This window comes from Triticum aestivum, chromosome 3D (assembly GCF_018294505.1).
Source record: "Triticum aestivum cultivar Chinese Spring chromosome 3D, IWGSC CS RefSeq v2.1, whole genome shotgun sequence".
Lineage (NCBI taxonomy): Eukaryota > Viridiplantae > Streptophyta > Magnoliopsida > Poales > Poaceae > Triticum > Triticum aestivum.
The window spans coordinates 367,202,538-367,274,626 of NC_057802.1; the positions used below are offsets into that span (position 1 = coordinate 367,202,538).

The 72,089-nt window shown below is 43.7% G+C and overlaps 4 protein-coding genes across 4 annotated transcripts; 1 reads left to right on the forward strand and 3 right to left on the reverse strand.

Annotated features, from left to right (window-relative positions):
- Positions 1-12,292: 12,292 nt before the first annotated feature.
- On the reverse strand, positions 12,293-14,302 carry LOC123078946 (guanine nucleotide-binding protein subunit beta-like protein A). The gene is made up of 2 exons (XM_044501603.1): positions 13,280-14,302; positions 12,293-12,602 (listed from the first exon to the last, which is right to left on the reverse strand). Exons 1-2 carry the CDS (start codon positions 14,162-14,164, stop codon positions 12,489-12,491), a joined length of 999 nt encoding a protein of 332 aa, XP_044357538.1. The 5' UTR covers positions 14,165-14,302; the 3' UTR covers positions 12,293-12,488.
- A 2,240-nt stretch (positions 14,303-16,542) lies between these two features.
- On the forward strand, positions 16,543-18,631 carry LOC123078949 (uncharacterized). The gene is made up of 7 exons (XM_044501606.1): positions 16,543-16,872; positions 17,274-17,345; positions 17,485-17,552; positions 17,640-17,781; positions 17,863-17,943; positions 18,043-18,135; positions 18,213-18,631. The coding sequence occupies exons 1-7, from the start codon at positions 16,588-16,590 to the stop codon at positions 18,312-18,314; spliced, it is 843 nt and encodes a 280-aa protein (XP_044357541.1). The 5' UTR covers positions 16,543-16,587; the 3' UTR covers positions 18,315-18,631.
- A 30-nt stretch (positions 18,632-18,661) lies between these two features.
- On the reverse strand, positions 18,662-29,966 carry LOC123078948 (EEF1A lysine methyltransferase 2). The gene is made up of 7 exons (XM_044501605.1): positions 29,558-29,966; positions 28,300-28,425; positions 27,557-27,748; positions 27,094-27,190; positions 19,783-19,886; positions 19,179-19,230; positions 18,662-19,096 (listed from the first exon to the last, which is right to left on the reverse strand). The coding sequence occupies exons 1-7, from the start codon at positions 29,845-29,847 to the stop codon at positions 18,884-18,886; spliced, it is 1,074 nt and encodes a 357-aa protein (XP_044357540.1). The 5' UTR covers positions 29,848-29,966; the 3' UTR covers positions 18,662-18,883.
- A 4,831-nt stretch (positions 29,967-34,797) lies between these two features.
- LOC123078950 (gallate 1-beta-glucosyltransferase 84A24) lies at positions 34,798-36,434 on the reverse strand. Its single transcript, XM_044501607.1, has one exon. The coding sequence runs from the start codon at positions 36,417-36,419 to the stop codon at positions 35,031-35,033; it is 1,389 nt and encodes a 462-aa protein (XP_044357542.1). The 5' UTR covers positions 36,420-36,434; the 3' UTR covers positions 34,798-35,030.
- Between the last annotated feature and the right edge of the window lie 35,655 nt (positions 36,435-72,089).

Sequence of the window (72,089 nt, forward strand, 5' to 3'; positions counted from 1 at the left end):
CTCTCTTTGATTCTCAATACAAAGTTCTCCTCGATGTTCTTGGAGATCTATTCGACGTAATACTCTTTTGCGGTGTGTGTGCCGAGATCCGATGAATTATGGATTTATGAACAAGATTATCTATGAATATTATTTGGTTCTTCTCTAAATTCTTATATGCATGATTTGATATCTTTGCAAGTCTCTTCGAATTATCGGTTTAGTTTGGCCTACTAGATTGATCTTTCTTGCAATGCGAGAAGTGCTTAGCTTTGGGTTCAATCTTGCGGTGTCCTTTCCCAGTGACAGTAGGGGCAGCAAGTATTGTATTGTATTGTATTGTATTGTTGCCATCGAGGATAGAAAGATGGGGTTTATATCATATTGTTTGAGTTTATCCCTCTACATCATGTCATCTTACTTAATGTGTTACTCTGTTCTTATGAACTTAATACTCTAGATGCATGCTGGACAGCGGTCGATGTGTGGAGTAATAGTAGTAGATGCAGAATCGTTTCGGTCTACTTGACACGGACGTGATGCCTATATTCATGATCATTGCCTTAGATATTCTCATAACTATGCGCTTTTCTATCAATTGCTCGGTAGTAATTTGTTCACCCACCATAATACATGCTATCTTGAGAGAAGCCACTAGTGAAACCTATGGCCCCGGGGTCTCTTTCTTATTATATTGCATCTCTTTTATTTACATCGCATCTCGTTTACTATTTTGCAATCTTTACTTTTCAATCTATACAACAAAAATACCAAAAATATTTACTTTACTATCTTTATTAGATCTCACTTTTGCGAGTGACCATAAAGGGATTGACAACCCTTTATCGCGTTGGTTGCAAGGTTCTTGATTGTTTGTGCAGGTACTAGGTGACTTGAGCATTGTCTCCTACTGGATTGATACCTTGGTTCTCAAAACTGAGGGAAATACTTACGCTACTTTGCTGCATCACCCTTTCCTATTCAAGAGAAAACCAACGCATGCTCAAGAGGTAGCAGTGGGTTGAATGTTGGATTCTGAGGTGGCCTGGAATATCTTGGCGTGTGTGTCCTCAATCTTGGCGTCGATGGCACGGATGGGAGCTCGAGCGCTCTCGGCGTTTGCAGCCGCCGTCGCAACAGCAGCTGCAGCCATCTCGGGTGCTGCAGCTGCCCTGTCGGCTGTCGCTGACGCCCTCTCGGCGGATGCGGCCGCGCTCAATGCGGATGCGGCGGCACTCTCGGCGTAGGCGGATGCGCTCTCGGCGCAGGCGGCGGCGCTCGGGGTGGACGCGGCCATCGTACGGACCTTCACGAAGCGTGTTTCCACGGTGTCATCTTTGCAAGAAGGGGTTGCAGGAATGGGGATCGGGATTCATGGATTTGGGGGTTGCCGGCACTGGAGCAGACGAGCCGGCGAAGCTTAAGGAAGAGTTAAATAGACCCAGGAATTTTCATCACAAACGGTTCCTACAAAAAACGGTGTGTGATGTTGTTGATATGTTTTATTAGCTGTGAAAGACGAATTTGGAGTAAAGTGGCGACGGATGGCGTTTTAAATGTACGAGAAAATTTGTAGTACTAATACAACTGTCATGTCAAATTTAAAAAAAAATCAGGGGTCATTTGACCTTTAAAAACATTTAAGTGATTTTCTAGCCATTTAATGTCCGTAATTCAAATTTGAACTACATGTACATGCAACAGCAAACCATAATGGTTTGAAAAGTCATATTTTGTGTACTTGTGTGCGATTTAATTTCATGTGCAGTAAATTGGAAGGAATTTTCAAACATATTGGTCTAACGGCTATGACACAATTAAGCATGGAGTGCCATGGCATTTAAATTCCAAAAAAATTAAAAAAAGATCAGAAACACATGAAACCTTGCTTGATGTAATGTCATGCCACCAAGATGATGTGGTAAAAAAATTGGCATGTTTGACGAAAGTTTGGACACACACCCCTCAAAAACCAAAGCAACTCACTAGAAGGCTCGTGGTTTCGAGAGGGAACAATGCATGTTTGGTGACGAACGGGAGATAGCTTCCCCTTACGACCTTCAATTTTTTCTACATTTAACGTTCACTAATACAACTGTCATGTGAAAATTTGGAAAATTTCAGGGGTCATTTGACCTTTTAAAGACATTTAAGTGATTTTCTAGTCATTTAATGACCGTAATTCAAATTTGAACGACATCTACATGCAACAGCTAACCGTAACGGTTTGGAAAATCATATTTTGTGTACTTGGGTGCGAGTTATTCCATGTGCAGTAAATTGGAATTTTCAAACATAATGGTCTCACGGCATGGACACATGCATGGAGTGCCATGGCATTTTAATTCCAAAAAATTAAAAAAATGATCAGAAAAACATGAAACCTTGCTTGATGTAATGTCATGCCACCAAGATGATGTGGTAAAAAATTGGCCTGTTTCACGAAAGTTTGGACACACACCCCTCACAAACCGGAGTAACTCACTAGAAGGCTCGTGGTTCCGAGAGGGAACAATGCATGTTTGATGATGAACGGGAGATAGCTTCCTCTTATGGCCTTCAAATTGTTTATAAGTTTAACGTGCACTAATACAACTGTCATGTGAAAATTTGGAAAATTTTAAGGGTCATTTGACCTTTTAAAGACATTTAAGTGATTTTCTAGCCATTTAATGACCGTAATTCAAATTTGAACTACATCTACATGTAACAGCTAACCATAATGGTTTGAAAAATCATATTTGTGTACTTCTGTGCGAGTTAATTCCATGTGCAGTAAATTAGAAGGAATTTTCAAACATATTGGTCTCACGGCATGGACACATGCATGGAGCGACATGTCATTTGAATTCCAAAAAATTAAAAAATGATCAGAAAAACTTGAAACCTTGCTTGATGTAATGTCATGCCACCAAGATGATGTGGTAAAAAAATTGGCCTATTTGACGAAAGTTTGGACACAGACCCCTCACAAACCGGAACAACTCACCAGAATGCTCGTGGTTCCGAGAGGAAACAATGCATGTTTGATGACGAATGGGAGATAGCTTCCTCTTACGGCCTTCAAATTTTTTCTACATTTAACGTGCACTAATACAACTGTCATGTGAAAATTTGGAAAATTTCACAGGTCATTTGACCTTTTAAAGACATTTAAGTGATTTTCTAGCCATTTAATGACCATAATTCAAATTTGAACTACATCTACATGCAACGGCTAACCATAACGGTTTGGAAACTCATATGTGTGTACTTGTGAGCGAGTTAATTCCATGTGCAGTAAATTAGAAGGAATTTTCAAATATATTGGTCTCACGGCATGGACACATGCATGGAGTGTCATGGCATTTTAATTTCAAAAAATTAAAAAATGATCAGAAAAACATGAAACCTTGCTTGATGTAATGTCATGCCACCAAGATGATGTGGTAAATTTTTTGGCATGTTTGACGAAAGTTTGGACACGCACCCCTCACAAACCAGAGCAACTCACTAGAAGGCATGTGGTTCCGAGAGGGAACAATGCATGTTTGATGAGGAACGGGAGATAGCTTCCTCTTACGGCCTTCAAATTTTTTCGCCATTTAACGTGCACTAATACAACTGTCATGTGAAAATTTGGAAAATTATAGGGGTCATTTGACCTTTTAAAGACATTTAAGTGATTTTCTAGCCATTTAATCATCGTAATTCAAATTTGAACTACATCTACATGCAACGGCTAACCATAACAGTTTGAAAAATCATATTTGTGTACTTGTGTGCGAATTAATTCCATGTGCAGTAAATTAGAAGGAATTTTCAAACATATTGGTTTCACGACATGGACACATGCATGGAGTGCCATGGCATTTTAATTCCAAAAAATTAAAAAATGATCAGAAAAACACAAAACCTTGCTTGATGTAATGTCATGCCACCAAGATAATGTGGAAAAAAATTTGGTCTGTTTGACAAAAGTTTGGACACACACCCCTCACAAACCGGAGCAACTCACTAGAAGGCTCGTGGTTCCGAGAGGGAACAATATATGTTTGATGACGAACATGAGATAGCTTCCTCTTATGGCCTTCAAATTTTTTTCTACATTTAACGTGCACTAATACAACTGTCATGTGAAAATTTGGAAAATTCTAGGGGTCATTTGACCTTTTTAAAGACATTTAAGTGATTTTCTAGCCATTTAATGATCGTAATTCAAATTTAAACTACATCTACATGCAACGGCTAACCATAACGGTTTGAAAATTCATATTTTTGTATACTTGTGTGTGAGTTAAAAAATCATCAGACGATGTAAATATCTGGTGTTGAAAAAAGAAAATGTAAAGATCTGGCAAGACAACCGGCCCCCACACGATTGACACTTTATTTCACGCCTCAAGGTTTGGAAGGTGTGTGTGGGGGGGGGGTTATTAATCAGACACGGTTCTGTATTGGAAACCGTCTGCTATTAAGTTCACACACAGATTTTGCTGGGGGAATCGTGTGTAATTCAAACTACAGTACTCGTAAATTCCGGCGATCAACGTGTGTACTGTTCCCGTCGATCTAGATTCCGGCCGCCAATAAATACTACATTGCTCACGCCGTCCCGCCTGCATTCTCATGTACATCCTCCCCTCGCTCGCACTCCTCTCTCTCTCTCTCAAATCTCTGCCATGGCATCACCGATCTGCCCACGCGCCGACGAGGAGTCGCCGCCCCCGGAGGATGCTCAGTCGAAGAGCAGCGACGAGGAGGACCCCTACGCGCCGTCGGACGAGGTTGCGCCGGACCCCCCAACTTTGGATTGGTTTTGGGGCCAGTACAATCTTTATCTATGGAAGTCGCTGCCGCCGGCTGAGAAAGCCAGGCAAGTGGCGTTCAAGAAGGAGATGGCGGAGGAGGAAGCCAGGTACCAGGCGTCCTGTGAAGCCCGTGATGCCGCCTGGAAAAAGGAGGTGGTGGAGCTTTGGGGGCGAGCGCGTCGTCGTGCGGAGGAGGTGTACGAAGACGGGTACTTCGCGAGGAAGGTCAAAGGCGCTAGGTGCCTCATCGCTGCATGGAGGTGGGTCGATAAGCTCCAGCGTGCCACCGACGAGGAGCTCCGGTGGGCGCCCAACGAAATGGCAAGATCGTTCGCTCTCGTCCGCCAGCAAGAGTCAGATTGGTACATCAAGCGCTGCGAGGCAGAGGAGGCGGAGTACGGCCTCCGCACTGGGAAGACACTGCGCACCAGGGAGCTGCTGGCGAGGGGCTGCCGGAATACTGCCCCCAGGAGGGATTATTAGTTTTAGTATTATTCGTTTTCAATTTTATGCATTGTACCTAGTATTTAAGTATCATCACGTATATGTGATGATATTATATATATTCTGTGATGAACTAATGAACAATTAACATATATATATATTATGAATTCCATTTTCTATTTGTTTTTGTATACTAATTTGTATCTAGCTGTTATCATCCACATATATAGAATGGAAAACATATATACACACATTGAAATAGTACATATAAGAACGGAAAACAGAGTACACACATTGAAACAGAGCAATAAACATATCAATATTATGATTGCTCTGAATACATAGCGATCCACGTCAAAACGACTCAATAAAATAAAATGCGTCCATGAGACCATGACCAGCAGCCCTTGCCTACGGTAGCTCTTGGCTCTGCCTGAACTCGTGCAGGCGTTCGTCCAAGCAGTCGACACGCTCGCGGTACATCTGGAGCGCGATCTCGAGCTCCAAGTTGGCTATTTCATTGGAGATTACTAGCTCGAGGATGCGACGACCATGTTCCTCTACTGCGCCCAGGTGGACATCTGGGCCAAGGAGGCGGTCGAGCCTACCGACCAGCGTGTTGGCATCGAGCGGGTCGTGGATAAGGCGAACGGCGCGACCCATGCGAACGGCGCGGCGGGCGTCCGGTGCAAGTACGGCGCGGCCGGCCTCTGGTGCAAGTATGTCGCAAAGGGCCTCTGCCCACTCCTGGCAAGGAATGGGGGTACTGACGGGACGTGTACCCAGTTGCGACGCCATGTCGATAGCAAGCAAGCGTCTATGGATCCGCTCTTGCTGTGGGACGCGCCGCGCCTCTAGCTCTACGGCGCTCCAACGGTCTCGCCGTGCGGCGAGCTGCAGCCTATCGTTGTGGACACGCCTAGATTGCTTTGCGACGTGCCATCAATCATGTTGTGCGGCGAGCTGCAGCCTCTCGGTGCTGACATGCCTATCTTGATCCGCGACGCTGAAGCGTAATGCGCCAAGGGTCTGCTCAAACCTGGCGATGACGCGCATCACAGCGTCGTCCATCGCATTGCTGGGGAGCGCCTCGGCCTCGACGAGCCATTGCGCCTTCTAGTTTTCCTCGTCGACGAGGTTAATGGCAGAGGCGGCGCTTTGGTGGGTTGGCATGCTTGGAAAAAGCGGATGTTCTACAGGTTGCGCTTGTTGCCTCCATGCGTCGCGCGCCGCCTAGGTTTACAATATCGCTGGGTGGCGGCAAACAGGTGAGGAAATGGCGGGAAACGGTGGCGTGTTCATAAAACACCATCAATTAATGGAAACTTAGCATAGAAGGAACATCGAGCTAGCACAAGAAGTAGATGATAATCAGATGGTCGTTTATCCTAGTTAATTATGCATGTAATTAATAGTTTACTTTGGTGTGTGGAAATGTCATGTGTGTACTAGCCACCTATGTAATTGGATGTTTGCCACGTATTACACACATCTTATTTATGTGAAATATTTTTGTTCTTTTGGCTCAACACAAACAGTTTATCAATGAACCATATGCCGTATATCGCACATACCTTGATTTGGCTGACCGTTTCTTTTGTGTTGCCTAATCACAAACAGTTCATCTGAGTGAACTGTATGCCGTATATCACACACACCTTCATCTGGCTGCCCGTTTCTGATGTTCCGCCTCATCAAAAACAGTTCATCCGAGTGAACTGTATGCCGTATATCGCACACGCCTTCTTCTGGCTGCCCGTTTCTGTTCTTCTTCCTCATCGCAAACAGTTAATTGAACTGAACCGTATGCCCTGCATCACACACGCAACTAAAATCGGGAACCGTGTTTGATGGCTCTGCCATCGCAAATGTTTTGCATCTTTTTGACAGGTTTTTTACATCACCGTTTGCAATTAATGCATAGCACACATTTTCGTCAAAGGGTCTCTGATCATAGTGTCACGTTAGTAGCATCCTGCAGTAGTGATGGAGCAAAGACATGCCGGAGGGGGCACATCCTGCCCACATGGGCAGGTGGCGCGGCCACTCCCCTGGCCGCGCCATGTGTCCATGTAGGGTCGTGGCAGCTCGCCTCCCTATGCCCTTTGGTCATAAAATCCTTTTTGACCTAGAGAAAAGTCATAGGAAAAAATTCTAGACTTTCCAATGCCGTCTGCGAGGCGGAATATAGGCGGAGCACTTCTGCTCTCGAGTAGAAAGATTCTACCAGGGAAACCTTCATCCGGGAGGAGGAAATCGAAGCCTTCATCATCACCAACACTCCTCTCATCATGGAAATTATCATCTTCATCAGCACTATCTCATCTCAAAATCCAAGTTCATCCTTTGTGTTCAGTTTTTGTATTAAATCTCAGATTGGTACCTGGGGTGCTAGTAGTGTTGATTACATCTTGTATTGTTGTGACAGAAGGGATAGCCAGGCACGTATCTGTACTGTTGCTACTAAGATAAAATGATGGGGTTTGATTATATTAGTTGATCTTATTTTGTCTATATTATGTCATCATATTTAATGCATTACTCTTTTTGTTATGAAATTAATACCTAGAGAGGCATGCATAGAAGCGCTCTCGAAGTGGAGTAATAGTAGTAGATGCAGATGGATGTCGGTCTACTTGTCACGGATGTAATGCCTATGTACTGATCATGCCATGAATAACACATAACTATGCACTATTTTATCAATTGCCCAACAATAATTCGTCTACCCACAGTATCATTTATGTTCTTGAGAGAGATGCTTCTAGTGAAAGCTATGGCCCACATGTCCATTTGAATCATATTGCTAAAACCCTAAATACCTTGCTACAAAATATTTATTTTTATTTAGTTTTCAATTTATATACCTCCTACTATCAGAATTAATCCTTGCAATTAACGAGTACAAGGGGATTGACAACCCTCTTGTGTGTGTTGGGTGCAAGTATTTTCTTTTGTATGTGTAGGTACTGCTAAAGGTCGTTTGCGTGAATGTCCTATTGGTTCGATAAACATTGGTTCTTTACCGAGGGAAATACTTTCTGCTTCCGTACTACTTCACCCTTCCTCTTCACGCAATTTCCAACGCATTTCACAAGTAGCAAGAAGAATCTCTAGCGCCGTTGTCGGGGAGACTTCATCAAACAACCGAAGGTACCTTCACACTCACACCTTATTTGCTTGCAATAATCATGTTAACTCAATAAAATAAAAATAAAGACATACAGATCCTCATCCACTTGCTAATCTTTTCAAATTTGCTGCTTATTGTAAACCAATAGATAATAATGAAGAAGTGATAAAATAAAATGCTATTGAGATACATTTATTGAATGAAAAGCATGATTACAATGTTATTAGTATAAATTTTATGAATATCAATTATGCTAATGATCATGATTGGGGTGATTATCATGATAGTTCTTATGACCTTGAGAATTCTGAGCCTCAAAATGAAGCTATTATTGATGATAAATTCGCAATTCTATTAAAAGTGGGTTTGCAGAGGTCATGACTTTACTTGTTGTTAATACCACTATCTTGGAAGATTGTAAAACTTGCATGCATCTGGATTATGGAGAGTATTTTATATGATAACTATATTGTTGAATTTGATTATGATCCTACATGTAATTATTTTGAGAGGGGGAATATAGCTATGAAAATTTCCATGTTACTAAATTACCTCGCGTTATATTGAGATTGCCAATGTTTTCCTTGCATATGCTAAATATTTTCTTGTCTTGATAATTTGTTTACTTATAAAATGCCTATGCATAGGAAGTATGTTAGACTTAAATGTATTTTTCACATGTTTTATGATTCTCTCTTTGTGCTTCAATTCTTGTCTTTGAGTGAGCATCATTGAAATCTCAAAGCCTGTCTTAATTGCTATAAAGGAAGAGCTTGTTCGGAGACAACCCAATGTTATCATTTATGTTTTTGTGTGCAAACATGATTATTTCTACTATATCGATTGTGTTTTTATCTTTTGATTAGTGTTTGTGCCAAGAAAAGCCTTTGGGATCATTTGGATGATAGTTGAATGGATTCTATGCAAAAATAGAAACTTTTGTGCGCAGTATTTGAATTTACAGTTTTTTACTAGAACATGATCTTGGTCTGAAATTCTTACACAATATTGAGATACAAATTGACTATGTTCTATTAATTGTTCAGAATTTGTAGAGTTACGGAAGTATGATTCTAGTTTAGATCATTATAGACTGTTTTGTTTTAGACAGATTCTATTTTTATTGCATAGTGTCCTTATTTTTATTATGCTATTGATTATACCAGGGGGTACAAGTCATGGAGAAGTTAGAATAGAGTAGGAATTATGCAAGAACAATTATGAATTGGTTTATAACAGTACCTAAGTTTATGGTTTACCATTATACTAACGGATCTCACGAAGGTTCTGCTGAGTTTTGTGTGCTGAAGTTTTCAAGTTTTGGGTGAGTTTACAATGGATCACTACTGCAGGATGGTCTAAACGCGACACATCAAACTGAGACCAATCGACGAAACTGTGTGCGATGCATGAATCGCAAACGGTATCGTAATAAAACCGTCACCAATAAGACGAACCATGTACGATGGCGGAGACATCAAGCGCGATTCAGATTATAGTTGTGTGTGATACGTGGAATACAGTTGATCCATACGAACTATTTGTGATGAGCCAGTACAACAGAAACGGTCAGCCAAATGAAGGTTTGTACGATATACAACATACAGTTCAGTGAGATGAATTGTTTGCATTAGCCAACACAGCAGAAATGGTCAGCCATTTCAAGGTGTGTGCGATAGATGGCACACGGTTCACTCGGATGAACTGTTTGCGATGAGGCAAAACAATAGAAATGGTTCAACTTAACAAGATGTGTGTGATATACGGCAAATAGGTTAGTAATCAGAAATGTGTGGGAAGATCGATGAAAGCACAAGTGCTCCCTTGGTGTTTTTGGTGATTAATGTCAACATATCTTTTGTTGGACTAATAGTTCTATCTATTATATTTCAGACAAGTTCAACAGTGGCATGGCAAAGAAGAGGATGTGGACCCCCTTCAAAATGCTAAGGACATGGATTGGCAAAAGCTCAAGACTCTATGTTTTTGGTTAAGTGATCCAAGATCACATTGAGTCCATAGGAAAGTCAATACTATTAAAAGGGAATGAGGTTTTGATAATCAAGTGCTTAGTGATATTGCTCCAAAATCCTCGGCCACTTTTTGTATCCAAATCTGTCCAAAACCCTACATTCCAACTCGGTCCCACCAAAACATACCTATCCGGACCTACCGAGTTCATCTGGACACAACCACAGCCAAACCCTAACAAATCAAATCCACCGATATGGATCTCAGTCTCACCAAGATGGCCTTGCCAACTCTCGGTTACCTGTTGCAATTATTTCGATCTTACCGAGTTTTGCAACCGGTGCCACCGAGATGGCTTGCCAACCTTCTATTGCCTATTGCACTTACTTCGCTCTTACCGAGATGATGCAATCAGTGCCACCGAAGTGAGGTTTTTCCCTACCATTGCACATCGGTTGCTCCAAGATGTTTCCAGTCGGTCCCACCGAGACCTCCAACATTCATATTTGTTACACAGGTCGGTGCCACTGCTCGGACAGGTTAAATACTCAAGAGTGTAAGAAACACTGCTTGGGTTTATCAAAGACCTCGGAAGAAGATATAACGCACCGCCTCGACGGGCCTAAAATAAGAGAAACCCTCAAAATGTTGCTTAAGGAAGTCCTTCTCCCCCTTTAGATTGCCTCCACGGTAGCTATATAGCCGCCTGGTTTGTGAATCCTTTTTTTATGGACCGCATGGCATCGTTGGATTCGTTGTACCGCCACATTGGGTGGGTACGTTGTTGGAGTGGTTGAAGTCCGCAGTCTATAGCGATGGCCATCACATCAATAATGGTAAGTTTGTAATGGCCGAGGACTGTGACTTGGGCAGCCAATCGCTCAACTTCGGCGTCCTCCTAGGTATGACTCCTCTGCCGCCAGTTGTATCTCTTTTTCGGCGGTGCAGGGGAGTAGGTGGGAAGCCCTTCTCTTATGGGATCTTCAAGAAGGACATCGGCTACATAAAACTACTCCGACTCCCATGTCTCGACGTCCTCCTCCGGGGTGCCAGGCAGGTAACCATTCACTCTCCCCTATTGTTGGACGACCATCAAAGATTGCCCCAAGTTTAAACAGCAATATGCCACCCAAAAGAAGAATGGAGGGCCAGCGGGCGTAGTTGAGCATGAAGGAGAGAAGCGACCGAGGGAAGACCAACTCCAAGGTGGACGAGGAGCGTGATGCGGCATCATTCGCCTTGCAACAAACTTGCAAGGCATGATGACCCAAAAGAAAGCATGAGACGAGAGGAAGCGCAAAAAAAAGGAGAAGCAAATGAAGGTCTACATCAATTTCCAAATGAAGAAGCTTGAGATGGAGGAGACCGTCAAAAGGAGGAAGCTCGAGACTGAGGAAGCCGTCCAAACGAAGAAGCTCGAGATTGAAGCGACCAATGTTTTCATTGCGCAGGTGGAGACCATGGCGGTGGAGTTGAGCAAGGTGAGAGAAAGGTTTGGTTCGAGAAGAAACAAAAAAGGCAATGCTCGAGCTAAATGATTGAGCTACGGCCAAGAGCAACAACATTTTGTAAGCCGGCATGAGCTAGGACTGCGAGACATGAACTATGTGCGTTTTTTGTGCGCCGGCATGAATTCTTAGACGCCATGGCCGCGGCCTATTTCAGTTTTTATTTATTTGCTCTGGTGCCTGCGGCACCAGTCGTGCGGAGTTGGCCTCAGTGGAGCAGAGCGGCGTTCTACGCAGTTGCGGATCGGATGCGCTCCTTTTGACGCACAGCTAAGCAAAAACTTTTGAGTGGTACTAGAACCTAGCACTAGAAGCGGATGCACAACAACGACCACATAATTAACATCAGGCGGCAATTCAGAGTTCATACAGCATCAGCGACTCACGTTAGATCACAGGAACTTGCAGGTCATTTGACATCATTCTTAGAAAATCCCTCGACATAACAAGCAGCAACACTGATTCCATGATTCACGAGACAATATATTGAACAGCCAAAACCAACAAACGATGCATTATCCATGAGATCATGACTGCGGCTAAGACACAGATAGTAAATTAAGCAGAAGTACCAAGGCAGATATTACGCCTCAAGACAGTCAAAAAAAGAAGATACCACAGCCGTTTTACCAGAACAGAGGCCACTAAAACAAGATACATAATCTAGCTAGAGTAGCTGAACCCTGAGATCTTGTAGATGCGGATAGTTCCATCGGTGTAACCAGCGTAGAGAGTGCTGCCATCCGCGCTCCAGCTCAAGCAAGTGCAGTAGAGCATCTGGGCAAACAGTATAAACCATATTAAGAAGCCACTCAACAGACGACAGATTTTAACTTAATGTAGCAACTCTCAAAATTTAAAATGAGTTTGTAAAAACAGAATCAGTCTATTTAGCTATGCATTAGAACAAATGCCTGTGCTTCCTTCCTATATACCTCGCTTGACAATACAATTGCAGCCTTAGCATAGATGGGCAGGAGGCACCAGGGAAGATGAACAAAAACATTTCATATCAATGTATGAAAAATAACCAACAGAACAAGCACATACATGTATATTCCATGAATAAAAAAAGTACTGGTTGTGAACTTGCTATTTATTTTTCTGCTTGCATTAAAGCTCTTCATCAATTTGGCAACTTAAGTCAACCAGTTCTAGCTTAAAGAACAAAATAGCATAACTATGCAAGCTTTCAGCTGCATTACATAATGCGTTGAACCAAAACCAATAACTGGTAATGTTCAAAACCTATGCTAAAATTATCATTCCAACATAAAACTAACACGTTGTAAATCATAAATTAGAGTACGACAATAAATACAGATCACAAAATGTAACAGATCTACATAGCCACAAGGGTAAGCTGGTCATACAAACAACACATTCACATATTAACCAATAGTAAACAATCAAAGAAACACAGAAATAAGTGATGGTGGTAATAGGTAATAAACCTGCTTGGTGGAGACAGGGACCTCGGGCCTAAGGTCCTGCACGATGTGCTTTGACTCAAGATCCCAGATCTTGATGGAATCCTGTGTCGCCGCGCAGAGCCAGTAGCGGTTGGGCGAGAAGCAAAGTGAGTTGATAATGGATCCCGCATCCAGCGAGTAGAGTCTCTTGCCCTCGGTCAAATCCCACAGCAAGGTGACGCCATCCTTGCCACCAGACGCGCAGAGCGAACCGTCTGGGCTGACTGCAACGGCACTAACATAGCCGCCATGACCATCAAGAGTGCAGCGGAGCTTGCAGTTGGTAAGGTTCCAGACCTTGACAGAGCGGTCCCATGAGCCCGAGACGATGGTCGGGGCGAAGTTGTTGGGTGAGAAACGGACGCAGGACACCCAGCCGGTGTGGCCCTCGCCACCTCCAAGGTCACCGCCGATGGTGTACTTGCACTCACCGAGGGTGTTCCACAGCTTGATGGTGCGGTCGCGGGAAGCGGAGACGATCTGTCGGTTGTCAATGGAGAAGGCGACGGAGAGGACGTCCTTCTCGTGGCCGACGAAGCGGCGGGTGGTGACCCCGGTGGAGAGGTCCCAGAGGCGGAGCTCGCCGTCCCAGGATCCGGAGAGCGCGAACTGGCCGTCGGAGCTGAGGACGACGTCCTGGACAAAGTGGCCGTGTCCGGTGAGGCGGCGGAAGGGGACGCCGTACTCGGAGCTGGAGTCCTGGGTGGCCTGGATGGGGTTGGTGAGGTCCCAGACGAGCAGCGACTTGTCGCGGGAGGAGGAGACGATGAAGGGCGAGTTGTCGATGGGCGTCGCGATGGCCGTGACCACGTCGTTGTGGCCGCGCATCACACCGGCGTACACGAGGGACTCCTGCGCGCCGGCCATGGTGGTGGGGCGGGGCGAAGCGAGCGCTAGGGTTTTGGGGGGTGCGGTGGAGGCGGCGGCGCAGGCTAGAGATGAGAAGGAAAGCGGGCGGAGAGGGAGGAGGAGTTTATAGTGGGGGCGGGCGTGAGACGCTAGGGTTTTGGTGGATTAGTGGACTTTGTGCTCAGTTGAGCGGAAATCGTGACCGTCCGATGCACCGAGAGGGATCTCTGGGCTGCACCCCAAGAGGCCCATTGCAAACGCTGCAGATCGTCTCACTTGCGCATGGCCTGCCTATAGCTTCTTTTGCTGCCCCATGGGCCTAATCACCGGTACAGGGGGGAAAAGCAAGAAATGCTTTGGTCCTCCACATGGGGCAGGAAATGCTTTGCTTGCATGCTTTTGCTTGGGTGAAACATTTAGGTGACCACCACAAGAAAATTCGAGCATAAGATGATTCAAGAAAAGGATCATGTCATGACATATTAGTATTAGCAGCTAAGTATCAACTAAGGGCATTTTTTATTAAAAGGATATTCATACAATTTTTGAAGAATTAGAATCCTTAAGGAGTTTTCCTATGTTGGTTATTTGATTGGTACAATTGAATTATATACATACCAATTTTTCCTAAGAAATTCATTGCACTACAATTCATATAAAATCTTTAATTCACCGGACCTCTTGGAAAAAATCTTTAGTTTTTCAGAAATGTTAAAAAACCGATGTAAGATTTTTTTAAGATTTCCCAGCGAGCCTGGAACTGCCATGTGTAAACAAATAAAATTGCCATGATGTTCTAAGGGATTTGTTATGCTCCAACCCGAAAATTGCAATGTAGTACAAAAAAGTGGCAGAAAATTTGGCACGCTGCGTATAGTAACTGTCATGCGTTTGATCGGGATCTGACGGTCCTAAGGGCGTTCGCTGGGATTATTGCCTAAAAAATTGGCGTTCACTGGTTAGTGGCGTCCTTATTTTTTCTATGGTGCAAGCAAAATAATGTAGAGTCCAATCGGACATCCCCATTGTTTTTGCAATCCTTGCGACTCAAAAAGGCAGTGTGGAAAAAGATCCGTCTTTCTCAAGAAAGAGCCCCATGAATCCAAATTAACCGGCGTTCTGCTCTGTGATGTCCATGTCGCGGTGCCAAGGTGTTCGGAGAGGGAGGATCACAATTCAGGAGAACCGGATAGGCGTCTGATGAGAGAGAAATGGAGTCCTAATCCACCCCCAACCACGTCCAGTTGTCAGATCAACGAAGTAATCACTCGTTGCCGTGGTCGAATGGCAGGGAAAGGGACGCTTCACAGCGGCTCGGCCGTTCGTTCCCTGAATGATTGCAGCAGGTCAGGTAAGTGCACAAGTTACCAGGGAGGGCCGTGAATCTTGCAAACATGCTCGCCGATGGATGAGTTTTGTACCCCATGAAATTTGGTGGCTTTGGCAGCAAAAAGGCAGGATCGGTTTCCCAACAATCATGCCAACTCCCAGGTACACTTTTCCAGAGCATCTCTGAGTTGGGTTAGCTACCTCCTTTCTCTATCTATGGAAACAAATTCGTCTCCAGTCTGTCTATCCTACTACTATAATCAGGTAACTAATCAACAGCACACCATATATACAGCGGTGGACGAGATAAAAAAGAGCATTTCATTTCACAGATAAGGCAAAAGAGGGCCTATCTATCCATCCCGGACTGACGGGAGCAGACAAGTAGCCCTATCTTGTAGGACTGCCCAACGATAGCAGTTACCGGCCGGACGGGACACCCTGCGAAGATCCGCGGCGCGAATCGCGAGGCGGCCATCAGGCGATTCTCGCAGCCAAATAAACGCAACGGAGGCCAGTAGCAGCGGGCCACCTAACCCATCGATCTCTTGCTTCTCTACTGGGATGTTTGGGATCTCCAAGTCCCGCCCTGCAAGCGTCCCCCTGCTCCTCCCAAGCCCTTCTTCCCTTCTTGCCGTTGTTGGCCTGCCTCTCCTACTCTCCTCTTCCTTCTTCCCACCCTGCCGCTCCCCTGGTGTGGCTTGCATATCATATCCTCCCTCCATTCTTCCTTTCTTCACTCAAGCCAGGCTCGACGTGTGTTGCTATGTCTCATCTCATTCTCACGGCGTGAAAAAGGATCGTGCCTTGCCTTTTTTCCGGCTTGCTTGGCGCGCCTTCGTCTCCCTTGCCCCCCAGGTAACATGCAGTTCATAGCCCTTTTCGTGTCTCCGTGCCTGCCTCCGTGCATGGGCGCATGGCTCTTTTAGTTAGCTCCTTTCTGTAAGCAAAGGGGATGTCTGGTGGAATGGAAAGACGCTTGAAAAAGAGCTGCCTTTCCTGCCATCTCGTGTGTGATGTCGTGGCTAATTCTTGTCATGTGGTGCGAATTAACATGGATTGCGTGGTTTTCCGGACAGCCCTTTTCGATATAGCGTCCTTGAAAATCATGGATGCATGCTTATGTTATCCACAGCTGTGTTTCAATCAGCAAGGCCATTGATCCGAGGATGGCGGACCACTTCGTGCTCATCACGGGGCGGATGATCACGGAGGCGACGCTTCAGGGTGCCATCTTCGACGCCCCTTCCGCGAAGGATGCTTGTGATCATCATGATCCTTCTATTTTTGAGGACGGGAGGACCAAGACTGGTGTCGTGGTGGAATGCAGAATCTGCCAGGAAGAAGGTGATCAGGCCTACATGGAGACCCCTTGCTCCTGCAAGGGTAGCCTCAAGGCAAGGTTTTCTGCTCCTCTCCCAGCTTGATGATTCCATATGCTATGAAAATTTGCTTAATTGTTCGAACTCTGAACACCAAAAATAACCTCAAGTTGAGAACCCACTTATTATTCATCAACCATCTTCAAACAATGGAACAGGGCTCGCTTTCGTATTAGATACGTCCATATCAAAATGCCACCGGAAACACAAATTTCTATTCTATTTTCCATATCACTATCAGTGAATTATTTCTTCTGTATTATCAGAACCGAATCGGATTTTTCGAGGTGTTATCCTTGTGTCGGTTGAATCGTGTTTTTTATGTAGACTCGACTGCCCTTTTATTTTTCCCAGCAGATGCCCATTTATTCCTGCCAATGGAGGTTTTATTTGAACTAGTTCGTTGCTGCCTGCAGTACGCTCACCACATATGCATCCAGAGGTGGTGTAACGAGAAGGGAGACACCATATGTGAGATATGCTTACAGGTGAGTAATGCTCAACGGAAACCAGAAAGAAGCAGCTGAGTTCAGTTTGCCCTTTACTTCCTGGTAAAGCCATCATCAGTCTTCAGTGCCAAAAGATAGTTTGTTGACTAATTTGTTGTCTCTGCTACCTATGGCACAGCAATTTACACCAAACTACAGTGCCCCTTTGAAGTTGTTTCGGATCGGAAGAAACCAAATTAGCTTCAGGTGTCACTTGGTGCTTAAGATCCTTGGTAATTTTTTTCGTCTGAGAAGGGCCTATCTAACATCCTAGGCCCTCTCTTCTCACTGCAGGAGAGCCGGAGAAACACCAGCGAATCTCAACGCTGGAGAAAATGTTTCCCAAATCGGTGATCATGCTGCTGGCACATCAAGCTTTGACTCTCAATTTTGCAATCCAAAAGGCGTCACCTACTGCCGTGTGATTGCCATCGCCGTAAGTGCTATAGAATGTAAACCTTCCATGCTCATGCTGCAGCCAACTAACGCATATGTGTTCCAAAACATGCAACTTCAGTTGATGGCTCTGCTGGTGCTCCGTGACGCAATCTCGCTTGTCCTCGGCGGCCCCGAGGTGTACTCGATGGCACTGATCACTGTAAGAGACTGAATCATGTAACCTGATTAGATCTTTCTATTTTCTTGCCCTGAATGTGATTCATGGGCAATTCTGATACGGATTACGTTGATGAGACAGCTGCTGATGTTCAGAACAGCCGGAGTTGTCATACCCATCTACATTATCTTGATATCAGTTGTCACATTGCTCCATCAGTACAGTCAACACCAGGTCTGTCTTACCCATGTCCAGTCACGCATATAAAACCCAAGTTTCAATCAGAATGTAAGGTTTTTATGCTAATGCAGGATGTGCATGGCGCGACGCCAGTTACAGAACCTGTAGGAACTGAGGACTCACAGAGCCTGCCGCCGACGCCACCTCAACAGCATGTCATCAGCATCCAGTAACAAGCTGCACAAGGAGAATGGTGGTTAGGTTCTGTCAAATATTAGTCTCATTGGATGAAATTAGCGAGATCGACGCTGGCTGTCATAGGATACAGAAGATGCAAAATCATTGCAAGTGTAAAGATGTTCCGTAGAAACTTTGTACACAAATCATATAGTAGGAACAACACACTTGACTTGACAAGTCATGGAGATGAGAAGTGAAATTGAAGTGGGCATGTGTATATAAAGTTCAAGAAACCCCCTAGGCAAGTGTGAGTGAGTGTACAGGCTTTCCAACATTCATGGCAGTGAAAATTTTGTGCCCAGCTACAGAAGTCACCAGGCACTAAAACGTCTGCATTCTCTTTGGAAAAAGCAGGGAAACTCTGTATGAAAATGGGCAAAAGTTCACGGTTACATAAATAATACAGTACATGTTCGTTTACACTACACAAAAATTGCTTCATAAGTGTTCTCTTACTCTCTGTCCTTGCAAACTGGAAAGGACTGCCAGTATAGGCTACAACAACAACCTGACGATAAAATTGAGCTACAACATAGTGAGAAAAGCACTCTTAAGCTGGCCTTCACACCCGTTGGAAAGCCACGGTGCACACTTGAGACCCCTCAACTCCGCCAAACATGATGGTAGGATACGTTTGGACATGATCCAAGTATCGGAAGATCTGGTGCGAATCACCTGCACCTCTGTCTGCGTCCTCCTTACCAAATTTCCGCATACCGAACTCTTCTACTTCTTGCAGAAGCTCATCCTTTGTGTGATTACATGATGTTATGACCTGAAGACACCAGCATAAGTTTCAATTCTACGGAAAGGTGTAAGATAAGAGTTTCAGAGAGTTTGCACAAGAAAGTACTGACCACAAGGCCACCTGGTTCAACCAAGTTTGATATAGATTCCCAATACATCACTCTGAAAAAAAAACACCATAAAGAGAACAATGTTAATCCAACGTGGTACTGATTATTGAATCATACTTAAGATATCTTTAACATAGACTTCTTGTGTATTGGAACCGCATGCCCCATTAACCTATCCTATATGTGCATATACCACATTGCAATGAAATATAACTCACTGGTTGAGTAGTTAAAATCAACATGGTGTGCTGGTAAGCAGTGAAACTCGGCTATCTACTGCACTATGCAGATCTGAAACTAAACCAAATTGAAAGTCAGGCTCATACAACCTAAAGCCCTAAAGGCTAAAGCTATGCTATTCACTATTACAGAATGCCAACAAATAAAAACTATCCAGATAGGAGGCCTAATGCTTCCAAATTTCTAGCTATTCCAACTCTAGTATGCAAAATTTGAAGGTTCTTGTTAGATAATCAAATCTCACAGAACATATCAACAATATTTAATTCCGCAGCTATGGGTAATCACAGAAGTGGACAAAAGGCGAAAAGGAAATTTTAAGGGGGTGGCTAACCAAAGAATGACCGAGTTGTAGTTCTTGTACCTTTTTGCACGGCCATCTGGATGCAATCCAATGGCATCCAATGTCCCTTTATCTGTAATAACTTTGAATTTTCTGTCTAACTTTGTCTCAAGTACATCATCGACCTGGTGGAGACAGAAATATGAGTTACTAGAGTCGTCAAAACACCATAATTGTAAGTACTTAATAACCATTTGGGCATCTCCTACGCCCTCCCCAAACCTGCCCCATTCGTCCGCCCGGACAGTCAGGACTAACAAAAACAGCCCAACGGGCCTCCCCAAACCTCTCCATTTGTCTGGACTGTCCAGACCGCCCCATACCCAGCCCACATATGGGGAAGATATGGGGCTGTACGGACATGTCCGACACGTCAGTCCAAACCCTGGGCTTATCCCAAAATCAACAAAAAAAATTGTCCGCCCTCAAATCTAACTCACTTTCTTCAGCTCTCCGCCCCGCCTCCATCCACCATCGCCATGTTGTCACACCTGCATCACCAGTGGTGGATGCGGTGGACGTGTGAGGTGGGACCCGGCTGCCAGTTGGCACGGGTCCACTTGTAAGCGCATCTTGAGTGTGTGTGCGTCTGGTTATAAGGCCAGCGACAGCTAGCGGTGGAGGCAGGCATGATTTGTATCTGAACCTGATCCCTCACCTACTCTCTGTACTCTCACCTTCCTTGGCAAGAAAACTATCTTCCCAAGTCCGATCTCATCCCCCTTTCCCTTCCGATCCGATCTGAGATGATGAGTTCGTGACAATTTGGTACTCAGAGCCACTTTTCCCCACCAGATTTTGCTCCGCCGCGCCACCCCCGTTCCTTTCACTGGCCGTAACATCCACCGCGTGGGGTGTGGTCTTGCTCCGGCGAGATCCACACGAAATCCCCCGTGGGGTTGGCCGGAGTTAGAGCGAGGCGACGGCTCCTTCGTCCAAGCCTTCGGCTCAAACACGCCACGTCCTCAACGCCATGGCAGAATCCTCCGCCGAGCTCAAATCCATGATCCAGGCCCTTCTGACGAAGTTTGACGACAGCAAGAGCGCAGGCGAGAAGCAACTCGAGGCGCAGCTTGCGTTCAACACGCAAGTCTCGTCAGATCTGGCGCATCTTCGCAAGCAGTTGGATCTCACGCAGGCGGACGTCGACGACGTGCGGCAACACCGCGATCCGCCACCATCTCCGACCGCGGGGACACGCCCTCGACAGCCAGCTCACGGCGCACAAGACGGCAAGCCGCAGGGGTCGTCGGTCACGTCGCTGGAGCAACCGCACGGGCCCCTTCCGTACGGTCCTCCGCCTCGTCTCAGCAACGGGGGGCCGCCACTGCTGCCCACGCGGGGCGTTCCGCTGTTCGCGGGCACGGGCCAGACAGCGGCGCACGTGCCAGCGCGGCGTCCACAACGACCACGGGCAGGAGTACGCCGTCAAGCCGCCCAAGCATGACTTCCCGCGCTTCGACGGCGAAGCGCCCAGCCTCTGGATCGACCGCTGCCTCGCCTACTTCGACCTATACGGCATCCCGCCGCACACATGGGTCACCACGGCGACGCTCTACATCGAGGGCCACGCCGCGCACTGGTTGCAGGCGTTTCGGCACGCCCATCGGTCCTCTACTTGGGAGGAGTTCACGACGGCGCTGATCAGCGAATTCGGTCCAGACGAATTCGAGGTGGAAATGCACAAACTCCTGCAGCTTCGACAGACCGGCAGCGTGGCTGAATACCGGACGGCATTCGAAGCTCACATGTACCACTTGCTCGCCCTCGACGCGACACTCAACCCCAAGCTATTCGTCACTCAGTTCCTATTGGGGTTGCGCGATGATTTGCGAGCTGCAGTTCGCCTTCAGGAACCATCGAGCATCACCCGCGCTGCCGTCCTTGCAAGGATTGTGGAAGAGGAGGCCGGTCATCAACGCCCGCGCCCGCGCATCATCCCTGCGGGTCGCCCACCGCCTCCGCCCCTACCACCACCACGAGTCGGGGGCGCACCACGGCCAGGCGGCGTCGTGCAACCCAACGACGAGCTGGCCCGCGAGCGCCAGTTGCGCGACCACCGGCATGCAAATGACCTTTGCTTCAAGTGCGGAGACCGATACTCGCGCGAGCACAGATGCAAGCCAGCTACGCAATTGCTCACCATCCATGTTGGGGATTTTGGTGAGGTGCTCAGTGACGATGCCGTCCACGCCCTGGATTTGCTGGACGCGCCCGAGCCACAGGAACCGGGGCCGGAATGCTGCATGCTCTCCACGCACGCCGTTGCCGGGACGGAGTCACCACGCACCATTCGTCTCAGAGCACTCGTCGGCAACCAGGTCATGTTGCTGCTCGTGGACTCGGGGAGTACACATAGCTTCGTCTCCACCGCGTTCGTGGAGCGCGTCAAGGCCACCACGGTCGCCGTGCCGGCGGTGGATGTGCGCGTCGCCAACGGGGAGAGGATGGTCTGCAACAGTATGGTAAAAGGGCTGCAATGGTGGATCCAAGGCCACACGTTTCACACAGACATGCGGCAGCTAGACCTCGGAGCTTACGATGGCGTGCTCGGCATGGACTGGCTGGAGCAATTCAGCCCGATGAGCTGCCACTGGCTGGAGAAATCCCTGACATTCGTGCACCAGGGCGCAACGATCACCCTGCAAGGTGTTCGACCAAAGGACCAGCAGGCGTTGGAGGAAATCGAGCCTGATCAACTGCGCAAATGGCAAGCCGGCAATGACATCTGGTATATGGCCGTGCTGGACCTGCCCCGCACCAGGGAGTCACGGCCAACCAAGGTGCCACCGAGCGTGCAAGGCGTTCTGGACAGCTTTGTCGACGTGTTCGCAGAGCCCAAGGGCCTGCCGCCTCACCGCCGCTATGACCATGCCATCACTCTGGTGGAGGACGCGCAACCAGCAAATTCTCGACCATATCGTTACTCGCCATTGCAGAAAGACGAGATCGAACGCCAAGTGCAAGAGATTCTACAATCGGGTGTCATCGAGCACAGCATGAGCCCCTACGCAGCGCCGGTACTCCTCGTCAAGAAGAAGGACGGCACCTGGCGTTTCTGTGTCGACTACAGACGGCTCAACGACGCCACTGTCAAGAACAAGTTTCCGCTCACGATCGTGGACGAGCTGCTCGACGAGCTGGCCGGCGCGGCATTCTTCTCCAAGCTGGACTTGCGCACCGGCTATCACCAGATCCGCATGCGCGCGGGCGACGAGGAAAAGACTGCATTCAAGACGCATCACGGCCACTTCCATTTCAAAGTGATGCCGTTTGGATTGACGAATGCACCGGCCACCTTCCAGTGCTTGATGAACGCCATCTTCGCCAAGTACGTGCGTAAATTCGTAATCATTTTCCTTGATGACATCTTAATCTTTAGTGAGACCTTGGCGGAGCACCTGGAGCATCTCCGCATCGTCCTCGACCTGCTGCGGGCACATCAGTTGTACGCCAAGGAATCCAAATGCTCCTTCGCGCAAGGCAGCATCTCTTACCTCGGCCACATCATTTCCAAGGACGGTGTGGCAACGGATCCGGAGAAGACACAAGCCATGTTGGCATGGCCTACCCCAACCACGGCCACCGAGCTCCGCGGCTTCCTCGGCCTTACGGGCTACTACCGCAAGTTCATTGCGCATTATGGCATCATCGCCAAACCGCTGACGAGCCTCCTGACCAAGAAAGGCTTCGAATGGACAGAGCGGGCGCAGGTGGCCTTCGACTTGCTCAAGCGCGCCATGGTGACCGCGCCCGTGCTGGCTCTTCCGGATTTTGCTCGCCCGTTCTCCGTCGAGACGGATGCGTGCGACACCGGCGTGGGCGCGGTGCTGGCGCAGGAGGGCCACCCCGTGGCGTTCCTTAGCAAGGCGCTGGGAGTGCGCAATCAGAAGTTATCGGCCTATGAGAAGGAGTTCATCGCCGTCATGATGGCCGTCGATAAATGGCGTGCATACCTGCAGCGGGGACCGTTCACCATTGTCACAGACCACAAGAGCTTATGCAACCTTCAGGATCAGCAGCTCGCCACCGACCTGCAGCGCAAAGCAATGGCCAAACTGGTGGGCCTTCAGTTCAAGTTCTGCTATCGCCGCGGCTGCGACAACGGCGCGGCCGATGCCCTGTCTCGCGTGGGAGCAGCTCTGAACCTGGACGCGCTCTCCATTTGCCAGCCGGCCTGGGTGCAGGAGGTGGCCAACTCCTACGCCACGGATGCAGATGCGCAGGAGCGTTTGGCGCGCCTGGCTGTCCGCAGCCCGGACGACGAGGGGTTCGAGCTCTACAAGGGGTTGATCCGCAAACAAGATAGACTCTGGCTCGGCAAGAACACAGCTCTCCGCACCAAGGTCATCAGCGCCTTGCACGACAGCGCGGTGGGTGGCCACTCTGGCGCTACGGCCACCTACCAGCGCGTCAAGAAGCTGTTCGTCTGGGACGGGTTGAAGGCAGATGTCGCAGACTACGTGCGGCAATTCCTGGTCTGCCAGCACGCCAAGCACGAGCAGCTCAAGCCCGCAGGCAAGCTGGCGCCATTGCCCGTGCCTACTGCGCCATGGCGCGACCTAACGATGGACTTTGTGGAGGGCTTGCCGGCATCCGAAGGGTTCGACTTGATCATGGTGGTGGTGGACCGACTCACCAAGTTTGCGCACTTCATCCCACTTCGGCACCCCTTCAAGGCACCGCAAGTGGCCAAGGTGTTTTGGGATCACGTCGTCAAGCTCCACGGCATTCCAAATTCCATCGTCTCCGACCGCGACCGTGTCTTCACCAGCGCACTCTGGCGGGAGCTCTTCGCCAGCGCAGGCACAAAATTGCTCTATTCTACGGCGTACCACCCCCAGACGGACGGCCAAAGTGAGCGGGTCAACCAGTCCATGGAGATGTACCTGCGTTGCGCGGTCCACGACGCGCCTCGTCAATGGCGCCGCTGGCTACCAACCGCCGAGTTCTGGTACAATTCTTCCTTCCATTCGTCCATCAAGTGTTCTCCCTTCAAGGCACTTTACGGTGTGGAGCCAAACCTGGGCGCGATGGCGCTCTGGGACGACAAGACGGCGCCGATCATCGACGGCGAACCTTGGGACTGGGGCGTGCACACGGCACGTCTGCGCGAGCACATCCTTCGCGCGCAGCACCGCTTCAAAAAGCAGGCCGACCAACACCGCACCGAGCGCTCCTTTGAAGTGGGCGATTCCGTCCTCCTGAAGCTTCAGCCCTATGCCCAATCATCGGTGGCCAACAGACCTTGCGCGAAGCTGGCATACAAGTACTTTGGCCCGTTCACGGTGCTCGCCAAGATCGGCAACCTGGCGTACAAGCTCGAGCTCCCGACGAATAGCAAGATCCACCCCGTCTTCCATGTGTCCCAGCTCAAGCCGTTCACCCCCAAGTACACTCCGGTCTTCTTCGAGCTGCCACGACCCCCGGACCTCGCCGGCAATTCTGATGAGCCGATGGAGATCGTGGAACGCCGCATGGTCAAGCACGGCAACAGCGCTCTCGTGCGGGTCAGAGTTCGCTGGAAGAACGACGCCACGGCCACGACTTGGGAGGACTACGACACTCTCCGCCATCGCTTTCCGCAAGCTCCAGCATGGGATGCACCACCGGCCGGCGACACCGAACAGCAGGCATCTCCTGAAGACGGCGCTAGTTCTCAAGGGGTGGGGAATGTCACACCTGCATCACCAGTGGTGGATGCGGTGGACGTGTGAGGTGGGACCCGGCTGCCAGTTGGCACGGGTCCACTTGTAAGCGCATCTTGAGTGTGTGTGCGTCTGGTTATAAGGCCAGCGACAGCTAGCGGTGGAGGCAGGCATGATTTGTATCTGAACCTGATCCCTCACCTACTCTCTGTACTCTCACCTTCCTTGGCAAGAAAACTATCTTCCCAAGTCCGATCTCATCCCCCTTTCCCTTCCGATCCGATCTGAGATGATGAGTTCGTGACACATGTCCGGATCGGTGGACGATGGCATCGATTGGGATGGAGGCGGACGACGACGAGGACCTCGCCTTCCACCAGTTGAGGGTGGAAACCCAAAGTTGTCTGTCGTCCGCTCCACCCCGGCGCGGGTCAAGTGGCAGCGGGCCATCATCGCCGCCCACCGTCCCCACCGCAGCACAGTTCGAGCTCCGTCCCCGGCTGCCCGGCACGGGTGGAGCAACGGTGGTCGAGCTCGTCCGAGGCGGCGCCATGGCCCTCCCACTGCGCGGATCCAACTCGCGCAGTATGTTCAGCTCGCACAACGTGTTCTTCTCCTCCGCTCCAGCACGCATGCCATCCTCGTCCGAGGACGAGCAGGTGGTCCACGGCATCCTTCGATGCTCCTTGACCACGAAGGAGTCCGCTGCCTGCTGCCGTCGGAAGTACGCAAAGGCGCTCCGGGAGGGGATCGAGGCTTCGCAACATGAAGCTGAAAAGGCCGCCCGAGCCAAAGCCCGCGCCGCCAGAGCCCTCGCCAGACAAGGACTCTGATAACCCCTACGACGCATTCATTCACTTCCACTTCAGAATACGCCGGTGAAGTGTTGCTTGTCCTACTTCTATATCCTATGGCATTGGAATATGTGTTGTCTCACGGCTATGTCCTATGTCTTTGAACTATGTTGTATGAACTTGTACTGTGTCCTATGTCAATTGGTTGTGCTAAGAGCAAGTCCAGTTATGGAGGAATAGCAGTAAACAAAAGATTAACAAAGAGTTCACCAATTTCAAGGAAAAAAATGCATGCATGGCAAGTACAAAGTTGAATATCTTTACACTTCACAAAGTGAGCCTTTGAATATACATGCAAACTACCACTAGATATTTGATTTCTTCAGTATGTTTGGTCAATTCATGGCAATTGATTTTATTTTATGTGGTGGAGCTTTAGGGCTGAATACATTTTCTTCCCGGGAAACTGCACTTTTTGTTGACATTATCTGCCACCAACTGGATATTGTATCTGCTATGACGGAAAAATAGTAATACATTCCCCTCGCTTATGGACTTTCATGCTTTTACTTTTAGGGATGTTAGAAATATAAGTAAGAAAGAGGCAACTTGGGTAAACAAACTATGTAAATTCTTAGTAAGTGTTTGTGCTTTTCTACAAGATGCAAAGATGCTTCTCGTTTACCTAAGACTCATCGAGACTAGTGAAAGTAGCTATTGTTGTCATAGGCTCCTTCTTTTTTAGGCTACAGAATATGCAAGAACATTTTAACTACAGTTAAGCAATTTAGAATATAATAACAAAGTGTAGACTTCGTAGACAAATATAGTTTGACAATATTTGTAGCATACAAATATAAGAGGACTTCCATCTGAATACAGTTACTGACCAAAAAACTTATAGTAGTGAACCCATCACGAGCAGCAAGGTTTCTTGCAAGTTCAATGGCTCCTTCACTGTAATCAGTTCCTGTTAAATCTGAAAACCTGAAAAACGAAACTATTCATTCTTTTGCAAACATATCATCTTCAAAATCATAATAAGGGTGACTTTGGCATTAACAGTGGCTTTCAAAAGCACTGCCTCGCTTTAATAAAAACGGAAATATTTAACAAGAACTGAGAGCGGGTATTTCGTAAGTAGTCTATTCAGTTCTTAGAAAGTTAGGAATACGTACGGTTGCTCTACGCACATAACTGGAGCTAAATAATTGTATTAACAAACTATGCAACATGATGACATCATTTCTTAAGTACCATATTATTGAATTAGCGTAATTAATTCAATAAACCATTACTATGTGTAATGGGTATAAACAGGAAAACATATTTAAGATTAGTAATTGTCTGTACCCCTGCTTGGCAAGTGCTTGCAGAAGGAGGCCATTGCCAGTTCCAAGATCGAGCACGGGGTAGTCAAACAAGTATTTATCATCAACTTCAAATTTGATGTTGTCATTAGCCGATGAAAGTCCACCTTGGATAAAGCTTACACACAATTTTTTTGTCCAAATGGCGACAGTATCCATTACATCTGCACCAAACCTACCAAAAGAGAAATGTTGTGCTCAGTAGCTACGAATAATGAATAACTCAAGCATTTGATATACTCCGCGAAATAGCACTGGGAACCTTAAAGTATCAACGAAGAATTCAATATTTTCTAGAAAATCTCCAGTATTATGTCAATTGTCAATTACGTAAATAAGTGGGTTTTGGTGTGAATGCGTGCGTGTACTCCAGATTCTGAGTTTGAGGAACCAGAAATGAAAAGGTGAGTATGCATGCTCAATGGCTCACTTACATTTTTCTAATGCATGCACTATGTCTATAATACAGATGAACAACGGCTTCATAAAAAAATTAGTTGACCATAAAAGAAGAATAAAAATAATAAAGTTTATATTCAATAAAAAATAGAGCTGATATTTTATAATCTGCACTATACAAATTCTAAATAATAAAAACAGTTACATCGTAAAACCAATTAGTGACAACTTTTTGGTTTTATTGTAGTACCGATATGACGGCGTGTGATTTTTCTATACAAGATTAGACACTTTCAATCAATATAAAAGATTTTCAAATTTAATTACCATATTTCTCCAGCATGCCCATGTTCCTGAAAATTTGCGAGATCTTCAGAATAAGAAGCATCCCAATAACTTTGTAGCCCCAACATTGAGCTTTCCTCATTAGAATCTTGATCATCTTTGTCAGAACTGCCGCGACACAAGAGTATTTTAGAACATTTATATGAATTATTGAGAAAATTATACAAATAACAAGCTAGCGAATAATGTTTTTTTTCGTGTTAAATACATTAATTTGAAGTTGTCGTACAGTTCTACTATTTGGACAACATGTTTATCTACCTTAATATAAGATGAGAAAATTGTTATATTTTAGGTCTGTATATGCTTATGCTAATCTCGTAGTAGTGGCGAAGTGATAATGTGACACGCATTTTATGTATTTCCCACCTCTGTTCATAGCTATACTTAATTAGAAAGTGGATAATGCAGAATGCTAAGCATAACAACCACATGAGACCAAGAAAATTTTGTGCGCAAATTCTACGTTCCACATTATATGCGGATGTACACACTCACAAGAAGACCAAACCGCAAACCCTCGCATCAGGGAATAACTCTAATTTTTATTGCTCATAGTAGAAACTTCAAATGATATATAAACTTTTCTTGGTGGCTATTTATCTTCTATGGCCTTCTCATAGCCAATACAAACTCATATTTGTGATAGCTTACTCATGCTTCTATTTTATTTATTGTACTTTAGTTACATGAAAGTAAGGACCCCCTTATATTTATACTTAATACTCCCTCTGTTCACAAATATAAGATGTTCTAACTTTTTTCTGAATCGAATGTATACAGACACATTTTGGTGTGTTCGTTCACTCATTTCAGTCCATCTGTAGTCCATATTGAAATATCCAAAACATCTTATATTTGTGAATGGAAGGAGTATATGATTGAGCCATGTGGCAAGTCCTGCACCAAAACTCTAAAAAGCTCCCTACAACTATCTTTTATCTAGATTTTTCTACCATTTGCAACGAGTCATGGTAATAGTTTAGTGTAGACCATTCATGGAAAATATCTAAACCCCTTTAAATTTCTCTAGAGCTTTGATCTAAGCATCTTGATCTTTTTGAGGGCTTACAAATATTCTAGAATGTTATGTATGCATCGCATACTCTTAACAGTCACCCCATACTGAAGCTAGAGGAAAAAAATACTGAAGCTAGAGGAACATTATTATTTCCTGCACAAATCAGTAGATCTGCGTTTCAAACTCAGCTAATTTGCATAAAGAAAGAGCGGCGAGTACCAGTAATCAGAGGCAGCGGAGGGGAAGTTCCCTGCGGCCGCCGCCGCGGCGAGCACATCGGCAGCGTCGGCGTAGCGCTGGTCGTCGTCGAGCGTGCTCCCGTACTCGCTCCGCACGGACCACGAGTCCGCTGCCACTGACCGCTCGTCGTCCGAAGCCATCTCCAGGCCACCGCTGCCGCCGCCGCCCGCTGTGACGCCGGAGCCGGCGACGGGGAGCGGCAGCTGGGGGCGGGGCGGGGTGCCCTGCGGCAGCTCAGGCTCCTCGGGCGTCAGCCTGATTCCAGCCATGCGGATCGGGCGGGAGATCGCGGCGAGGGGCTCGGTGGTACCGGGGTTAGAACTTGGACAGGGAGACGGCGTGAATTTTAGCAATGCTTGGAGTGGCGATCTGTAACTCGGTCACTTTTGTAGACGGCGGAATGGAATGGTCGCTTGTACAACGTCAGAGCATCTCTAGCTCCGGAGGTACTAGGTTCCGGTAAAATGCGTTCTGCAAATTTACTAGGTTCTGGCAAAGCAGATCCGGTAAAATGTGTTCTGCAAATTAAAAAGCATGATCCCGCTATAAATAGTTCGTCACACAACCATAGTTCGTACATAGCATGTACATATTATCGATATTAACCCACGTACAAAGATGAACTTCGAAAACAAATGAATAGCTCCCAACTCAAGCACTTGAGCATCCACGAAAAGTTTAAGATGATGTCAACAACAAAATTCAATGTAGGTCCTCACATATCAGAGACACTTTACTTCAAGGCATGAGCCAAAGCAACTCGATAATATGTGAATACATTGAAATGCTTAAATAAAAAATGATAACCTCATTTTGAGTTTAACGATGAGTATGACCTATGATCAAGTGCACTCACTTGACTCCTAAATTAATATACTCTAATATAGGTGACATAATCGCGGACATTATCGTAGATGAAGTTCTTTTGTTTCTTTCGTCTTGTTTTGATTTTCTTCTTGCATTCAAGTTTCCTTTCTTAAAAAATATCATCTAGTTGTCTTATTTCCTTTCTTGTCTTTGTATTTTTCTTTCTTCTGTCAACTAATTGCAAATCTTATCCAATTCATTGCAAATCATTTCGAGATCTTATTGCAATGTGAGTTAAGTTTGACAAATCCTTCTTTTTATCGTGAAGTCGGTCCCTCCGATCCGAATAACATCGGTGCCGCCGAGTCTACAAGATACATTGATTACCATGTTCATCGGTCCAACCGAGTTGAACTGGCTCGGAACCACCGATGTGATCAACCAGTGACTCCAAGTTACTTCAGACTCATCGAATGATCCTACTCGAAGTTACCGAAGAACCAGAAAAAGAACTATATGCCAAAAAATTATCTGTTGTTCCTTTTCCAGCTCCACTCAATGATTCTTCCCCCTCTACTACATTTATACAATCATCTAAGCTAGTTGTGCTAATCAAGGATCCTACCTATTGACCAATGACCAAGATGCCAACCTTTTTCGGGAATTGATGTCAAAGGGGGAGAGATACACATCAAAGCTTCTACATAGGAAAATAAATGCACAATTATAAGAGGAGAGAGCCCTATATATGTTACCTTGTGGGGAGGAACATATGATTGATTTATGCTTTTTATTATTCGCTTGATCATTCTATATGATCTTCTGCTTTGATTTTGTCTCACTCTACCTGCTTTCAATATCTACAATCTTAGATTCGTGGGGAAAGGATGTTTAAAGTTTAGGGAAGAAAAATCCTTGAAATTCTATTGCAACCTTCGGGAAAGTATTCACCTAGTGATGCTATCTTCTTTACATGTCAACCCAACCTTGGTATTTGAAGAGAAACTCTTGTGTTTATCTAACCTTGTTTTCTCAAGTTTGTTTCTTCAGGTATAATGCTCAAGCACCTGAAGGTAACTGTATGGATCATACTCATGCGCATGATGAATTCTTGCTCATTGCACATACTTGTTTGCAAGAAATCATCATGGACGCATGAACACTTTCATTCATATCTTTTCCTCTGATGCATATAGCCAAGATGCAGGCGACACATATATAGTCTTCCTATTCAAGTGTGCATTTGCATTCCAAAAGCAAAATTTCAAATATGTACACTTTGGGGGGGGGAGCTTATACATGTTACATGTATTTCAAACATGTACTTCTATGGTGTATTCTTATTTAAAGTTTTGATGTATGTTGTCATCAATTACCAATAAAGGGAAGATTGAAAGCACAATTGCTCTCCCGGTGGTTTTATAATTCATGTCAACATGCATATTGTTGGACTAATGTTTTCCTCTAGTATATTTCAGGAATATTTCAACTTTGGCAAGTATGTGGATGAAGATGTGGACCCCTCAAGCTACTAAAGAACAATGTTGGCAAAGCTTCAAGACTATATTTTTGGTTAAGTGATCCAAGATCACACTGAGTCCATAGGAAAGCCAATACCATTAAAAGGGATAAGGTTTTGATCATGGACTATTTGCTCAAAGTGATTAGATATATTGCTCCAAAACCCTCAGCCACACCCTCACATTCTTCTCTGTCCAAAAATCTAAAGTCAAACTCGGTCCTACCGATACACATCTACCCAGACTCACCGAGATACACTTGACAGAGCCACTGCCTAAACCCTAGCAACTCGGCGCCGCCGAAATGACATTCGGTCCCACTGAAGTGCATGTGCCAACCTTCTGTTGCCTATCAATTTCATCTCGGAATTTGTGAGTGGTTTCGATCAGTCTCACCAAAGTATGGAAAGTGCTTAGGTCATCACCCATCGGTCTCTCCAAGTTGTTTCATCTAGTCTCGCCGAAAAGCCTAAAGTTCAAACCTTTTGCACTAATCGGTCTCATCGAGTGATTCCATCCAGTCCCACCGAGTTGTGCATAAAGGTGTGTAATGGTTAAGTTTTTGGTGCTGCCTATATATACCACACCCATTCCACCAACTCTCAGATAGAACAACCAGGACGAAACTACCACTTCCCATATACATTTTCTGAGAGAGAACCACCTACACGTGTGTTAAAACCAAGGGGATTCCACTTCAACCTTTGATCCTTGATTTCTAGCCCACTCAAGTTGCTTTACACTTCAATCCTTCTCCTACCACCATGCCAAATCTGTGAGAGAGTGACTAAGTGTTGAGGAAACTATCTTTTAAAGCACAAGAGGAAGGAGTTCATCATCAACAACATATATTACCTTTTGGAGAGTGATGTCTCCTAGATTGGTTAGGTATCACTTGGGCAAAACCTCTCTTGGGATGTGATGTCTCATAAATTAAAAACCTCTCTTTCTCGATCCCACGCCTTCTTTGGATGTGATGTGTCTGTTGGAGAGGTGTGGAATCACAATGCTCCCCGAGCGTCCCAAGGACTCACCATATTCTCCTCACAATCACATAATGCAAGATGACGTGAATCCACTAGTTGTGCCCTTGAACGCAGAAATGGGACCTTTACAAACAAGGTTGGGGCAGTCTCCATAACTAAATGGAAGGCTCCCAACATCACCACGAATCTTCACCACAAGGGAATGTGGCTCCGCGGTGACCTCTTCCATCTAGGGTATCCAAACACCTGAAGAGTAACAAGTTGTTGAAGATGAAAGAGCCGAGGAACACATATCGTTTTGGTAGGAATGTAGATCGGGTGAATCTCCTCCTATCCCCAAAGTATGAGAGAGCTTGAGTGGTTGGGTAAGTAGATCTTGAGCTTTTTCTGGTTTGGCAATGGAGGGGAAAAACTTGAGGTAGATTAGGATTAAAGGGTGGAAGAAGGGGGTTACTTATACCCTCCAAGTGAAAGGAGTCGTTGCATAGCCGCAACCCCGTGTACCTGGACTAAAAGGGGTTCAGGCTCTTAGACACACCAGAGAGGCCACAGCTTGCCCCGGGCACCCGAGGGTCAAAGACCCTGGGCACCCAAATGGATCAGCTGGGCTAGCGTGCAGAGGGCCGGGCACCCGAGGGTCCAGGACCCCGGGCACCCAGACTGTCCAGAGCGGGAGCACATACTCCGGGCACCCGGGGGTCCAGGGACCTCAGGCACCCTGACAAATCCGAGGCAAAGAAAAAAAATCCTCTGGTGCCTCCAGGCACCCAGATCACGAGGGCAACAGGTACCCGGTCCTCTGGGTGGGACTCCAATAACACTTGAGAAACCCTTCCAAAGTCTGAAATAATTAGGGATAAAAGTATAAATGGAATTTGATTGAATTGCCCGACTCCCTAATCGTTGCAACCCCTCTTCATAGTACGGATGTTCCTACGACACAAAAAGTAACCGGATAACTTTCTAAGACATCGAAGAACACTGTCTTTTGCCCTTTTTGAATAGTGGGGTTACCGAAGTCCATAGACCAAATGGAGAAACCAATGTCCTGAGATAAACTTGATAACCGACATTAGTTCTCGCAAATCGTATTGTGATCAACAACAAAATCGTAATTGAGTGACAATTGCACTTTCAGTAGGTGCATTTCCTTTGAGTCATATCAAATCACTTCGCGTCAATGTGGACAATTATGCTCATATCAATGAATCTAGGCATGGCATTCTCCAATGTTGCTTGATCCGACATGAATATGCAGAACTTGAGTCTAGCTATCTTGTTAATTGGCTTGAGTAAAGTCTATAAGGGGCTGGTGAAGGGCTATATAACACCCAGAGAACTAGAAAGAGCTCTGGTTGTTTTCCTTCTGTTTAGCAGGATTGTAGATATCCTAGGGAGGTCAAGATCTTTTCTCTTGCGACATGCTTTACCTCTCTTTTGGTTAGAGACATCAACTTCTGAGCCATGTGCAATTTGATCACGGGCAAGTCTCCTTATTGTTCCGACGGTTCTAAGACTTGTATGCAATAGGCCAACAACCTTCTCTTTGTCCTTTTTTCTCAACTTCTCCATCTTTACTCAGTGGTTTCAAAGCAATATATGTAGTAAACATGTGCTTATTTGGCAGGTTTTTTCTTTATTGGTTGTTGAACACCTGCAAAGGAGCAAAAGGAGCAAGTTTCTTTACTCCAACAGTGCAAATACTCCAACAATCCAAATTCAAAGGAGCAAAAGGAACAAGTTTCTTATACTCCAACAATGCAAATACTCCAACAATCCAAATTCAGTTAACATTACTCCAAAATTCAAAATTCAGTTAACTGCATTACTCCAAACTATAAAATTCAGCAGGTAAATTGTATGAGAAAGTGAGCGACTTTTGATATTTCCTTATTATGCACTAAAATTAGGAAATGTTTTATCAATAAACTTGTATGAGAAAGTGAAAAGCAATAATAATGACCATCACGAGAGGATGAGGGCACACTACACTGATAAGACAATGAAGATTAAATAGTACTCGCTTGATAAACAAATATAAAAGGGTTTAGATCACTAATTTCCTCTAGTGATCTAAATGCTTTTATATTTTTTTTATGGAGGGAGCACTAATGCACATGAAGCACGCTCCCTTTGGGTCTACTTTATCTGGTCAACAAAAGCTTGGACGCCGTGATCCGACGAGCCGCCGTCGGCCAGCGCCGCACGCGCCCTCTCCTTCCAGCTGGCCGCTCGTAGTCGCATCGCTCCCGCCTCCGGCCCGCTCATGACCTCCTCGATGGATAGACGGAGCGCTTCCCTTGTCACCGGCGTCGGGGCACGGACGCCGAGTCGGTACACATCCACTAGGAATTTCGCGTTGATGCTCTGGTCGGACCACCTCGGGCTGGCAACGACCGGCACTCCCGCGGCGAGCGCCTCCGTGGTAGAGTTCCACCCGCAGTGCGTGACGAAGCAGCCGATCGCGCCGTGCCCGAGCACGTGCGCCTGCCTGCACCACGGGACGACCTTGCCTCTGTCGCACAAGGTGGCCGCCGTGACGCCGTCCAGGGTGCCCTGGAAGAGCACCGCGCGGTTGTCGTCGCGCATCACCCAGAGGAACGGCCGGCCCGTGCTGGCCAGCCCCTGCGCTATCTCGGCAGTCTCGTCGTCGTCCGTCTTCACGAGGCTCCCGAACGCAGCGAACACCACCGAGCGCGGCGCCTGCGCGTTGAGCCACGCGATGCAGCCGTCATCATCGGAGGACCCGTCGATTTCGCCGATTTCCGGCTTGATGAGAGGGCCGACTGGAATAACCGGCAGGTGCTCGCTAAGGGCCGCGACGGCCTCGTGCTCCAGCTCGTCGAAGGTGCTGACGAACACCCACGATACCTTCTCGCGGATGACGCTGAGATCCGCGAAGAGCATCTCTCGCCACATGTCCTGGTCAGAGGCGTAAATCAGGAGGGGACGGAGGTCGTCGATGGCGAGGTCCGGGAGCCCAGGGATGGCCAATAGCGAGCGGCCGGACGCGCCGTCGTCCGCCTCTGGAAAGGCCGCCAGCGAGTGCACGTAGTGGTAGTACACGGAGAGCAGGGCGCAGGACTGGATCCACAGCATGCCGCAGGGGAGGCCCATGTCGCGAGCCACGCGGAGCGCCCACGGGACGAAGGCGTTGGTCACGACGCACGTCACCGGCCGCCCGGCCTCGGCCTCCCGGCGGATGAGCTCCTTGAGCGCCGCCGGTCCAGCGGCCTCGACATGGCGCGCCATGTCGCCGGCGTCGCTGAACCGTGGATCCTCCGGCTCCCACAGCCCGCCGCCGCGCAGGCGCTCGAACCGGAACCCCGCGCGCTCGTGGCCGTCGCCGTCCTCCTCCACGCGGACGGCTGCTCGGAGAGCGGTGGTGAAGGTGACTAGCACGCCCTTGGCGGCCAGGCGCCGGCCAAGGCGCATGAGGGGGTTGATGTGGCCCTGGAATGGGGTGGACACGAGGAGGGCGTGCGGCTGAACAGGCCGCGGCGGCGGCGTCGTCGTCGTCATCGTCATAATGGCGGCTGTGTCCGTGGCAGCTGCTTCAACTACTATTGTCCTACACTCTTTAAATAAGAGTGGGATATGACTTAATTGCATGGTAGTACCACACTTCAGCACCTACCTACGAATTGGTACCATTAGTCATATTTTTTGCATGTCAGTACCATCTCAGCGCCTAATTGTAGGAAAACAGTCTAAATTGTGTATAACAGTGTATTGACGCTGTATCTGACCGGCGGGACTCCCTGGCAGGTACCATTAGTCATATTTTTTGCATGTCAGTACCATCTCAGCGCCTAATTATAGGAAAACAGTCTAAATTGTGTATAACAGTGTATTGACGCTGTATCCGACCGGCGGGACTCCCTGGCAGGTGTTGATGTGGCATATTCTTTTGCGAAAAAGACACTAAGTTTTTATTTAATCGCATATATACCCCTTGTTTGCCAGAAAAAGGTCCGGCTGAAAAAAAACAAATATTCGCGCGCGCGCACTAGTCGGGATTCGAACCAACGACCAGACGTACGCGGCGCCCGCTCAATACCGCTGTGCTACATCACACATCGCCCTAAATATACTACGCGTATAGTTATACCATTGTCATTCTGTTTTCTATAAAATAATGATTCTTTTTTAATTCGACCGCGCGAGCCAGCCGGGATTCTAACCCACGCCGATACGTTCGCACCGCGAGCTCGCTGCCGCTGCGCCACTGCATCATGCACGTCTTTTTAGTCCGAGCCGTTCCATTTTTGTGTGTATACGTTTGTTTTTCACATTTCGTTTATCTCTTTTCAGATCGTGTTTATTCTTCGAGCACTATGCTGTGTGTGTGTTGTATATTGAAAAAATTATACATATATATACAACGTATATTAAAAACTGTTTAATATATATATATATATATATATATATATATATATATATATATATAGGATGAACGTTTTTATAAGATAATTGTATATTGAAAAATGTTCAATATATATAGTAAACAATGTGATGGACATTTTTTTCGTACGATACGCTTTTATAAGATTAACTTTTTAATATCTTGCAATGAATATCTTTTTAATTACAATGTGATAAACATTTTTTAATGTCATATAAATATTTTTAGTGTCATATAACTTTTTAATATGTTGCAGTAGTGCAGCGGCAGGGAGTGCGCGGATTCGAATACGGGTAGTATTTTTTTTAGTGTTGTACGAAAAACGGAACAGTCGAAAGTAGACAAAGTCATACGCGTGCGAGTTGACGCAAGTGATGCAGTGGTCCAGCGGTAGCGAGCAGATTGGCGAGTGTTCGATTTGCGGCGGGCGAGCGCGCGATTAAATTTTAATTTTGTAGTTTGTAAAATACAAAAAACGGCCGATTGTATAAGAGGACATACGCGTTCATTACGCACAACTGGTGCTGTAGCGCAGCGGTACCGAGCGCTCTGTGCGAAAGCCTGGTCGCGGGTTCGAATCCCGGCTGGCGAGCTCGTTAATTATTTTTTCGGCAGGACCCTTTTCTGGCTAATCAGGGATATATAAGTGATTAAATAAAAACTCAGGGTCTTTTAGAAAAAAAAATTGCCACGTCATCACCTGATAGGGGGTCCAACGTCAATACACTGTTATACGTGATTTAGACTGTTTTGCAGCAATTAGGCGCTGAGATGGTACTGACATGTAAAAAATATAAATATGATTAATGATACCAATCTGTGAGTATGTGCTGGAGTTGCTGGGATTTTTAACAGCGAATGTTGGAGTTGCGGGGATTTTAGACTACTCACAAGCACGGCAACAAAAAATAGTCACCACAAATCTAGCTCAGCTCTGCTGTACTTCTCAACTTTCATCGTTGATGCCGATGACAGGCTCCCACTTGGAGTAATCAAGGACGCTCGTTAATTATTTTTTCAGCAGGACCCTTTTCTGGCTAACCAGGGATATATAAGTGATTAAATAAAAAACTCAGGGTCTTTTAGCAAAAAAATTGCCACGTCATCACCTGATAGGGGGTCCAACGTCAATACACTGTTATACGTGATTTAGACTGTTTTGCAGCAATTAGGCGCTGAGATGGTACTGACATGTAAAAAATATAAATATGATTAATGATACCAATCTGTGAGTATGTGCTGGAGTTGCTGGGATTTTTAACAGCGAATGTTGGAGTTGCGGGGATTTTAGACTACTCACAAGCACGTCAACAAAAAATAGTCACCATAAATCTAGCTCAGCTCTGCTGTACTTCTCAACTTTCATCGTTGATGCCGATGACAGGCTCCCACTTGGAGTAATCAAGGACGCTCGTTAATTATTTTTTCAGCAGGACCCTTTTCTGGCTAACCAGGGATATATCAGTGATTAAATAAAAAACTCAGGGTCTTTTAGCAAAAAAATTGTCACGTCATCACCTGATAGGGGGTCCCGTCGGTCAGATACAACGTCAATACACTGTTATACGTGACTTAGACTGTTTTGCAGCAATTAGGCGCTGAGATGGTACTGACATGTAAAAAATATGATTAATGATACCAATCTGTGAGTATGTGCTGGAGTTGCTGGGATTTTTGACAGCGAATGTTGGAGTTGCGGGGATTTTAGACTACTCACAAGCACGGCAACAAAAAATAGTCACCACAAATCTAGCTCAGCTCTGCTATACTTCTCAACTTTCATCGTTGATGCCCATGACAGGCTCCCACTTGGAGTAATCAAGGACGCTCGTTAATTATTTTTTCAGCAGGACCCTTTTCTGGCTAACCAGGGATATATAAGTGATTAAATAAAAAACTCAGGGTCTTTTAGCAAAAAAATTGCCACGTCATCACCTGATAGGGGTCCCGTCGGTCAGATACAACGTCAATACACTGTTATACGTGACTTAGACTGTTTTGCAGCAATTAGGTGCTGAGATGGTACTGACATGTAAAAAATATGATTAATGATACCAATCCGTGAGTATGTGCTGAAGTGTGGTACTAACATGCAATTAACTCATAGGATATGGGCGATCTACCGCTGGCGCAAGCGTTTGTTGTTGGAGTTGCTGGGATTTTTGACAGCGAATGTTGGAGTTGCTGGGATTTTAGACTACTCACAAGCACGGCAACAAAAAATAGTCACCACAAATCTAGCTCAGCTCTGCTGTACTTCTCAACTTTCACCGTTGATGCCGATGACAGGCTCCCACTTGGAGTAATCAAGGACGCTCGTTAATTATTTTTTCGGCAGGACCCTTTTCTGGCTAACCAGGGATATATAAGTGATTAAATAAAAAACTCAGGGTCTTTTAGCAAAAAAATTTGCCACGTCATCACCTGATAGGGGGTCCCGTCGGTCAGATACAACGTCAATACACTGTTATACGTGACTTAGACTGTTTTGCAGCAATTAGGCGCTGAGATGGTACTGACATGTAAAAAATATGATTAATGATACCAATCCGTGAGTATGTGCTGAAATGTGATACTAACATGCAATTAACTCGTGGGATATAGACGATCTACCGCTGGCGCAAGCGTCTGTTGTTTTAGTTGCTGGGATTTTTGACAGCGAATGTTGGAGTTGCTGGGATTTTAGACTACTCACAAGCACGGCAACAAAAAATAGTCACCACAAATCTAGCTCAGCTCTGCTGTACTTCTCAACTTTCATCGTTGATGCCGATGACAAGCTCCCACTTGGAGTAATCAAGGACTTAAGCTGCATCGATGCATTGTTTTTTTGCCCATACACATCTCGATCCTGTGATATCTTGCATACGACTGTTATACGTATACCCCGGATCATGTAACCTGGTCTATGATTTTTCCACGTGGTCCATTCATTTACGGCCAAGTAATGGACCAGTCACCCCGCAAAAAAAAGAAAAAAAAGAAAAAGAAACTGGTCGATGCTCCAGTGCAGCAGCTGCTGTACCATCGTACTTCCTCCTTCCCGAATTACTTATTGTAAAAATAATAAAAATAAATGTATGTAAAACTAAAACACATTTAGATACATCATTTCCATGACAAGTAATTTCGCATGAAGGGAGTACATCATACGACTTCCCGATCCAAATGACAGCTTACCTTCAAATGAAGTGTTCTGTTTTAATATGTCTAAATACATCTAGAACTAAAATACGTCATTCATTTTCACGACAAGTAATTCCGGACTGAGGGAGTACATCATACGACTTTCGGATCCAAATTATAGCTTAGCTTCGAACGAAGTGTTTTGTTTTACTCTTGTCGTTTTTAAACACATGAGCTATTTTGTTTCTAGTTTGTTTCTAGCACTCCCTCCTATCCAAAATAAGTGTCGCAGATTTGAACTAAGGTTGAACTATCCTTTGTTTGAGACTGCGACACTTATTATGGATCACAGGGAGTACTAGATATTTGTTTTTTCGTCACAAAGAAAGCATAAATATTTTACTACGATTAGTCTAGAATTTATCTATCCATATATTAATATGATTATGGAGAAGATGAGATTTTATTTGATGAACAATTTGGTAAGCATTTATTGACATACCAAAAAATAGGATTTTATTTGGTAAGTCAATTAGTAATATTAATGTGATTGTGTGGAGAAATAAGATTCCATTTGGTAAACACTTATTTGCTTACAAAAAAAAGGTATTTTATTTGGTTAGTTAATTAGCCTGTGATATAACTACCTGTCAATATTAATGTGATTGTGTAAAAATAAGATTGTACTCCCTCCATTCCTAAATATAAGTCTTTTTTACATATTTCACTATAGAGACTACATTCGGATGTATATAGACACATTTTAGAGTATAAGTTCATTCATTTTGCTCCGTATGTAGTTTATAGTGGAATCTCTTAAAAGACTTAAATTTAGGAACACAAGGAGTATTTGGTAAGCATTATTGACTAGAGAAAGGTGTCTCACTTGAGAGGGGTGTGGGGTCGCCGGTGAGTGGATGCGGAGAGGGTTGGGCGGTGAGATCGCTCGAGATGAACAAAGAGAGAACTAGGGGAGGGGGAGCGTCGGTGGGCTAGCTTTATCGGGAGGAGTGAGAACATGGGGTGTGTCAGAATCCTGAGCCGACAGAGGGATGTGACTAATTTTCTCTCTCTCTCTCACTCATGTCTCTCAGTTGCACATATCTCGAGAGAAGCAATGAGTGGCTTAGATAGGGTTAGCAAGGGTAGTGGTTTTGGCTAGGTTTTATATAGGGTCTTTATATTTTAAAATATTTGCCCATAATTTTCAAAATTGTTCATCTAATTCAAAAAGGTGTAAATGTATGTTAGAAATTGTTCGTTACATATTAAAAAATCACGCATTCTAAAAACATCTTCATGCAACTAAGAGATTGTTAACACATTTTTAAAAAGTGATGATGTAAATTATAAAATTAGATTTATCTTTCATAAGATGAATATAAACTTCGAAGAAGTGTTCATGTCTTCCAAAAATATGTTAGTCCAAATTCCAAAAGTTTTAACATAATTTGGAAATTTGTCTAATTAAATATCTTCTCCTTATTTGAAAAGGCGTCCACGCATATATTTTAAATTTTCCAGTAAAATTGTTAACGTAATTATGGAAACATAATTATCTAAAAAAATTACACCTAGTTACACAAGTGTTCTGCATTTAAAAATATTCATGGAATTTCATAATACACATATAAGAAAAATATTCATGTATTTAAAAAATATATCTAAGTCCTGTTAAAAAATGGGAAAAAGAAAAATGGTAAAGAAAAATAAATTTAAAAGGCTAAAATGAAAGGGAAAGAAAATTTAAAAGAAAACATTATATAAAGGGGAAAATGAAAACAAAATGGAAAATAATTAGAAAAGAAAAATCAGAAAAGAAAAAACGACGGCGATTCCGCTCTACAATAATGGGTAACATGCAGGTGTTCAGTATCTTATTTCCTGTATGATGCCCACTGCTTCATTTCATCGATCAAACACACAAGGGGCACTTGCACTAGGCCAACCGATTTTGTGGTCCTCTTTCTAGGTTTTTTGGGTTTTGGCTAGGTTTGTACATTTTTACATTATTTTACTTTTATTGATTTTATTATAATTTCTTTTGTACTTTTGGTTATTTTTTTCATTCGATAGCCCAAGGCCATATTTTGATACGCAATAATATTATGCCCCTGTTGCAATGCAAGTGCAAGTGTCAAGTTTTTGAAAATACTTGTTCAATATTTTTAAACGTGAATTTTGATATTAAAAAAATCTCGCATTATGAAAACTTGTTCAAGCATTTTAAGAAAATATGTACTTTTTTTGAAAAAATATGAAATTAATAAATGTGCACTTTCGTAAGAGAGTACTCTTCGTCTTATAAAAAAACTATGAATTAAACCAAAACAAACAAAAGAAACTTAATAGAAAACCAGAAATTGAAAAACAGAAGAAAAACTCATGAAAAGGAGGAGCACTAGGAGCGAGCTGTAGATAGGTGATGATGCTATGTATCGTTCTTCGCGAGCAATAAGTAACGCTCGCTAACTATTTTTTCTCTGATAATCAGTAACGCTCGTTACTAGCTAGCACAGTTACGCCTTAATGGGCAAGGCCATCACTATAGATGGTGCTCAATCTCAAAATCGATCATTTCATTATTATTTTCCATCGTTCTTAGCAGACATTACATACCCAGGCTGGTTTTTAAATTTTGGTCTATTTTATATCGACTTCTTCAAAATGTTCATGAATTTTAAAAAAGATTGTCATTTTCAAAAACATGTTCACAAAATTTCGAAGTTGTTTAGGACTTCAAAATATGCTAACGAATTCAAAATTATTGCTGATTTTCATTATTTTCATTAATCTGAAAAATGATCGTGATTTTGAAAAAAATCAAAATTTACATATAAGATCACAATTTTCTTTAAAAACCATGAATTGGAACACATTGATGAACTTGATAAACTTTCAATGTAATTAAAAATGTGCCAAAATTTGAAAAAATATTCACAATTTTGAATATAGTTCAAAGAATTTAAGAGCCAATAATTTTCTGTGAGGAACTACTGAACTCAATCATTCATGGATTGAAAAATATTCCTAAATTTCGAAGGAAAAGTTCCTGAATTTCAAAATCATTCACAAATTAGAAATATTGATGATGAAACAATATTTCTGGATTTTAAAAAATTCATGAATTTGAAAATGTGTTCAAGAATTTAAAATTGTTTACAAATTTGAAATTTGGCCGTGAATATGAAAATTACTCAATAATTTCAAAAAAACATGAATCTTAGAAAACATTCATAAATTTAAAATATGCTCGCAATTTTTAGAATGTTCATCAATTTTAAAAAAAGGGAGAAAAACGAAAGAGGAAACAGAAAAAGGAATGAAAAACTAACTATAAAAGAATAAAAAAAATGAAAAGATAGAATAATGAACTAAGAAAAAAATGTTTATAGGGAAAATTCGGAAATGTTAAAAATGGAAAAAGGAAATTAAACCGGGAAGCATCCCAACTATTGTATGCTGGTGGGAAAGATGTGCTTATCAAGTTTGTTGCTGAGGCCGTACCTGTTTACTCAATGTCTTGCTTCAAACTTCCTAGAGTACCCTGTCGTCATATCACTTCCCTAATCGGGAAGTTTTGGTGGGAAAGCAAGGAAGGAGAAAGAAAGGTTAGCTGGGTCTCCACGGAGGGCATGACCAGACCTAAATGTGTGGGTGATGGGGAACGTTGCATGGAAAACAAATGAATTCCCTACGAATTACTAGTACAACAACCTGCTATACAAATGGTTTTAAACCACTTTTCGCGACGGCATTTTAAACCGCTGCCTTACCTATGTGCGCGATAGGGGGTCCTTCATGAAGGAAATATGCCCTAGAGGCAATAATAAAGTTGTTATTTATATTTCCTTATATCATGATAAATGTTTATTATTCATGCTAGAATTGTATTAACCGAAAACTTAGTACATGTGTGAATACATAGACAAACAGAATGTCCCTAGTATGCCTCTACTTGACTAGCTCGTTAATCAAAGATGGTTAAATTTCCTAGCCATAGACATGTGTTGTCATTTGATGAACGAAATCACATCATTAGGAGAATGATGTGATGGACAAGACCTATTCGTTAGCTTAGCATTATGATCGTTACAGTTTCATTGCTACTGCTTTCTTCATGAATTATATATGTTCCTATAACTATGAGATTATGCAACTCCCGAATACCAGAGGAATACTTTGTGTGCTATCAAACGTCACAACGTAACTGGGTGATTATAAAGATGCTCTACAGGTGTCTCCAATGATGTTTGTTGAGTTGGCATAGATCAAGATTAGATTTGTCACTCCGAGTATCAGAGAGGTATCTCTGGGCCCTCTCGGTATTGCACATCACTATAAGCCTTGCAAGCAATGTGACTAATGAGTTAGTTGCGGGATGATGCATTACGGAACGAGTAAAGAGACTTGCTGGTAACGAGATTGAACTAGGTATTAAGATACCGACGATCGAATCTCGGGCAAGTAACATACCGATGACAAAAGGAACAACGTATGTTGTTATGCGGTTTGACCGATAAAGATCTTCGTAGAATATGTAGGAACCAATATGAGCATCCAGGTTCCGCTATTGGTTATTGACCGGAGATGAGTCTCGGTCATGTCTACATAGTTCTCGAACCCGTAGGGTCCGCACGCTTAACGTTCGGTGACGATCGATATTATGAGTTTATGTGTATTGATGTACCGAAGGTAGTTCGGAGTTCCGGATATGATCATGAACATGACGAGGAGTCTCGAAATGGTCGAGACATAAAGATCGATATATTGGATGACTATGTTTGGACATCGGAAGGGTTCCGAGTGAGTTTGGACATATACCGGAGTACCGGGGGGTTACCGGAACCCCCCGGGGAGTGTAATGGGCCTTATGGGCTTTAGTGGAGAGAGAGAGGGGCGGCCAGGGCAGGCCGCGCGCCCCCTCCCCCTCTAGTCCTAATTGGACTAGGAGGGGGGCGGCGCCCCCCTTTGCCTTCTCCCTCTCTCCTCCTTCCTTCTCTCCTACTCCTACTACATGGAAGGGGGGAATCCTACTCCCGGTGGGAGTAGGAATCCCTAGGGCACGCCATAGTAGAGGGCCGGCCCTCCCCCTCTTCCACTCCTTTATATACGGGGGAGGGGGGCACCCCATAGACACACAAGTTGATCATTGATCTCTTAGCCGTGTGCGGTGCCCCCCTCCACCATAATCCATCTCGGTCATATCGTTGCAGTGCTTAGGCGAAGCCCTGCGCCGATAACTTCATCATCACCATGATCACGCCGTCGTGCTGACGAAGCTCTCCTTCGACACTCTGCTGGATCATGAGTTCGTGGGACGTCACCGGGCTGAACGTGTGCAGACCGCGGAGGTGCCGTACTTTCGGTATTAGGATCAGTCGATCATGAAGACGTACTACTACATCAACCGTGTTTTCATAACGCTTGTGCTTACGGTCTACGAGGGTACATGGACAACACTCTCCCCTCTCGTTGTTATGCATCACCATGATCATCCGTGTGCGTAGGATTTTTTTTTGAAATTACTACTTTCCCCAACAGTAGCATCAGAGTCAGGTTTATGCGTAGATGTTATATGCACGAGTAGAATACAAGTGAGTTGTGGGCAATAATAGTCATACTGCTTACCAGCATGTCATACTTTGATTTGGCGGTATTGTTGGATGAAGTGGCCCGGACCGACATTACGCGTACACTTACGCGAGACTGGTTCTACCGACGTGCTTTGCACATTGGTGGCTGGCGGGTGTCAGTTTCTCCAACTTTAGCTGAATCAAGTGTGACTACGCCCGGTCCTTGTTGAAGGTTAAAACAACACATACTTGACGAAAAATCTTTGTGGTTTTGATGCGTAGGTAAGAACAGTTCTTGCTCAGCCCGTAGCAGCCACGTAAAACTTGCAACAACAACGTAGATGACGTCTAACTTGTTTTTGCAGGGCATGTTGTGATGTGATATGGTCAAGACATGATGCTAGATTTTATTGTATGAGATGATCATGTTTTGTAACGGAGTTATCGGCAACTCGCAGGAGCCATATGGTTGTCGCTTTATTGTATGAAATGCAATCGCCATGTAATTGATTTACTTTATCACTAAGCGGTAGCGATAGTCGTAGAAGCAATAGTTGGCGAGACGACAACGATGCTACGATGGAGATCAAGGTGTCGCGCCGGTGAAGATGGTGATCATGATGGTGCTTTGGAGATGGAGATCAAAGGCACAAGATGATGATGGCCATATCATATCACTTATATTGATTGCATGTGATGTTTATCTTTTATGCATCTTATTTTGCTTAGTTCGGCGGTAGCATTATAAGATGATCTCTCACTAAATTTCAAGGTACAAGTGTTCTCCCTGAGTATGCACCGTTGCGAAAGTTCGTCGTGCCGAGATACCACGTGATGATCGGGTATGATAAGCTCTACGTTCACATACAACGGGTGCAAGCCAGTTTTGCACACGCAGAATACTCGGGTTAAACTTGACGAGCCTAGCATATGCAGATATGGCCTCGGAACACTGAGACCGAAAGGTCGAGCGTGAATCATATAGTAGATATGATCGACATAGTGATGTTCACCATTGAAAACTACTCCATCTCACGTGATGATCGGACATGGTTTAGTTGATTTGGATCACGTGATCACTTAGATGATTAGAGGGATGTCTATCTAAGTGGGAGTTCTTAAGTAATATGATTAATTGAACTTTAATTTATCATGAACTTAGTCCTGATAGTATTTGCATAACTATGTTGTAGATCAATAGCTCGTGATGTAGCTCCCCGTTTATTTTTGATATGTTCCTAGAGAAAAATAAGTTGAAAGATGATAGTAGCAATGATGCGTACTTGGTCCGTGATCTGAGGATTATCCTCATTGCTGCACAGAAGAATTATGTCCTTGATGCACCGCTAGGTGACAGACCTATTGCAGGAGCAGATGTAGATGTTATGAACGTTTGAAAAATCTCGGTATGATGACTACTTGATAGTTTAAGTGCACCATGCTTTACGGCTTAGAACCGGGACTTCAAAAAATGTTTTGAATGCCATGGAGCATATAAGATGTTCCAAGAGTTGAAATTGGTATTTCATACTCATGCCCGTGTCGAGAGGTATGAGACCTCTGACAGTACTTTGCCTACAAGATGGAGAATAGCTCAACCAGTGAGCATGTGCTCAGGGTACTACAATTGCTTGAATCAAGTGGGAGTTAATCTTCGAGATAAGATAGTAATTGACAAAGTTCTCTAGTCACTATCACCAAGTTACTAGAACTTCGTGATGAACTATAATATGCAAGGGATGACGAAAGTAATTCCCAAGCTCTTCGTGATGCTGAAATCGGCGAAGGTAGAAATCAGGAAAGAGCATCAAATGTTGATGGTTTACAAGACTACTAGTTTCAAGAAAAGGGCAAAGGAATAGAAAGGGAACTTCAAGAAAGAATTACAAACAAGTTGTCACTCCCGTGAAGAAACCCAAAGCTAGACTCAAGCCTGAAACTGAGTGCTTCTACTGCAAAGGAAATGGTCACTTGAAGTGGAACTGCCCCTAGATACTTGGCGAATAAGAAGGATGGCAAAGTGAACAAAGGTATATTTGATATACAGGTTATTGATGTGTACTTTACTAGTGTTTATAGCAACCCCTCGGTATTTGATACTAGTTCAGTTGCTAAGAGTAGTAACTCGAAACAAGAGTTGCAAAATAAACAGAGACTAGTTAAGGGCGAGGTGACGATGTGTGTTGGAAATGATTCCAAGGATGATAAGATCACCATCGCACACTCCCTTTACCTTCGGGATTAGTGTTGAACCTAAAATAAATGTTATTTAGTGTTTGCGTTGAGCATGAATATGATTAGATCATGTTTATTGCAATACGGTTATTCATTTAAGTCAAAGAATAATTGTTGTTCTGTTTACATGAATAAAACCTTCTATGGTCATACACTCAAAATAAATGGTTTATTGAATCTCGATCGTGTTGATACACATATTCATAATATTGATGCCAAAAGATGCAAAGTTGATAATGATAGTGCAACATATTTGTGGCACTGCCGTTTAGGTCATATTGGTGTAAAGCGCATGAAGAAACTCCATGCTGATGGGATTTTGGAATCACTTGATGCTTGCGAACCATGGCTCATGGGCAAGATGACTAAGACTCCGTTCTCCGGAACAATGGAGCGAGCCACTGACTTATTGGAAATAATACATACCGATGTATGCGGTCCAATGAGTGTTGAGGCTCACGGCGGGTATCATTGTTTTCTGATGTAATGACCTGACCCGAAATCGGTCAAGTCTCTGTGTAGCTGTACCATCCCAAGATCATGCTGGCACACACAGTACATGGATGCAAAGATTCAAAGTTCAATCACACCTGAATTTATTACACGATTCTCATATCGAGTCTTTATTACATCATAATAAATTCGGCCGAAGGCCAACTCATGAGAAATAAACTAAATAAAGCTGCGGAAGCGTAGACGAATAGCGAGTCCATCCGACTCCAAAGGGCAATCTCCAAGCGGGGATCGTAGCCTCACTCCTGGTCGGAAAACTCCTCTGCAACATAAGACGTTGCAGCCATGTAGGTCAGCATTTTGAATATGCCGGCAAGTCATGAAAAGAGAACAACAATAAAATTACTAATACTATATGCAATTTGGCTGTGGGGCTCTAAGTTTCATTGTTTTGCGAAAAAGCCGGTTTTTCCCTACGACAAGGACTTGTTTGCAACTACTACAAAATGTTGGTAGTTATTGAGATGGTTCCGCCAACCAATGTCTCGTTCCCAATTATTAAATAACCCCCTCAATTAATTTATTAAGTTCAGTGTTGAGATATCCGAAATACTCCAATTCCAGAGGCTCAGTTGTCCGTAACCGGGGACACGGCTAATCGATTAGGTTGTTACTCTGCAGAGGTTTGTGCACTTTACCCGCAAGAATCGTTCCCTCCTTTAAGTCTTCGCACTGCCTGGTGTTTGAAGACGGGACGAACGAAACAGGGTCTTCCGAAGGGTTCCTCTGGGCCACTGCCGGTGCCCATCCAATCCTACCGTTCTTCTACATCTCGTAGCACCGTCCGGCCAGAGTCACGCCTAGGGTCAATCCAGCCAGAGCCCATAATGGCTTGCGGCTGCACAGGTAAGCTTCCGGTCAATGGGGTATCCATCCGTCTCTTCGTGGCTGGGTGAAGCTTTCCGCAAGATGTCATGGCGCTTCTCCATGCATCCCGGCCATCCGCTGGTTTCTCCAGGGTGCCCGTCAACCGTCCTCCACCCAGTAGTGAATTTTGAAGTCCATCTTGAGCTTGACGTCATGGGGTTGTCATCATCTTGACTCTCGCATCTCCCTTATGAATCACTCAACCAACCCCGTCTACGAGCATAGCAAAATAAACTACATCGTCCCGGGCATTGGTAACAAGGGAGAAGGGTTCATCCTACCTCATGATACTACTTAAGAACATAACTTAACAAAATTCTCCTACTGCATGCATGGTGGGGAGGTATAACTCTAATGCAATAAAATCATAGGTATTGTAAAAACATGATCAAATGACTTGCCTGGCTGACGGTCTTCGAAAGCTAGCGACTCGTAATAGCAGGCTTCGCACTCCGGAAATTCTACCGAGTCAAACAATAGCACAAATAAGTATAGCACAATATAACATAACAGCAAGTTGAAGTAAAACACCCACGTACTCAAACCAAAACCAAAGAAAAACTCGGAGAAAGCAAATCAAGGTTTTCATCATATCAAGCAACAACTAAGAAATAGTTTTACACAACTAAAACCTTTCTTAACAGAACCTAAGCATTGGTTTTGCTAACTAACAGAAGGAAAAACATCATACAAACTAGGAGCAGAAAGAATCACATCAAAAGCTATTATAGAACTCCTATTATGCCTAAAACAATGCTAGCAAAGAAAATAAAATAAAAATTTTATTCTACTGTAAATAAAAGTTCATCCTCTGTAGCTACAGAAACTAATCTAAAATAAACTATAACATAACAAAAATAAAATTATTTACTAACTAGAACAGTAGGAAAACAGTAGCTAGCTAAATAAACAAGAAAAACTTAATTTCGACATAAAACTAATTGTTTATTAAATCTAAAATACCAAAACAAGTTCCTACTGCTAGGCATGGTCAAAACTAAGCAGTATCAAAAAGAATCACTAAAAAAAATAATCCTAACTCAATTTATAGCAGAAAAACTAATCTGTCTAAATCTAATATAAAACTATTTATAATAATTTAAACATGGATAAACATATTTTCTACAGAAACTACAACAAATTTGCAAACTAACAAAAAAAGAATCAACTAAAAATATTAAAAAACCTAAGAGAAACAGATTTTACAAGATTGGAACTTTTCTGTTTTTAAAACAGAACGTAAATAACAGGAAAAAAACTAATGGGCGCTATTGGGCTCGGGGTGGTGCGATCTGAAACTAAACCGCGCCCGGTCGTTAACTAACATACGCGTACATTGTATAACTAAAAGAAACCAGTGAACCGGTTTAAATCTAAACCTAAAAAAACCGTACACTAAAACCAATAAAAAAACGAGTTACTAAACCGATCTAACGGTTCGATCTAAAAGGAAAAAAACTATAGAGGAGCGCTCGTGCTTACAGAGAGGAACGGTGTGGCAGGGAAGAAGAGGGCTTCGGCGGGGCGGCGGCTCCGGTCGACGACGGCGTCGGCGGTGATGTCTAGGAGATGCAGAGAGGCGAGGGCGTCCGATTTTCTGTTGATGGTGAGGCGAGGGGACGTCGGGGACGGCGGAGACGACGAGGACGAGGTGGCGGAGCTCGGTGCTCCGGCGGAGCACGCGGGGTTGGGGGCAGCCTCTGTAGATGACGAAGACGAACAAAAACATGTCAAAAAGGTTTGTGAGGTCGGGCTAGACCGATAGCAGAGGTTAGAGAGGCTGGGGATGCTCACCGGTGAAGCAAAGTGGCGGTGAACTTCGGTGGCTGGGGCGAGATCGGAACGGAGATGGTGGCGGCTGTGGAGGGTTTTAGAGAGGGGTTTTGAAGGGGATCGCGAGAGGACGGGTAGGGCTACTTATAGGACGTGTTACTTGGGCGAGGGGAAGGCTTTAGCTAGGGTTTTGGAGAGGGGCGGACGCGGCCAGCGTCGAACGGAGCGAGATACGGGCACGGGAGTATCGGGACGAAGGAGATGATGCTGTGGGGTCCAGCGGTCAGAGGAGAAAAGAAGATAAGGAAAGAGAAAGAAAAAAAAGAAAAGAAAAAGAGATAGTTACGTGAGGGAGGAGTTACGTGAGATCTCTCTCACGAGCGTGCGCGAGGGGCGGCCCTGGCTGGCGGCCTGTGCGGGCGACTGGGCTGGCGCCTGGCTAGTGGGCTGCGGCCCGGGTGGCTAGGCTTGCTGGCCTGGCGCCCGGCTTTTTTTTTATTAGACAGAGGGAGGAAAAATATATAGGAGAATCTATTTTTTTTATATAGGACATATATATATATATCAAAATTCTCAGGGGAATTTATCCTACAATGTGGACATTTTTCTAGAGGCAAAACAGAAACTAAAAAAAAACACTTTCTAGAAATCCCAAATAAAGTTCAAATTTAAATTCAAACTTTTTGGCAATACTTTTCTTCTGACATTTTTGGAGTGTCATGTTAGCTCCTCTCATACTTTTAAACAAGTATTTGTCAGGGATATCTGAAACAAATTTCGAATGCCAAGTTGAATTCAAATTCAAATAAAACTCAAATGCCTCTGAAAATTTCCAAATGCCACTCAATTCAAACAAAATGCATAGATGCTTAGCTAATAATTGTAAAACATTCCAAATTGAAAATTTGGGATGTTACATCTGACCTTCACAGATGATTTGAGAAGATATGTGTATATCTACTTGATGAAACACAAGTCTGAAACACTTGAAGTTCAAAGATTTTCAGAGTGAAGTAGAGAATCATCGTAACAAGAAAATAAAGTTTCTACGATCTGATCGCAGAGGCAAGTATCTGAGTTACGAGTTTGGCCTTCAATTAAAACAATGTGGAATAGTTTCACAAACTCATGCCACCTGGAACACCACAGCATAATGGTGTGTCCGAACGTCATAACCGTACTTTATTGGATATAGTGCAATCTATGATGTCTCTTACCGATTTACCACTATCGTTTTGGGGTTATGCATTAGAGACAGCTACATTCACGTTAAATAGGGCACCGTCTAAATCCGTTGAGACGACACCGTATGAACTATGGTTTGGCAAGAAACCTAAGCTGTCGTTTCTTAAAGTTTGAGGTTGCAATGCTTATGTGAAAAAGTTTCAACCTGATAAGCTGAAACCCAAATCGGAGAAGTGCGTCTTCATAGGATACCCAAAAGAAAATGTTGGGTATGAAGGAAATATGCCCTAGAGGCAATAATAAAGTTATTATTTATTTCCTTATATCATGATAAATGTTTATTATTCATGCTAGAATTGTATTAACCGGAAACATAATACTTGTGTGAATACATAGACAAACAGACTGTCACTAGTATGCCTCTACTTGACTAGCTCGTTGATCAAAGATGGTTATGTTTCCTAGCCATTGACATGAGTTGTCATTTGATTAACGGGATCACATCATTAGGAGAATGATGTGATTGACTTGACCCATTCCGTTAGCTTAGCACTCGATCGTTTAGTATGTTGCTATTGCTTTCTTCATGACTTATACATGTTCCTATGACTATGAGATTATGCAACTCCCGTTTACCGGAGGAACACTTTGTGTGCTACCAAACGTCACAACATAACTGGGTGATTATAAAGGTGCTCTACAGGTGTCTCCGAAAGTACTTGTTGGGCTGGCGTATTTCGAGATTAGGATTTGTCACTCCGATTGTCGGAGAGGTATCTCTGGGCCCTCTCGGTAATGCACATCACTTAAGCCTTGCAAGCATTGCAACTAATGAGTTTGTTGCGAGATGATGTATTAAGGAACGAGTAAAGAGACTTGCCGGAAACGAGATTGAACTAGGTATTGAGATACCGACGATCGAATCTCGGGCAAGTAACATACCGATGACAAAGGGAACAACGTATGTTGTTATGCGGCCTGACCGATAAAGATCTTCGTAGAATATGTGGGAGCCAATATGAGCATCCAGGTTCCGCTATTGGTTATTGACCGGAGACGTGTCTCGATCATGTCTACATAGTTCTCGAACCCGTAGGGTCCGCACGCTTAAAGTTAGATGACGATTATATTATGAGTTTATGTGTTTTGATGTACCGAAGGAGTTCAGAGTCCCGGGTGAGATCAGGGACATGACGAGGAGTCTCGAAATGGCCGAGACGTAAATATCGATATATTGGACGACTATATTCGGACTTCGGAAAGGTTCCGAGTGATTCGGGTATTTATCGGAGTACCGGAGAGTTACGGGAATTCGCCGGGGAGAAGTATTGTGCCTTATTGGGCCATACGGGAATAGAGGAGAGAGACCAAAAGGAAGGAGGCGCGCACCCCCCCTCTTGTCCGAATTGGACAAGGGGTGCAGCCCCCTTTTCCTTCTCCCTCTCCCCCTCTTTCCTTCTCTCCTACTCCAACAAGGAAAGTAGGAATCCTACTCCCGGTGGGAGTAGGAATCCCCCCTTGGCGCGCCCTCCTCCTAGGCCGCCCGCCTCCCCCCTTGCTCCTTTATATACGGGGGCAGGGGGCACCCCAAAGACACAACAATTGATCATTGATCTCTTAGCCGTGTGCGGTGCCCCCTCCACCATATTACACCTCGATAATATCGTAGCGGTGCTTAGGCGAAGCCCTGCGTCGGTAGAACATCATCATCATCATCACCACGCCGTCGTGCTGACGAAACTCTCCCTCAACACTCGGCTGGATCGGAGTTAGAGGGACGTCATCGAGCTGAACGTGTGCTGAACTCGGAGGTGTCGTGCGTTTGGTACTTGATCGGTCGGATCGTGAAGACGTACGACTACATCAACCGCGTTGTATTAACGCTTCCGCTTTCTGTCTACGAGGGTACGTGGACAACACTCTCCCCTCTCGTTGCTATGCATCACCATGATCTTGCGTGTGCGTAGGAATTTTTTGAAATTACTACGTTCCCCAACAGTGGCATCCGAGCCTGGTTTTATGCGTAGATGTCATATGCACGAGTAGAACACAAGTGAGTTGTGGGCAATATAAGTCATACTGCTTACCAGCATGTCATACTTTGGTTCGGCGGTATTGTTGGATGAAGCGGCCCGGACCGACATTACACGTACGCTTACGCGAGACTGGTTCTTCCGACGTGCTTTGCACAGAGGTGGCTGGCGGGTGTCAGTTTCTCCAACTTTAGTTGAACCGAGTGTGGCTACGCCCGGTCCTTGCGAAGGTTAAAACAGCACCAACTTGACAAACTATCGTTGTGGTTTTGATACGTAGGTAAGAACGGTTCTTGCTAAGCCCGTAGCAGCCACGTAAAACTTGCAACAACAAAGTAGAGGACGTCTAACTTGTTTTTGCAGGGCATGTTGTGATGTGATATGGTCAAGACATGATGCTAAATTTTATTGTATGAGATGATCATGTTTTGTAACCGAGTTATCGGCAACTGGCAGGAGCCATATGGTTGTCGCTTTATTGTATGCAATGCAATCGCCCTGTAATGCTTTACTTTATCACTAAGCAGTAGCGATAGTCGTAGAAGCATAAGATTGGCGAGACGACAACAATGCTACAATGGAGATCAATGTGTCGCGCCGGTGACGATGGTGATCATGACGGTGCTTCGGAGATGGAGATCACAAGCACAAAATGATGATGGCCATATCATATCACTTATATTGATTGCATGTGATGTTTATCTTTTATGCATCTTATCTTGCTTTGATTGACGGTAGCATTATAAGATGATCCCTCACTAAATTATCAAAGTATAAGTATTCTCCCTGAGTATGCACCGTTGCGAAAGTTCTTCATGCTGAGACACCACGTGATGATCGGGTGTGATAGGCTCTACGTTCAAATACAACGGGTGCAAAACAGTTGCACACGCGGAATACTCAGGTTAAGCTTGACGAGCCTAGCATATAACAGATATGGCCTCGGAACATGGAGACCGAAAGGTCGAGCGTGAATCATATAGTGGATATGATCAACATAGTGATGTTCACCGTTGAAACTACTCCATCTCACGTGATGATCGGACATGGTTTAGTTGATATGGATCACGTGATCACTTAGAGGATTAGAGGGATGTCTATCTAAGTGGGAGTTCTTAAGTAATATGATTAATTGAACTTAAATTTATCATGAACTTAGTCCTGATAGTATTTTGCAAATTATGTTGTAGATCAATAGCTCACGTTGTTGCTTCCCTGTGTTTATTTTTGATATGTTCCTAGAGAAAAATTATGTTGAAAGATGTTAGTAGCAAAGATGCGGATTGGATCCATGATCTGAGGATTATCCTCATTGCTGCACAGAAGAATTATGTCCTTGATGCACCGCTAGGTGACAGACCTATTGCAGGAGCAAATGCAGACGTTATGAACGTTTGGCTAGCTCAATATGATGACTACTTGATAGTTTAGTGCACCATGCTTAACGGCTTAGAATCGGGACTTCAAAGACGTTTTGAACGTCATGGACCATATGAGATGTTCCAGGAGTTGAAGTTAATATTTCAAGCAAATACCCGAGTTGAGAGATATGAAGTCTCCAACAAGTTCTATAGCTAAAAGATGGAGGAGAATAGCTCAAGCAGTGAGCATGTGCTCAGATTGTCTGGGTACTACAATCGCTTGAATCAAGTGGAAGTTAATCTTCCAGATAAAATAGTGATTGACAGAATTCTCTAGTCACCATCACCAAGTTAGTAGAACTTCGTGATGAACGATAATATGCAAGGGATAACGGAAACGATTCCCAAGCTCTTCGTGATGCTGAAATCGACGAAGGTAGAAATCAAGAAAGAGCATCAAGTGTTGATGATTAACAAGACCACTAGTTTCAAGAAGAGGGCAAACGGAAAGAAAGGGAACTTCATGTAGAACGGCAAGCAAGTTGTTGCTCAAGTGAAGAAACCCAAATTTGGACCTAAGCCTGAGACTAAGTGCTTCTACTTCAAAGAGACTGGTCACTGGAAGCGGAATTGCCCCAAGTATTTGGTGGATAAGAAGGATGGCAAAAGTGAACAAAGGTATATTTGATATACAGATTATTGATGTGTATTTTACTAGTGTTCGTAGCAACCCCTCGGTATTTGATACTGGTTCGGTTGCTAAAGAGTAGTAACTCGAAACGGGAGTTGCATAATGAACAGAAACTAGTTAAGGATGAAGTGACGATGTGTATTGGAAGTGGTTCCAAGATGATCATCATCGCACACTCCCTATACTTTCGGGATTAGTGTTGAACCTAAATAAGTGTTATTTGGTGTTTGCGTTGAGCATGAATATGATTTGATCATGTTTATTGCAATACGGTTATTCATTTAAGTTAGAGAATAATTGTTGTTCTATTTACATGAATAAAACCTTCTATGGTCATCCACCCAATGAAAATGGTTTGTTAGATCTCGATCGTAGTAATACACATATTCATAATATTAAAGCCAAAAGATGCAAAGTTAATAATGATAGTGCAACTCATTTGTGGCACTGCCGTTTAGGTCATATTGGTGTAAAGCGCGTGAAGAAACTCCATGCTGATGGGATTTTGGAATCACTTGATTATGAATCACTTGATGCTTGCGAACCATGCCTTATGGGCAAGATGACTAAAGACTCCGTTCTCCGGAACAATGGAGCGAGCAACAGACTTGTTGGAAATAATACATACTGATGTATGCAATTCGATGAGTGTTGAGGCTCGCGGCAGGTATCATTATTTTCTGACCTTCACAGATGATTTGAGCAGATATGGGTATATCTACTTGATGAAACATAAGTCTGAAACATTTGAAAAAGTTCAAAGAATTTCAGAGTGAAGTGGAAAATCATCGTAACAAGAAAAATAAAGTTTCCATGATCTGATCGCGGAGACGAATATTTGAGTTACGAGTTTGATCTTGAATTAAAACAATGTGGAATAGTTTCACAAACTCATGCCACCTGGAACACCACAGCGTAATGGTGTGTCCGAACATCGTAACCGTACTTTATTTGATATGGTGTGATCTATGATGTCTCTTACCGATTTAACAATATCATTTTGGGGTTATGCATTAGAGACAGCTGCATTCACGTTAAATTGGGCACCATCTAAATCCGTTGAGATGACACCAGATGAACTGTGGTTTAGCAAGAAACCAAAGTTGTCGTTTCTTAAAGTTTGGGGTTGTGATGCTTATATGAAAAAGTTTCATCCTGATAAGCTCAAACCCAAATCGGAGAATTGTGTCTTCATAGGATACCCAAAGGAGACAGTTGGGTACACCTTCTATCACAGATCCGAAGGCAATACATTCGTTGCTAAGAATGGATCCTTTCTAGAGAAGGAGTTTCTCTCGAAAGAAGTGAGTGGGAGGAAAGTAGAACTTGATGAGGTAATTGTACCTGCTCCCTTATTGGAAAGTAGTTCATCGCAGAAACCAGTTTCTGTGACGCCTATACCAATTAGTGAGGAAGTTAATGATGATGATCATGGAACTTTAGATCAAGTTATTACTGAACCTCGTAGGTCAACCAGAGTAAGATCCGCACCAGAGTGGTACGGTAATCCTGTTCTGGAGGTTATGTTACTAGACCATGATGAACCTACGAACTATGAAGAAGCGATGGTGAGCCCAGATTCCGCAAAATGGCTTGAGGTCATGAAATCTGAGATGAGATCCATGTATGAGAACAAAGTATGGACTTTGATTGACTTGCCCAATGATCGGCGAGGCATTGAGATTAAATGGATCTTCAAGAGGAAGATGGGCGCTGATAGTAGTGTTACTATCTACAAAGCTAGAATTGTCGCAAAAGGTTTTGGACAAGTTTAAGGTGTTGACTACGATGAGAGTTTCTCACTCGTATCTATGCTTAAGTCTGTCCGAATCATGTTAACAATTGCCGCATTTTATGAAATCTGGAAAATGGATAAACAAAACCGCATTCCTTAATGGATTTATTAAAGAAGAGTTGTATATGATGCAACCAGAAGGTTTTGTCAATCCTAAAGGCGCTAACAAAATATGCAAGCTCCAGCGATCCATCTATGGACTGGTGCAAGCATCTCGGAGTTGGAATATACGCTTTGATAAGTTGATCAAAGGATATAGTTTTATACAGACTTGCGGTGAAGCCTGTATTTACAAGAAAGTGAGTGGGAGCACTACAACATTTCTGATAAGTATATGTGAATGACATATTGTTGATCGAAAATAATGTAGAATTATTCTGCAAAGCATAAAGGAGTGTTTGAAAGGAGTTTTTCAAAGAAAGACCTCGGTGAAGCTGCTTACATATTGAGCATCAAGATCTATAGAGATAGATCAAGACGCTTGATAAGTTTTTTCAATGAGTACATACCTTGACAAGATTTTGAAGTAGTTCAAAATGGAACAGTCAAAGAAAGAGTTCTTGCCTGTGTTACAAGGTGTGAAATTGAGTAAGACTCAAAGCCCGACCACGGCAGAAGATAGAAAAAGAATGAAAGTCATTCCCTATGCCTCGGCCATAGGTTCTATAAAGTATGCCATGTTGTGTACCAAATCTATTGTATACCCTACACTGATTTTGGCAAGGGAGTACAATAGTGATCTAGGAGTAGATCACTGGACAACAGTCAAAAATTATCCTTAGTGGAATAAGGAAATATTTCTCGGTTATGGAGGTGATAAAGAGTTCATCGTAAAGAGTTACGTCGATGCAAGCTTTGACACCGATCTGGATGACTCTAAGTCTAGATCTAGATACATATTGAAAGTGGGAGCAATTAGCTAGAGTAGCTCCGTGCAGAGCATTGTAGACATAGAAATTTGCAAAATACTTACGGATCTGAATGTGATAGACCCGTTGACTAAAATTATCTCACAAGCAAAACATGATCACACCTTAGTACTCTTTGGGTGTTAATCACATAGCGATGTGAACTAGATTATTGACTCTAGTAAACCCTTTGGGTGTTGGTCACATATCGATGTGAACTATGGGTGTTAACCACATGAAGATGTGAACTATTAATGTTAAATCACATGGCGATGTGAACTAGATTATTGACTCTAGTGCAAGTGGGAGACTGAAGGAAATATGCCCTAGAGGCAATAATAAAGTATTATATATTTCCTTATATCATGATAAATGTTTATTATTCATGCTAGAATTGTATTAACCGGAAACATAATACTTGTGTGAATACATAGACAAACAGACTGTCACTAGTATGCCTCTACTTGACTAGCTCGTTGATCAAAGATGGTTATGTTTCCTAGCCATTGACATGAGTTGTCATTTGATTAACGGGATCACATCATTAGGAGAATGATGTGATTGACTTGACCCATTCCGTTAGCTTAGCACTCGATCGTTTAGTATGTTGCTATTGCTTTCTTCATGACTTATACATGTTCCTATGACTATGAGATTATGCAACTCCCGTTTACCGGAGGAACACTTTGTGTGCTACCAAACGTCACAACATAACTGGGTGATTATAAAGGTGCTCTACAGGTGTCTCCGAAAGTACTTGTTGTGCTGGCATATTTCGAGATTAGGATTTGTCACTCCGATTGTCGGAGAGGTATCTCTGGGCCCTCTCAGTAATGCACATCACTTAAGCCTTGCAAGCATTGCAACTAATGAGTTTGTTGCGAGATGATGTATTACGGAACGAGTAAAGAGACTTGCCGGAAACGAGATTGAACTAGGTATTGAGATACCGACGATCGAATCTCGGGCAAGTAACATACCGATGACAAAGGGAACAACGTATGTTGTTATGCGGTCTGACCGATAAAGATCTTCGTAGAATATGTGGGAGCCAATATGAGCATCCAGGTTCCGCTATTGGTTATTGACCGGAGACGTGTCTCGATCATGTCTACATAGTTCTCGAACCCGTAGGGTCCGCACGCTTAAAGTTAGATGACGGTTATATTATGAGTTTATGTGTTTTGATGTACCGAAGGAGCTCGGAGTCCCGGATGAGATCAGGGACATGACGAGGAGTCTCGAAATGGCCGAGACGTAAAGATCGATATATTGGACGACTATATTCGGACTTCGGAAAGGTTCCGAGTGATTCGGGTATTTATCGGAGTACCGGAGAGTTACGGGAATTCGCCGGGAGAAGTATTGGGCCTTATTGGGCCATACGGGAATAGAGGAGAGAGGCCAAAAGGAAGGAGGCGCGCACCCCCCCTCTGGTCCGAATTGTACAAGGGGTGCAGCCCCCTTTTCCTTCTCCCTCTCCCCCTCCTTCCTTCTCTCCTACTCCAACAAGGAAAGGAGGAATCCTACTCCCGGTGGGAGTAGGAATCCCCCCTTGGCGCGCCCTCCTCCTAGGCCGGCCGCCTCCCCCCTTGCTCCTTTATATACGGGGGCAGGGGGCACCCCAAAGACACAACAATTGATCATTGATCTCTTAGCCGTGTGCGGTGCCCCCCTCCATCATATTACACCTCGATAATATCGTAGCGGTGCTTAGCCGAAGCCCTGCGTTGGTAGAACATCATCATCATCACCACGCCGTCGTGCTGACGAAACTCTCCCTCACCACTCGGCTGGATCGGAGTTCGAGGGACGTCATCGAGCTGAACGTGTGCTGAACTCGGAGGTGCCGTGCGTTCGGTACTCGATCGGTCGGATCGTGAAGACGTACGACTACATCAACCACGTTGTATTAACGCTTCCGCTTTCTGTCTACGAGGGTACGTGGACAACACTCTCCCCTCTCGTTGCTATGCATCACCATGATCTTGCGTGTGCGTAGGATTTTTTTTGAAATTACTACGTTCCCCAACAGGGTACACCTTCTATCACAGATCCGAAGGCAAGATCTTTGTTGCTAAGAATGGATCCTTTCTAGAGAAAAGTTTTTCTCGAAAGAAGTGAGTGGGAGAAAAGTAGAACTAGATTAGGTAATTGTACCTTCTCCCGAATTGGAAAATAGTTCATCACAGAAATCAGTTCCAGTGATGCCTACACCAATTAGTGAGGAAGATTAATGATGATGATCATGAAACATCAGATCAAGTTAATACCTGATGTCTACTACGCAACCTTCTTCTTGTAGACGTTGTTGGGCCTCCAAGTGCAGTGGTTTGTAGGACAGTAGCAAGTTTCCCTCAAGTGGATGACCTAAGGTTTATCAATCCGTGGGAGGCGTAGGATGAAGATGGTCTCTCTCAAGCAACCCTGCAACCAAATAACAAAGAGTCTCTTGTGTCCCCAACACACCCAATACAATGGTAAATTGTATAGGTGCACTAGTTCGGCGAAGAGATGGTGATACAAGTGCAATATGGATGGTAGATATAGGTTTTTGTAATCTGAAAATATAAAAACAGCAAGGTAACAAGTGGTAAAAGTGAGCGTAAACGGTATTGCAATGCTTTGAAACAAGGCCTAGGGTTCATACTTTCACTAGTGCAAGTTCTCTCGACAATAATAACATAATTGGATCATATAACTATCCCTCAATATGCAACAAAGAGTCACTCCAAAGTCACTAATAGCGGAGAACAAACAAAGAGATTATGGTAGGGTATGAAACCACCTCAAAGTTATTCTTTCCAATCAATCTGTTGGGCTATTCCTATAAGTGTCACAAACAACCCTAGAGTTCGTACTAGAATAACACCTTAAGACACAAATCAACCAAAACCCTAATGTCACTAAGATACTCCAATGTCACCTCAAGTATCCGTGGGTATGATTATACGATATGCATCACACAATCTCATATTCATCTATTCAACCAACACATAGAACCTCAAAGAGTGCCCCAAAGTTTCTACCGGAGAATCAAGACGAAAACGTGTGCCAACCCCTATGCATAGGTTCATGGGCGGAACCCGCAAGTTGATCACCAAAACATACATCAAGTGAATCACGTGATATCCCATTGTCACCACAGATACGCACGGCAAGACATACAACAAGTGTTCTCAAATCATTAAAAGACTCAATCCGATAAGATTACTTCAAAGGGAAAACTCAATCCATTACAAGAGAGTAGAGGGGGAGAAGAAACAAAAGATCCAACTATAATAGCAAAGCTCGCGATACATCAAGATCGAACCACCACAAGAACACGAGAGAGAGAGAGAGAGAGATCAAACACATAGCTACTGGTACATACCCTCAGTCCCGAGGGTGAACTACTCCCTCCTCGTCATGGAGAGCGCCGGGATGATGAAGATGGCCACCGGTGAGGGTTCCCCCCTCTGGCAGGGTGCCGGGACAGGGTCCCGATTGGTTTTTGGTGGCTACAGAGGCTTGCGGCGGCGGAACTCCAGATCTATTCTGTTCCTCGATCGTTTTAGGGTATATGGATATATATAGGCGGAAGAAGTACGTCAGGGGAGCCACGAGGGGCCCACGAAGGTGGAGGGCGCGCCTAGGGGGGTGGGCGCGCCCCTGCCTCGTGCCTTCCTCGTTGCTTCCTTGACGTGGACTCCAAGTCCCCCGGGTTGCTTTCCTTCCAAAAATAACTTCTCCAGAAGGTTTCATTCCGTTTCGACTCCGTTTGGTATTCCTTTTCTTCGAAACACTGAAACAAGGGAAAAAACAGGAACTGGCACTGGGCTCTGGGTCAATAGGTTAGTCCCAAAAATAATATAAAAGTGCATAGTAAAGCCCATAAAACATCCAAGATGGATAATGTCATAGCATGGAACAATAAAAAATTATAGATACGTTGGAGACGTACCAGCATCCCCAAGCTTAATTCCTGCTCGTCCTCGAGTAGGTAAATGATAAAAACAGAACTTTTGATGTGGAATGGTACTTGGCATAATTTCAATGTAATTCTTCTTAATTGTGGTATGAATATTCAGATCCGAAAGATTCAAGATAAAAGTTCATATTGACATAAATAATAATACTTCAAGCATACTAACAAAGCAGTTATGTCTTCTCAAAATAACATGGCCAAAGAAAGTTATCCCTACAAAATCATATAGTCTGGCTATGCTCTATCTTCACCACACAAAGTATTTAAATCATGCACAACCCCGATGACAAGCCAAGCAATTGTTTCATACTTTTGACATTCTCAAACTTTTTCAATCTTCACGCAATACATGAGCGTGAGCCATGGACATAGCACTATATGTGGAATAGAATGGTGGTTGTGGAGAAGACAAAAAGGGAGAAGATAGTCTCACATCAACTAGGTGTATCAACGGGCTATGGAGATGCCCATCAATAGATATCAATGTGAGTGAGTAGGGATTGCCATGCAACGGATGCACTAGAGCTATAAGTGTATGGAAGCTCAACAAAAGAAACTAAGTGGGTGTGCATCCAACTCTCTTGCTCACGAAGACCTAGGGCATTTTGAGGAAGCCCATCATTGGAATATACAAGCCACGTTCTATAATGTAAAATTCCCACTAGTATATGAAAGTGACAACATAGGAGACCCTCTATCATGAAGATCATGGTGCTACTTTGAAGCACGAGTGTGGTAAAAGGATAGTAGTATTGTCCCTTCTCTCTTTTCCTCTCATTTTTTTATTTGGGCCTTTTCTCTTTTTTTTATGGCCTCTTTTTTTTCGTCCGGAGTCTCATCCCGACTTGTGGGGGAATCATAGTCTCCATCATCCTTTCCTCACTGGGACAATGCTCTAATAATGATGATCATCACACTTTTATTTACTTACAACTCAAGAATTACAACTCAATACTTAGAACAAAATATGACTCTATATGAATGCCTCCGGCGGTGTACCGGGATATGCAATGACTCATGAGTGACATGTATGAAAGAATTATGAAAGGTGGCTTTGCCACAAATACGACGTCAACTACATGATCATGCAAAGCAATATGACAATGATGGAGCGTGTCATAATAAACGGAACAGTGGAAAGTTGCATGGCAATATATCTCGGAATGGCTATGGAAATGCCATAATAGGTAGGTATGGTGGCTATTTTGAGGAAGATATATGGTGGGTGTATGATACCGGCGAAAGGTGCACGGTATTAGAGAGGCTAGCAATGGTAGAAGGGTGAGAGTGCGTATAATCCATGGACTCCACATTAGTCATAAAGAACTCATATACTTATTGCAAAAATCTACAAGTTATCAAATCAAAGTATTACGCGCATGCTCCTAGGGGGATAGATTGGTAGGAAAAGACCATCGCTTGTCCCCGACCGCCACTCATAAGGAAGACAATCAATAAATAAATTATGCTCCGACTTCATCACATAACGGTTCACCATACGTGCATGCTACGGGAATCACAAACTTTAACACAAGTATCTCTCAAATTCACAACTACTCAACTAGCATGACTCTAATATCACCATCTTTATATCTCAAAACAATTATCAAGCATCAAACTTTTCTTAGTATTCAACACACTCATAAGAAAGTTTTTAATAATCTTGAATACCAAGCATATTAGGATTATTTAAGAAAATTACCATGCTATTTAAGACTCGCAAAATAATCTAAGTGAAGCATGAGAGATCAATAGTTTCTATAAAACAAATCCACCACCGTGCTCTAAAAGATATAAGTGAAGCACTAGAGCAAAACTATATAAGTCAAAAGATATAAGTGAAGCACATAGAGTATTCTAATAAATTCCGAATCAAGTGTGAATCTCTCAAAAGGTGTGTACAGAAAGGATGATTGTGGTAAACTAACAAACAAAGACTCAAATCATACAAGACGCTCCAAGCAAAACACATATCATGTGGTGAATAAAATATAGCTCCAAGTAAAGTTACCGATGGAAGTAGACGAAAGAGGGGATGCCTTCCGGGGCATCCCCAAGCTTTGGCTTTATGGTGTCCTTAGATTATCTTGGGGGTGCCATGGGCATCCCCAAGCTTAGGCTCTTGCCACTCCTTGTTCCATAATCCATCAAAATCTTTCACCCAAAACTTGAAAACTTCACAACAAAAAACTTAACAGAAAATCTCGTGAGCTCCGTTAGCGAAAGAAAACAAAAGACCACTTCAAGGTACTGTAATGAACACATTATTTATTTGTATTGGTGTTAAACCTACTGTATTCCAACTTCTCTATGGTTTATAAACTATTTTACTAGCCATATATTCATCAAAATAAGCAAACAACACACGAAAAACAGAATCTGTCAAAAACAGAACAGTCTGTAGTAATCTGTAACTAACGCAAACTTCTGGAACTCCAAAAATTCTAAAATAAATTGGTGGACCTGAGGAATTTGTCTAGTAATCATCTTCAAAAATAATCAACTAAATATCACTCACCAGTAAAATGTTGAAGCTAATCTCGTGAGCGCTAAAGTTTCTGTTTTTTACAGCATGATCATAAAGACTTCACCCAAGTCTTCCCAAAGGTTCTACTTGGCACAAACACTAATTAAAACACAAAACCACATCTAAACAGAATCTAGATGGATTATTTATTCCTAAACAGAACCAAAAAGTAAGAAACTAAAATAAAATTGGATTGCCTCCCAACAAGCGCTATCGTTTAACGCCCCTAGCTAGGCATGATGATTTCAATGATGCTCACAAAAAGATAAGAATTGAAACATAAAGAGAGCATCATGAAGAATATGACTAGCACATTTCAGTTTAACCCACTTACTATGCATAGGGATTTTGTGAGCAAACAACTTATGGGAACAATAATCAACTAGCATAGGAAGGCAAAACAAGCATAACTTCAAGATTTTAAGCACATAGAGAGGAAACTTGATATTATTGCAATTCCTACAAGCATATATTCCTCCCTCATAATAATTTTCAGTAGCATCATGAATGAATTCAACAATATAACCAGCACCTAAAACATTCTTTTCATGATCTACAAGCATAGAAAATTTACTACTCTCCACATAAGCAAAATTCTTCTCATTCGGGATAGTGGGAGTATCATAAGAGACTTGAATACTATAAATTGTTTCCACATTAAAAGAGTAATGTTCAGAAAAAGGGTAATCATAATCATGACAAGTTTTATAAATATAATAATCACTACCTTTTATAGCATAAGTTTCATCACAATAATCATCATAAGTAGCAACTTTGTTCTCATCATAATCGATTGAAACCTCTTCTGAAATAGTGGATACATCACTAAATAAAGTCATGACCTCTCCAAATCCACTTTCATAAATATTATAAGATTCAACATCCTCCAAAATAGTGGGATCATTACTTCCTAAAGTTGACACTCTTCCAAACCCACTTTCATCAATATAATCATCATAGGTAGAAGGCATGCTATCATCATAAGAACTTTGCATATCAAAACTTGGGAGGCTAAAAATATCATCTTCATTAAACATAGCATCCCCAAGCTTGGGACAAACATTAATTGCAGCAAATATATTCTCAAAAACATCATCTTCATCAAACATAACATCCCCAAGCTTGGGCCTTTTCATATCATAAGCATAATCACTCTCATCATTAATAGTATGGATAGCACCAATAGTATAGCAATTGTCATATTCCAAGCAAGTACCAAAAAGATTTTCAAGATCATAAGAAGTATCATTATCTTCCCAATCATAATCATCACAACAAGCAATAGGCATAATAAGATCATCATCAAGTGCATCATCTTCCACAATTATTTTTGATTCATTTTCATGAGGCACAACAATAATAGGAGCAACATTATTTGGGAGAGATATCTTTTTACCTCTCTTCCGTTTTCTTTTCTTCTTCTTCACCACATCATGTGTGGATTCGATCCTCTTTTTGGAGCTCCTTATTAATGAGATTGGTTGAATAGAAGGCTCCTCCTCGTTACCTGATTCATCATAAGAAATAATAGGAGGATATTGGGAAGTCTCTTCCCTTTCATTAGTATTCTCTTCATCTTATATTTGCTTTCTTTTCTTTATGTAATTGGAAATATAAGGATTCTCAATGCAATTCACCGCACAATACATATAAATTTCCTCTATATCAAATCCAAGAAGTTTATAACGGGCAAATTCTGGAAGATGCTTAGTTATACGTTTCATTTCTTCGTAGCCCACAAGCAAACTAAGTTCATTATAATGTGCAAGGGAAATCAAGTCATCACAATTTTTGGACACGATTAGATCATGAAACAATTTGCATCGGATAGCTAAATGACCTCGTTCATTGCAAAGTCCACAAGTACGGCCAAGGAAATTTAAATTTTTAGCACACGCATCTAGCCTTTCTTGCAACCATTTAGTTTCTAAATGCTTATGCCTCTTGCAATATCTATCTTCTCTATTTGGTGTGTACTTGCAAACCCAATACACTCCACAAAAATTGACATGCTGTCTCCAAGTGCAGAGGTTTGTAGGACAGTAGCAAATTTCCCTCAAGTGGATGACCTAAGGTTTATCAATCCGTGGGAGACGTAGGATGAAGATGGTCTCTCTCAAGCAACCCTGCAACCAAATAAAAAAGAGTCTCTTGTGTCCCCAACACACCCAATACAATGGTAAATTGTATAGGTGCACTAGTTCGGCGAAGAGATGGTGATACAAGTGCAATATGGATGGTAGATATAGGTTTTTGTAATCTGAAAATATAAAAACAGCAAGGTAACAAGTGGTAAAAGTGAGCGTAAACGGTATTGCAATGCTTTGAAACAAGGCCTAGGGTTCATACTTTCACTAGTGCAAGTTCTCTCGACAATAATAACATAATTGGATCATATAACTATCCCTCAACATGCAACAAAGAGTCACTCCAAAGTCACTAATAGCGGAGAACAAACGAAGAGATTATGGTAGGGTACGAAACCACCTCAAAGTTATTCTTTCCAATCAATCCGTTGGGCTATTCCTATAAGTGTCACAAACAGCCCTAGAGTTCGTACTAGAATAACACCTTAAGGCACAAATCCACCAAAACCCTAATGTCACCTAGATACTCCAATGTCACCTCAAGTATCCGTGGGTATGATTATACGATATGCATCACATAATCTCAGGTTCATCTATTCAACCAACACATACAACCTCAAAGAGTGCCCCAAAGTTTCTACTGGAGAATCAAGGCGAAAACGTGTGCCAACCCCTATGCATAGGTTCATGGGCGGAACCCGCAAGTTGATCACCAAAACATACATCAAGTGAATCACATGATATCCCATTGTCACCACAGATACGCACGGCAAGACATACATCAAGTGTTCTCAAATCATTAAAAGACTCAATCCGATAAGATTACTTCAAAGGGAAAACTCAATCCATTACAAGAGAGTAGAGGGGGAGAAGAAACATAAGATCCAACTATAATAGCAAAGCTCGCGATACATCAAGATCGAACCACCTCAAGAACACGCGAGAGAGAGAGATCAAACACATAGCTACTGGTACATACCCTCAGCCCCGAGGGTGAACTACTCCCTCCTCGTCATGGAGAGCGCCGGGATGATGAAGATGGCCACCGGTGAGGGTTCCCCTCTCCGGCAGGGTGCCGGAACAGGGCCCCGATTGGTATTTGGTGGCTACAGAGGCTTGCGGCGGTGGAACTCCAGATCTATTCTGTTCCCCGATCGTTTTAGGGTATATGGATATATATAGGCGGAAGAAGTACGTCAGGGGAGCCACGAGGGGCCCACGAGTTTGGAGGGCGCGCCCAGGGGGGTGGGTGGGCGCGCCCCCTGCCTCGTGCCTTCCTCGTTGCTTCCTTGACATGGACTCCAAGTCCCCCGGGTTGCTTTCCTTCCAAAAATAACTTCTCCAGAAGGTTTCATTCCGTTTCGACTCCGTTTGATATTCCTTTTCTTCGAAACACTGAAACAAGGGAAAAAACAGGAACTGGCACTGGGCTCTGGGTCAATAGGTTAGTCCCAAAAATAATATAAGAGTGCATAGTAAAGCCCATAAAACATCCAAGATGGATAATATCATAGCATGGAACAATCAAAAATTATAGATACGTTGGAGACGTATCACTGCCGAACCTCGTAGGTCAACCAGAGTACGGTCCGCACCAGAGTGGTACAGTAATCCTGTTCTGGAGGTCATGTTACTTGACCATGATGAACCTACAAACTATGAGGAAGCAATGATGAGCCCAGATTCCGCGAAATGGCTTGAGGCCATGAAATCTGAGATGGGAGCTATGTATGAGAACAAAGTGTGGACTTTGGTTGACTTGCCCGATGATCGGCAAGCCATTGAAAATAAATGGATCTTCAAGAGGAAGACGGACGCTGATAGTAGTGTTACTATCTACAAAGCTAGACTTGTTGAAAAAGGTTTTTGACAAGTTCAAGGTGTTGACAACAATGAGATTTTCTCACTTGTATCGATGCTTAAAAGTCTGTCCGAATCATGTTAGCAATTGCCACATTTTATGAAATTTGGCAAATGGATGTCAAACCTGCATTCCTTAAATGGATTTCTTAAAAAAGAGTTGTATATGATGCAACCAGAAGGTTTTGTCGATCCTAAAGGTGCTAACAAAGTGTGCAAAGCTCCAGCGATCCATCTATGGACTGGTGCAAGCATCTTGGAGTTGGAATATACGCTTTGATGAGTTGATCGAAGCATATAGTTTTATACAGACTTGCGGTGAAGCCTGTATTAACAAGAAAGTGAGTGGGAGCACTACAGCATTTCTGATAAGTATATGTGAATGACATATTGTTTATCGGAAATGATGTAGAAATTTTTGAAAAGCATAAAGGAGTGTTTGAAAGGAGTTTTTCAAAGAAAGACCTCGGTGAAGCTGCTTACATATTGGGCATCAAGATCTATAGAGATCGATCAAGATGCTTGATAAGTTTTTTCAATTAGTACATACCTTGACAAGTTTTTTAAGTAGTTCAAAGTAGAACAGCCAAAGAAGGAGTTCTTGCCTGTGTTGCAAGGTGTGAAGTTGAGTAAGACTCAAAGCCCGACCACGGCAGAAGATAGAGAGAGAATGAAAGTCATTCCCTATGCCTCAGCCATAGGTTCTATAAAGTATGCCATGCTATGTACCAGACCTATTGTATACCCTGCCCTGAGTTTGGCAAGGGAGTACAATAGTGATATAGGTGTAGATCACTGGACGTTGGTAAAATTATCCTTAGAGGACTAAGGAAATATTTCTCGGTTATGGAGGTGATAAAGAGTTCATCGTAAAGAGTTACCTTGATGCAAGCTTTGACACCAATCTGGATGACTCTGAGTCTCGATCTGGATACATATTGAAAGTGGGAGCATTTAGCTAGAGTAGCTCCGTGCAGAGCATTGTAGACATAGAAATTTGCAAAATACATACGGATCTGAATGTGGCAGACCCATTGACTAAACCTCTCTCACAAGCAAAACATGATCACACCTTAGTACTCTTTGGGTGTTAATCGCATGGCGATGTGAACTAGATTATTGACTGTAGTAAACCCTTTGGGTATTGGTCACATGGCAATGTGAACTATAGAGTGTTAAATCACATGACGATGTGAACTATTGGTGTTAAATCACATGGCGATGTGAACTAGATTATTGACTCTAGTGCAAGTGGGAGACTGAAGGAAATATGCCCTAGAGGCAATAATAAAGTTGTAATTTATATTTCCTTATATCATGATAAATGTTTATTATTCATGCTAGAATTGTATTAACCGAAAACTTAGTACATGTGTGAATACATAGACAAACAGAATGTCCCTAGTATGCCGCTACATGACTAGCTCATTAATAAAAGATGGTTAAGTTTCCTAGCCATAGACATGTGTTGTCATTTGATGAACGGGATCACATCATTAGAAGAATGATGTGATGGACAAGACCCATTCGTTAGCTTAGCATTATGATCATTACAGTTTCATTGCTACTGCTTTCTTCATGACTTATACATGTTCCTATAACTATGAGATTATGCAACTCCCGAATACCAGAGGAACACTTTGTGTGCTATCAAACATCACAATGTAACTGGGTGATTATAAAGATGCTCTACAGGTGTCTCCAATGATGTTTGTTGAGTTGGCATAGATCAAGATTAGGATTTGTCACTCCGATTATCGGAGAGGTATCTCTGGGCCCTCTCGGTAATGCACATCACTATAAGCCTTGCAAGCAATGTGACTAATGAGTTAGTTGCGGGATGATGCATTACGGAACGAGTAAAGAGACTTGCCGGTAATGAGATTGAACTAGGTATTGAGATACCGACGATCGAATCTCGGGCAAGTAACATACCGATGACAAAGCGAACAACGTATGTTGTTATGCGGTTTGACCGATAAAGATCTTCGTAGAATATGTAGGAACCAATATGAGCATCCAGGTTCCGCTATTGGTTATTGACCGGAGATGAGTCTCGGTCATGTCTACATAGTTCTCGAACCCGTAGGGTCCACACGCTTAACGTTCGGTGACGATCGGTATTATGAGTTTATGTGTTTTGATGTACCGAAGGTAGTTCAGAGTCCCGGATATGATCACGGACATGACGAGGAGTCTCGAAATGGTCGAGACATAAAGATCAATATATTGGATGACTATGTTTGGACATCGGAAGGGTTCCGAGTGAGTTTGGACATATACCGGAGT

What these genes read in the sequence shown, in the direction of transcription:
- LOC123078946 (XM_044501603.1), bottom strand. Translation starts at nt 14,164, where the DNA reads ATGGCCGGCGCGCAGGAGTCCCTCGTGTACGCCGGTGTGATGCGCGGC. An exon ending in TCCCTGTCTCCACCAAGCAG is followed by an intron (nt 12,603 to 13,279) that starts GTTTATTACCTA and finishes CTGTTTGCCCAG; the next exon opens with ATGCTCTACTGCACTTGCTT.
- LOC123078950 (XM_044501607.1), bottom strand. Translation starts at nt 36,419, where the DNA reads ATGACGATGACGACGACGACGCCGCCGCCGCGGCCTGTTCAGCCGCAC.
- LOC123078949 (XM_044501606.1), top strand. Translation starts at nt 16,588, where the DNA reads ATGCATGCTTATGTTATCCACAGCTGTGTTTCAATCAGCAAGGCCATT. An exon ending in AGAAACCAAATTAGCTTCAG is followed by an intron (nt 17,553 to 17,639) that starts GTGTCACTTGGT and finishes TTCTCACTGCAG; the next exon opens with GAGAGCCGGAGAAACACCAG. An exon ending in GCCGTGTGATTGCCATCGCC is followed by an intron (nt 17,782 to 17,862) that starts GTAAGTGCTATA and finishes ATGCAACTTCAG; the next exon opens with TTGATGGCTCTGCTGGTGCT.
- LOC123078948 (XM_044501605.1), bottom strand. Translation starts at nt 29,847, where the DNA reads ATGGCTGGAATCAGGCTGACGCCCGAGGAGCCTGAGCTGCCGCAGGGC. An exon ending in GGGCATGCTGGAGAAATATG is followed by an intron (nt 27,749 to 28,299) that starts GTAATTAAATTT and finishes CTCTTTTGGTAG; the next exon opens with GTTTGGTGCAGATGTAATGG. An exon ending in CCAGATGGCCGTGCAAAAAG is followed by an intron (nt 19,231 to 19,782) that starts GTACAAGAACTA and finishes TTTTTTTTTCAG; the next exon opens with AGTGATGTATTGGGAATCTA.